Source organism: Cetorhinus maximus, chromosome 13 (assembly GCF_964194155.1).
Source record: "Cetorhinus maximus chromosome 13, sCetMax3.hap1.1, whole genome shotgun sequence".
NCBI classification, from domain to species: Eukaryota; Metazoa; Chordata; class Chondrichthyes; order Lamniformes; family Cetorhinidae; genus Cetorhinus; species Cetorhinus maximus.
The window spans coordinates 81,889,960-81,962,048 of NC_135891.1; the positions used below are offsets into that span (position 1 = coordinate 81,889,960).

At 43.8% G+C, this 72,089-nt stretch overlaps 1 protein-coding gene across 1 annotated transcript; it reads right to left on the minus strand.

Moving 5' to 3' along the window:
• Positions 1 to 26,743: 26,743 nt before the first annotated feature.
• Positions 26,744 to 52,052, minus strand: LOC144689105 (immunoglobulin lambda-1 light chain-like). Its single transcript, XM_078556249.1, has 3 exons — positions 51,875 to 52,052; positions 51,577 to 51,768; positions 26,744 to 27,442 (listed from the first exon to the last, which is right to left on the minus strand). Exons 1-3 carry the CDS (start codon positions 52,014 to 52,016, stop codon positions 27,150 to 27,152), a joined length of 627 nt encoding a protein of 208 aa, XP_078412375.1. The 5' UTR covers positions 52,017 to 52,052; the 3' UTR covers positions 26,744 to 27,149.
• Positions 52,053 to 72,089: the final 20,037 nt, after the last annotated feature.

Sequence of the window (72,089 nt, forward strand, 5' to 3'; positions counted from 1 at the left end):
GACCTTACCATCTGTTCTTCCCCTATCTGTTGAAGAGCACACTTAATCTTAGTTGTTATTGCCATCCTCTGACTACAGTCTGGCTCCAAGGCCTTTTTGTTGTTTGCAGGCCCTTAAGGCTGTGCAAGGTTCTTCTGGTAACCTTTAACTGCAAATGTGCTTGGAGATTTTAAGTAATTCATTCCCTTTCAATAAGTTCTTACTGTACCCTTATATTCGCCCTAATAATAAAGGTATCCCTTTATTTCCCCCTAACAGAGGGGAACTTGCAGGAGATGATGTTCCCAAGCATCTGCTGCCCTTGTCCTTTGAGGTAGTAGAGGTCTCGGGTTTGGAAGGTGCTGTCAAAGCAATTTTGGTGAGTTGCTGCAGTGCATCTCGCTGATGGTAGACACTGCTGCCCATGTGCATCAGTGGCGGAGGAAGTGAAGGTTGAAGATGGTGGGTGGGGTGCCGATCAAGCGGGCTGCTTTCCCCTGGTTGGTGTCAAGCTTCTTGCGTGTTGGTGGAGCTGCACTCATCCAGGAAAGTGGAGAGTATTCCATCACACTGTTGATTTGTGCCTTGTAGATGGTGGACAGGCTTTGGGAAGTCAGGAGGTGAGTTACTCGCCGCAGGATTCCTAGCCTCTGACCTGCTCTTGTAGTCACTGTCTTTATATGGAAGGTCCAGTTCAGTTTCTGGTCATTGGTAACCAACAGGACGTTAAATGTGGGGGATTTAGCGATGGTAATGCCATTGAATGTCAATGTTTCCATGTGGGACACTAGACAATGAATGTAGATCGACAGGTGCAGGCACAAACCGATGCAATTCTGTCCTCATCTCACTTCTAGGAATCATGGTGTTTGACAGAGATCAGCACTGTGGGAATTCTGGCTGAATTTTTGACTTGTAGCCCCAGGAGCATTGAAAGCAGTTGTCACTCTCATTTCATATAAGGAGGATTAGCTGTCCCATCCCGAGCAGGAATGCACCCTCAATCCTTCCTAGTCTGTACATTTCAATGCTGTAATGTTGTACATAAACTCTATCCATCGGTTTCTTCCATTGTGGATGTTCATGTAGGTGGTATCTGAGGTCAACGCCATCCCTCCACATTGTCAGGTGCCCACATCAGTTACTATTGCAGAATCTATGCAGTTTTATACTGTAAGTTCATACTCTCTAGGAGATGACTATCAATGATGTGCTGAATGCAGCTTTTTGGATTAGGAACCCTGTCCCATTACATTTGACTCCACTTCATCTTCTTCATCCTACAGGAACCAGCTTGACTCGAAAAATTTAGATGCCAGGAAAGCATTTAAAAACAGCAAACAATAGATAGCTGGACCTTGGCTCAAAAAGAAGGAAATCTGGACCAAAACACAGGCCATTTCTCCCACCATTCCCACCAGCAACAACTTAACTTTATAAAGTGCTTCAACACAGTAGAACACTCACAGTGGCCAGAATTTTCTAACCCGTCACACCGACAGGATCTTCCAAAGCCACCGATTTCAATGAAAATTTCAATGTCTCACCGGCCTCACTGCGGGGGGGAACCCGTCATGGCCGGGGTGGTGGGGGGGGGTGCTGGAAGATTCCGACCTGTGACTCAGAATTGCAATCAGATTAATAAGAATTCCCAGCTTAGAAGAAAATATTAGGAGTGATGATCAAAAGCTTGGCAAAACAGTGGGTGGAGGTATGCACCCAGGCACTTGATAGAACGGCTGCCAATGCTGGGACAAGGGGAAGGCACAATATTTAAAAAGCCAGAGTCAGAGAGAGAGAGACGGTGAGTTCAGAGAGGGGGAGATGTAGCGCTGGAGGGGGTTACAGAGATAGGAGGGCGAGGTAATAAAGGATGTACCAGGATTTACCAAAATAATACCTGGAATGGGTGGGTTGTCTTATGAAGAAAGGTTGGACAAGCTAGGCTTATATCCGCTGGACTTTAGAAAAGTAAAAGGTGATTTGATTGAAACATAAGGGTCTTGACAGGGTGGATGTGGAGAGGATGTTTCCTCTTGTGGGAGAATCTAGAACTAGGGGTGACTGTTTAAAAATAAGGGGTCGCCCATTTAAAACGGAGAGGAAGCAAATTTTTTTCTCAGAAGATCCTGAGTATTTGGAACTCTCTTCCTGAAAGTGCAGTAGAAGCAGAGTCTTTGAATATTTTTAAGGCAGAGGTGGATAGATTCTTAGTAAGCAAGGGGTGATAGGTTATCAGGGGTAGATGGGATGTAGATTTCAGGTTACTATCAGATCAGCCATGATCGTATTAAATGGTGGAGCAGGCTCGAGGGCTGAATGACCTACTCCTGCTCCTTGTTCATATGTTCGTATGAACATTTGAAGTTGAAAGTATTGCAGTCAGGGAGTGATGTATGTCAGTAAGAAGAGGGGCAATTGTTGAATGGGACCTGATGCACAATATGATACATGAAGCAACATTTTGGCTGACTGAAGTTTATGCAGGACGTAGGTTGGGAGGTCATCTGAAAGAGCAATCTGGCCCATGGCTAGTTTTGACATCCTTAATGTAGCTAATAAAAACCTTGTGTTACATATCTCAAAAACAACAATAATTTGCATTTTTAATTCGTTCACAGGGAGTGGGCATCACTGGAAGAGAAGGTCTTTATTGTCAATCCCTAATTACCCTTGAAAGGTATTTGTGAACACAACTGAGTGGCTTGCTAGGTCATTTCAGAGGGCGGTCAAGAATTAACCATATAGCAGTGAGCCTGGAGTCACATGTAGGCCAGGCTGGACAAGGACATTAGTGAACCCAATAGTAGCTTCATGGTCACCGTTACTGATGCTAGCTTTTTATTCCAGATTTTTTATTAAGTTAATTGAATTTAAATTCCCAGGTGCTGTGCTGGAACTTGAATTCAGGTCTCTGGATCATTAGTCTCGGCCTTTGGATTACTAGTCCAGAACATGAACACCATGCTTCTATACCCAGAAATAAAATAAAATAATTTACATAGTTCTTTTAAAACAAAAAAAAATCTCAAAACACATCACAGGAGTGTAAACACATGAAAATTTGACACCGAGACATATGAAGAGGTATTAAGACAGATGTCCAAAAACTTAGACAAGGAGGCAGATTTTGAGGGTGCTTTAAGGAGGAGACAGATGTAGAAAGACAGAGAGGTTTAGTAAAGGAATTCGCGAGTTTAGGGCCCAGGCTCCTGAATGTACAGCCACCATTGCTAAAGCAATAAAAATCAGACATATACGGGCGGGCAGAATTGGAGGAGCACAGAAATCTCAAAAGGTTTGTCTAGGTGGGAAAGATTACCAGGATATGTAGGGGAAATGCCAATGTAGGCCAGCAAGCATGGGGGTGATGGGTGACCAGTATTTGCTGTGAATTAGGATGTGTGCAGCAGAGCATTGGATGACTTTCAGTTCATGGAGAGTGGAAGAATGGCTAGAGGAGCATTAGAATAGTGAAGACTGGAGATAACAAAAACATGGATGAGGTCTAATCAGCAGATGGACTGAGGCAGAGGCACAGATGGTCAATATTATGGAGATATAACTAGGCAGCCTTGATAATGGAGTGGATATAGGGTCAGAAGCTCAACCCATGATCAAATAGAATAGCAAGGTTGTGAATAATCTGGATCAGCCATCGTCAGTCACAAATCATAGATAAGATGAGGATTGACACGTGGAATTGTGATATAGTAGCCATCACAGAGACGTGGTTGAGGGAGGGCAGGATTGGCAGCTCAACATTCCAGGATATAGAATCTTCAGGCGAGACAGGGGAGGGGGTAAAAGAGGAGGAGGCATTGCATTATGAGTTAACGAGTCAGTTACTGCAGTAAGGAGAGATGACATCTTGGAGGGGGCATCGAATGAAACTTTGTGGATAGAGTTTAGAAATAAAAAAGGGGCAGCCACATTGTTAGGTGTTTATTATAGACCCCCAGATAGTCAGTGGGAAATTGAGGAGCAAATATGTGCACAATTTGCGGAGTTATGTAAAAACAATAACAATAGGATCATTATAGTAGGTGATTTCAACTTTCCCAACATTAATTGGGACAGACATAGTGTTAAGGGCTTGGATGGAGTGGATTTCTTGAAATGTGTACAGGAGAACCTTTTAGGTCAATATGTAAAGGGTCCAACAAGGGACGGTGCAGTGCTGGACCTAATTCTGGGGAATGAAGCTGGACAGGTGGCTGAGGTGGTGGTCGGGGAGCATTTTAGTGATAGCAACAAGGAGACGAGCACAATGTTCATCCAACCCACAAGAAATGAGTTACAGTCGCAGCCACCAATCAGCGCAACAGCTGAACCGACCAAGTCCGGTTCAACACGATGCAATAGAAGAAAAGAATGTAAAGTATCCGGATACCAGCTCAACCTCCAAACCAACAGGAAAAACTGGCAAAGACAGAGCCTACCATTCCGATGCTAGTGAGAATGAGATACAGAAGGGTTATGAGGCCTTTATGATGCATGTGATTCAGCTGCACCAGTCTGTGAGCTCTTGTACTCTTCTAATGATTCCAGCTTTCTCCATTTTATCTAGTTCGATCTTCAATTTGTCTTGCAAGTGGATGCTACACTTACATGATAATTGATGGACTTGCATTCTCCTGCAAGTGTAATGTTGCACTCCCTTGAAACTGCCAATTTTGTTGAAACATTCTGGATATTTCAATGTTAGGTCATGAACTGAGGTGATCGGAGTAGTTTCTGAGGTTGATCTGCCATATGAGGCCAGACTGATTCCATGGATTGTTACTAGTGTGCAAGCACTGGACCTTTAGTTTCCACGATGTAGAACCTTTGAAACACCCAGGAGGATTGATTTTACTTGCATTCCAGGGCTTTGGATACTGCATGTAGAATTAGTGAACTGGGTACGCAGAAGGTTTCACAGCCATAGGTTTCACCATGGCCTACAACGTCTGTGGATACATGTCCTTTTAGAATTCACAGAGGTAGTATGTTGGCACTTGCCCTGTGTCAATCTTGGCAAATAATGAATAGTTACCAACTTTCCTAGGACAGACACATGGGGGAGATGGTGGCATTGTGGTAATGCTACTGGACTAGTAAATCCGAAGCCTAGGCTAATGCTCTGGGAATATGTGTTCAAATCCCACCCTGGCAGCTGGTGCACTTTAAATTCAATTAATAAATCGAGATGAAAATCTTGTCAATTGATGTAAAAACACATCTGGTTCACTAATGTCCATTAAATGAAGGAAATCTGCCATCCTTGCCTGGACTGGCCTACATGAGACTCCAGACCCACTGTAATGTGGTTGACTACTAACTGTCCTCTGAAATGGCCTCACAAGCCACCCAGTTCAAGGGCAATTAGGGATGGGCAACAAATGCTGGTCTTGCCTGCAATGCCCACATCCCATGAAAGAGTTGCAAAAAGATAATTTGAATCTTGGCAAATGCTTCAGACGGTGTGACAGTATCAATGATTTCCATTAGCTTGATGGTGTGAAACATGTGTTCACTGCTCTTTGTCTTGTCATGCACAACATTGTCATTTCTTGCTTTGTCAATTAGCTCATGTATATGTTTCTGGCAGGATACAGGATGATCATTCTTGTTGCTTGAAGGTACCTGTTGTGTACGGTCTGTTTGGATCAGTGCATGGCTCTTTGTAGCTGCACCAGCCTTTGCTCGAGTGCATTGCCACTGCCACTGCCAATGGCCCTTTCTGCCACATGCCTTGCAGAATCGCTGGAAATCTGGACATTTCCTTGGTGCATGCAGAAAGCCACATCTCCCACATGTCTTGCTATGTTTGGGTGTTCTAGTGAGTGCATCAACAAATGAGGTTGTACTCAGGATTTGTAAGCATCACCAACCCGCAAGGATCAATTCATATTTTGTCCATGTTGTGATATGACAGGTGGTAATTACCAGGCTGAGGAAATCCCAAAGGCAAACTTGGCCAAGTTATCACCACAATTTTTCAAGTTATATTTATTACAAGAAGGTATGTGCAGTGAAGTCAGAAGAAAAGAGTCCACTACCACCTTTGGGGAATGAAGCCGGACAGGTGGCTGAGGTGGTGGTGGGCGAGCATTTTAGTGATTGTGACCACAACATGGTACAGTTTAAGTTTGTTATGGACAAAGAAATAGACAAGTTGCAAAAAAATGTTTTGGATTGGGTGATAGCGGATCTTAGTAAAATAAGGCAGGACCTGGCCAAGGTAGAATGGGAACAGCTACTTGTGGGGAAATCTACAGAGGAGCAGTGGGGGGCGTTCAAAAAGGAAATGGGGAGGGTACAGGCTGAACATGTTCCCTCTAGGGTGATACGAAGGAGTAACAAGTCCAGAGAACCATGGATGACCAGAGATATTCAGGTTACGATGAGAAGGAAAAGAGAGCCTTTTACCAGGTACAAGGGAAGCAAATCAGCGGAGGCATTAGTGGAGTACAGAAAGTGCAGGGTGGAGCTTAAGAAAGCAATTAGGAGAGCAAAGAGCGGATATGAGAAATCTCTGGCTGGTAAAAGTAGGGAAAATCCCAAGATATTCTATAAGTATATCAATGGGAAGAGGATAACCAGGGAAAGAGTAGGGCCCATAAGGGACCAAGGGGGCAATCTATGGGTGGAGCCAGAGGACATCGCTAGAGTGCTGAATGAATACTTCACATCCGCCTTCACCCAAGAGAATGAGGATGAAGGTATTGAACTCGAGGAGAGAGACTACGAGGTTCTTAAGAAAATTGATATAGGGAGTGACAAGGTATTGGAGGCGTTGACAGGCCTAAAAGTGGACAAATCTCTAGGTCCGGATGATTTGTGTCCCAGACTGCTGAGGGAGGCAAGGGAGGAGATCACAGGGGCTCTGACCCAAATTTTTAATTCCTCTCAGGCCACGGGGGAGGTGCCAGAGGACTGGAGAATAGCTAATGTGGTTCCGCTATTTAAGAAGGGTTGTAGAGATAAGCCAGGGAACTACAGGCCAGTGAGTCTCACGTCAGTGGTCAGAAAACTATTGGGGAAAATTCTGAAGGAGAGAATCTATCTCCACATGGAGAGGGAAGATTTGATCAGGGATAGTCAATATGGCTTTGTCAGAGGGAGGTCATGCCTAACAGGTTTGATTGAATTTTTTGAGGAAGTGACCAGGTGTGCAGATGAGGGTAGTGCAGTTGATGTAGCTTATATGGATTTCAGCAAAGCCTTTGACAAGGTCCCACATGGGAGACTTATAAAGAAGGCAAATGCACATGGGATACAGGGTAATTTGATAAGGTGGATTCAAAATTGGCTTAGTTGTAGGAGACAGAGGGTGAAGCCAGAAGGATGCTTTAGTGACTGGAAGCCAGTATACAGTGACGTACCACAGGGATCTGTGCTGGGTCCCCTATTATTCGTCATTCATATAAACGACATGGATGACTATGTGGGGGGTAGAATTAGTAAGTTTGCGGATGACACAAAGATTGGCCGGGTAGTTAATAGTGAGGTTGAGTGTCTTGGGCTACTGGAAGATATAGATAGGATGGTCAAATGGGCAGATAAGTGTCAGATGGAATTTAACCCTGAGAAGTGTGAGATGATACACTTTGGAAGGAGTAATTTGACAAGGAAGTATTCAATGAATGGCATGACACAAGGAAGTTCTGAGGAACAAAGGGACCTTGGCGTGTGTGTCCATAGATCTCTGAAGGTGGAGAGGCATGTTAGTGGGGTGGTGAAAAAGGAATATGGGACACTTGCCTTTATCAATTGAGGCATAGATTACAAAGGTAGGGAGGTCATGTTGGAGTTGTATAGAATCTTGGTGAGGCCACAGCTGGAGTACCATGTGCAGTTCTGGCTGCCACATTATAGGAAGGATATGATGCACTGGAGGGGGTGCAGAGGAGATTCACCAGGATGTTCCCTGGGATGAAACACTTAAGTTATGAAGAGAGGTTGGATAGACTTGGGTTGTTTTTGTTGGAGCAGAGAAGACTGAGGGGTGACCTGATCGAGGTGTACAAGATTATGAGGGGCATGGACAGGGTGGATAGGGAGCAGCTGTTCCCATTAGTTGAAGGATCAGTCACAAGGGGACATAAGTTCAAGGTGAGGGGCAGGAGGTTCAGGGGAGATGTGAGGAGAAACCTTTTACACAGAGGGTGGTGACGGTCTGGAATGCGCTGCCTGGGAGTGTGGTGGAGGCGGCTTGCCTCACATCCTTTAAAAAGTACCTGGATGAGCACTTGGCACATCATAACATTCAAGGCTATGGGCCAAGAGATGGTAAATGGGATTAGGGAGGTAGGTCAGGTGTTTCTCACGTGTCAGTGCAGACTCGATTAACCGAAGGGCCTCTTCTGCACTGAGATTCTGTGATTCTGTGATATAAGTCACAATTGCACAGGAGACCGTTCAGCCCATTGTGTCTATGTTGGCTCACTATGGAGCACCCAATCAGTCCTAAATGCCTTCTGAATCCCTTTTATTATTATATTATTACATGATTTCCCTCAAACGCCCATCCAATTTTCTTTTGAAATCATTCATCGTCTCTACTTCCACCACACTCATAGACAGTAAGTTCCAGGTCAAAACCACTTACTGTGCAGAAAAGTTCTTCCTCCCATCCCCTCTGCATCTCTTGCCCAAAACCTTATATCTGTCTCCTCCAGTCCTTGTACCATCAGCTAATGGCATCAGCTTTGCTTAGCCTATCATATCTAAACCTGTCATAATCTGTACACCTCCTCTCAATTGCCATTGCTCCAAGAACAATCCCAGCTTCTCCAAACCAACTTTGTAACTAAAATCCCTCACCCCAGAACTATTCTGGAAAATCTCCTCTGCATTCTTTCAAGGACCCTTGTATCCTTCCTAAAGAGAGGTAATAAACGTTAAACGGCACAGTCTAAAGAGTGTGCAGAAACAGAGTTAACGTTTCGAGTCTGTATGACTCCTCTTCAGCTTTGAAGAAGAGCCATACGGACTCGAAAGGTTAACTCTGTTTCTCGCTCCACAGATGCTGTTAGACCTGCTGAGTTTATCCAGCATTTTCTGTTTTTGTTTCAGATTTCCAGCATCCACAGTATTTTGTTCTTAATATAAAATCCACTTCATCAACCTTCTCTGTAACTTCATCAAAACATTCAATTGGATTAGTCAAGGAATATCTGCCTTTTACAACTCCTTGCTGACTCTCCTAATTAACTCAAACCTCCACAAATGCCTATTGATTTTTTAACTAATTCTTGTTACTAAACTAACCCACCACTGATGTTAAACTGACCAGCCTGTAGTTATGAGAAATGTCCCTATACCCTTTCTTAAATAAGGGTCACATTTACCACTCCCTAATCCTCCGGCACCTCCCCCACAAGACTGAAAATTTATGGCAAGTGTTACTGTCCTCAAGGAGACCAGCATTTTTTTAAAATAAGAGGAATTTCCTACCGACTGACGGAAAGAATCACAGGACAAGATCACACATCTTAAGACTTTACTGTGTCAAACAAACTAAAATCAATATAGACTAAACATTACTTAACAGGCAACAAATACACCAAACTAATGAAAAGGTACTTCCTCATTAACTGACTAACATAACCGACATACTTAATGGTATGTTTTGATTTGGCACCATAGTCCCCAGCAGGTATTTAACTTGGAAAATTAAGCTCCAAATTCATCTCGGCTGTTCAGCAGACTCCCTTCTCCCTGCCATGCCATGTCCTTTGAAAGCTATCCTACTCAGTATTCTGAGTATCCCTGAACCAACTTATAGCAGCAAGGCCCACTCCGGTGACTCCTTGTTCCTTAAACCTACACAAGCCCCATCTTCAACAGAGAACCAGGTCTCACCAGCATCCTGTTTGGTGGCCAACAAAAAAACAGTCTTTACCTCTGCTTTTCGCAGCAGGAGTTGTGTCTGTCTCCCTCTCTGTGACTCCATGTCTGAGTGGCTTTGTGTCCAGAGAAACAACTGCCCACTTCCTTTAGCAACCTGGGATACAAGCTATCCGGAGAGTTGACTTCACCACTCTAAGTATAATCAGCCTACCCAGTACGTCCCTGCCTATCAATTTTCATCCCATCCATTACCTTTACCATCTCCACTTCTACCAATATTTTGTCAGCATCCTCTTCCTTAGTAAATACTGATACAATAGGCTCATTAAGTATTCTAGCATTACCCTATGCCTCTAAGCATATGCCCTAACAGCCTTACCCTACCTCTCTTTTTACATCTGATTTTATGTTAACTGCCATTCTATTTTCATTTTCTCTCTTTGATCGTCTTATTTTCTGTTGTATAACACATTTAAGGGATAGGAGCAAGTCATCACTAGAAGGAAAGTGTGTCATGCAATCCAGTTTTACTTTCACTTCTGCTTCGAGCAGAGCAGAACACACACAGCTCTGCTGCTGGTATCTTCATGCTTTCTATCTTTTCATAACTGTTCTCATGTGCCTAGTCTCAATAAATGAAACCACAGGTCACCCAATTACTTATGACTGATTGGTGCCTATATATCATTATAAAAACACATGATGTTCAGTGGTGGTCAAAAAGTGTGGCAGCAAGATTAAGTGCAGGTGTGGCATGGTGAACAGCCTCAGATTGTGCAATATGGCATGAGACCAACCTTGACATTTTGGTTAGATTGCAAAGAATTCACAATATCAGGGAGCGTTGATATCTGAGCGTGAAGACTGCGCAGAAAATCTTTGAAGACAGAGTTCAAAGTTAGTGCTCGAATAAAGAGCTGGTAAGCAGACAGATCCCTTGTGGTGAGATTGCAGTGCATAGACAGTCAGTTCAGTCAGTAGGACAGTGCGTTGAAAGGTCCAGCGCCAGGTTAGCTCAGTCAGGATAGGCGAGTGACCAGAGTGTGTGCCCTATCAATAACGAGCAGGTGAGAGTCAAACAAAGAGAGAAACAAAACAAAACTATCATAAAATCAGTCCAGAGAATGTTGCGATAATAACGGGTGGCTTCGGAAGTTGCTGAGCAATAAATTGAATGAAAAAAGGAGCAAGATCAAAGGGATTTTTTTTTTATCCATTCATGAGATGTGGGTGTCGCTGCTGAGCCAGCATTTATTGCCCATACCTAATTGCCCTTGAGAAGGTGGTGGTGAGCTGCCTTCTTGAACCGCTGCAGTCTATGTGGTATAGGTACATCCACAATGCTGTTAGGAAGGGCGTTCCAGGATTTTGGCCCAGCGACATTGAAGGAATGGTGATATATTTCCTAGTCAGGGTGGTGAGTGGCTTGGAGGGGAACTTGCAGGTGGTGATGTTCCCATGTATCTCTTGCCCTTGTCCCTAGAGATGGTAGCAGTCATGGCTTTGGAAGGTGCTGCCTAAGGAACCTTGGTAAATTCCTGCAGCACATATTGGAGGTTGTACACACTGCTGCCACTGTGTGTCGGTGGTGGAGGCAGTGAATGTTTGTAGTTGGGGTGCCAATCAAACGGATTGTTTTGTCTTGGATGGTGTTAAGCTTCATCAGTGTTGTTGGAGCTGCACTCATCCACACAAGTGGAGATTATTCCATCACACTCCTGACTTGTGCCTTGTAGATGATGGACAGGCTTTGGGGAATCAGGAGGTGTGTTACTCGCCGCAGGATTCACAGAATCACAAAAGTTTAACAGCATAGAAGAAGGCCATTTGGATCATTATGTCTCCACCAGCTCTCCAAATGAGTATTATGACCTAGTGCCATTGCCTTGCCTTTGCCCCATACCCCTGCACATTGTTTCTATTCAAATAATCATCTAATGCCCTCTTGAATTCCTTGATTAGACCTGCCTCCACCACACTTCCAGGCAGTGCATTCCAGAATCGAACCACTCATTGTGTGGAAAAGTTTTTTCTCACGTCACATTTATTTCTTTTGAAAATCACTTTAAACCTGTGACCTCTCACTCTTGACCCTTTTACGAGCAGGAACAGCTTCTCCCTATCTACTCTGTCCAGCCCGCTCATGATTTTGAACATCTCTATCAAATCTCCTCTTAGCCTTCTTCTCCCCAAAGAGAACAGTCCCAACCTCTCCAATCTACCCTCAACGGTGAAGTTTTTCATCCCTGGAACCATTCTTGTAAACCTCTTCTGCACTCTCTCCAAAGTGTTCACATCCTTCCTATACTGTGGCGCCCAGAACAATACTCCCACTGAGATCTAACGAGTGTCTTATATAAATTCAGCATAGCCTCCTTGCTCTTGTATTCTGTGCCCCTATTAATAAAGCCCGGGATACTATATGCTTTATTAACTGCTGTCTCCACCTGTCCTGTCACCTTCAATGATCTATGCACATATAGACCCTGGTCTTCCTGCTTGTGCACCTGCTTCAAAATTTCACCCCTTATTTTTTATTGTCTGTCCATGTTCTTTCTACCAAAATGCATGACCTCACAGTTTTCCACATTGAACTTCATCTGTCATCTATCTGCCCACTCCACCAACTTGTCTTTGTCCTTTTGAAGTTCCTCTCAGTTTACAACACTCCCAAGCTTCATATCATCAGCAGACTTTGAAATTGCCCCCTGCATACCAAGATCTAGATCATTAATACATCAGGAAAAGCAAGGGTCCCAATACCAGCCCCAGGGGAGCTCCACTACAAACCTTCCTCCAGCCTGTAAAATATCCATTAACCATTACTCTCTGCTCCCTATTTTTCAGCCAATTTTGTATCCACGTTGCTATGGTCCCTTTTATTCCATGAGCAATAACTTTTCTCACAAGTCTGTTGTGTGGCACTGTATCAAATGCCTTTTGGAAGTCCATGTACACCACATCAACAGCATCACCCTCACCAACCTTTTCTGTTACCTCTTCTTTTTTGAAGATTTGGAGTTTTTTCTCCAGCTAGTTAGTTAAACATGACTTCTCCCTTAGAAACCCATGCTGACTTTTCTTTATGAACCCATTTTTTCCATGTGACTACTAATTCTATCCCAAATAATTGTTTCTAGATTCTTGCCCACCAGTGAAGTTAAACTGACTGGTCTGTAATTGCTGGGCTTATCCTTACAACCTTTTTTGAACAAGGATGTAATGTTTGCAATTCTCCAGTCCTCTAGCACCTCCCCTGAGTCTAGGGAAGATTCCTAGCCTCTGACCTCCTCTTGTAGCCAAAGTATTTATATGGCTAGTCCAGTTCAGTTTCTGGTCAATGGTAACTCCCAGGATGTTGATAGTGGGGGATTCAGTGATGGTAATACCATTGAATATCATGGGGTGATGGTTAGATTCTGTCTTGGTGGAGATGGTCATTGCCTGACACTTGTGTGGGGCGAATGTGATGCCACTTGTCAGCCGAAGCCTGGATATTGTCCAGGTCTTGGTGCAATTGGACATGGACTATTTCAGTATCTGAGGAATCATGAGTGGTGCTGAACATTGTGCAATCATCAGCGAACTCCCTATTGCTGACCTTATGAAGGAAGAAAGGTCATTGATGAAACAGGTGAAGATGGTTGGGCCTTGGACACTACCCTGAGGAACTCCTGTAGTGATGTCCTGGAACTGAGATGATTGACCTCCAATGACCACAACCATCTTCCTTTATGCTAGGTATGTCTCCAAACAGGGGTGAATTTTCCCCCTCATTCTCATTGACTCCAGTTTTGCTAGGGCTTCCTGATGCCTCACTTGGTCAAATGCTGCCATGATGTCAAGGGCAGTCAATCTCACCTCACCTCTGCATTTTAGCTCTTTTGCCTATGTTTGTACCAAGGATGTAATGAGGTCAGGAGCTGAGTTTTTTTTTTATTCATTCACAGGACATGGGCTTTGCTTGCTGGGCCAGCCTTTATTGCCCATCCCTAGTTGCCCTTGAGAAGGTGGTGGTGAGCTGCCTTCTTGAACCGCTGCAGTCCATCTGGTGTAGGTACACCCACAGTGCTGTTAGGAAGAGTTTCAAGATTTTGACCCAGCAACAGTGAAGGAACAGCGATATATCTCCAAGTCAGGATGGTGAGTGACTTGGAAGGGAAGTTCCAGGTGGTGATGTCCCATCTATCGGCTGCATTTGTCCTTCTAGATGGTAGTGGTCATGGGTTTTGAAGATGCTGTCTAAGGAGCCTTGGTGAATGCCTGCAGTGCATCTTGCAGATGGTATACACAGCTGCTACTGTGCGTTGGTGGTGGAGGGAGTGAATGTTTGTGGATGTAATGCCAATCAAGTGGGCTGCTTTGTCCTGGACAGTGTCAAGCTTCTTGAGTGTTGTGGGAGCTGCACTCATCCAAGCAAGTGGGGAGTATTCCATCACACTCCTGACTTGTGCCTTGTAGATGGTAGACAGGCTTTGGGGAGTCAGGAGATGAGTTAGTCATCGCAGGATTCTTAGCCTCTGACCTGAGTCTTGTAGCCAGAGTATTTATATAGCTTGTCCAGTTCAGTTTCTGGTCAATGGTAATCCCCAGGATGTTGATAATGGGGGATTCAGTGATGGCAGTGCCATTGAACATCAAGAGGTGATGGTTGGATTCTCTCTTGTTGGAGAGGGTCATTGCCTGGCACTTTTTGGCGCGAATGTTACTTGCCACTTGTCAGCCCAAACCTGGATATTGCTCAGGTCTTGCTGCATCTGGACATGGACTGCTTCAGCAACTGAGGAGTCACGAATAGTGCTGAACATTGTGCAATCATCAGCGAACGTCCCCACTTCTGACCTTATGATGGAAGGAAAGTAATTGATGAAGCGGCTGAAGATGGTTGGGCTGAGGACTCTACCCTGAAGAACTCCTGCAGTGATCCCCTGGAGCTGAGATGACTGACCTCCAACATCCACAACCATCTTCCTTTTTGCTCGGTATGAATACAACCAGTGGAGAGCTTTCCCCCTGATTCCCATTCACTCCAGTTTTGCTAGGGCTTCCTGATGCCTCACTCGGTCTAATGCGACTTTGATGTCAAGGGCAGTCATTCCCACCTCACCTCAGGAGTTCAACTCTTTTGTCCATGTTTGAACCAAGGCTGTAATGAGGTCAGGTGCTGAGTGGCCCTGGTGGAACCCAAACTGGGCATCAGTGAGCAGGTTATTGCTAAGCAAGTGCTGCATGATAGCACTGTTGATGATCCCTTCCATCACTTTACTGATGATTGAGAGTAGATTGATGGGGCCAGGTTGGATTTGTCCTGCTTTTTGTTTCAAAATTTTCCATATAGCTGGGAGATATCTGTGTTGTGGCTGTACTGGAACAGCTTGGCTAGGAGCGCTCCAAGTTCTGGAGCACAAGTCTTCAGTAGGTTTACCGGAATATTGTCAGGGTCCATAGCCTTTGCACTATCCAGTGCCTTCAGCCGTTTCTTGACATCACGTGGACTAAATGAATTGGCTGAAGACTGGCATGTGAGATGCTGGGGACCTCCGGAGGAGGCCAAGATGGATCATCTACTCAGCATTTCTGGCTGATGGTTGTTGCAAATGTTTCAGCCTTATATTTTTCACTGGCATGCTGGACTCCCCCATCATTGAGGGTGGGGATATTTGTGGAGGCTCCTCCTCCAGTGAATCTGGTGGAATCCAAACTGAGCATCAGTGAGTAGGTTGTTACTAAGCAAGTGCCACTTGATAACACTGTTGATGACCTCTTCCATCACTTTACGGATGATCAAGAGTAGACTGGTAATTTGTCCTGTCTTTTGTGTACAGAACACACCTGGGCAGTTTTCCACATTGCTGGGTGATGCCAGTGTTGTAGCTGTGGTGGAACAGCTTGGCTACGAGCGTGGCAAGTTCTGGAGCACAAGTCTTCAGTACTATCGCCAGAATATTGTCAGGGCCCACAGCTCTCCCAGTTTTGGCACAAGTCCCAGTTGTTATTCAGGAGAACTTTGCAGGGTCAACAGACCTGAGTTTGCCATTGCCAGTACCTAAGTTGATGCCCAGTGGTCTGTCTTCTTTCATAGCAGTTTGATACAACTGAGTGTCTTGCTAGGCCATTTCAGAGGGCATTTAAGAGTCCACCACATTGCTGTGGGTCTGAAGTCACATGTAGGCCAGACCAGGTAAAGCTGGCAGATTTCCTTCCCTAAAGGGCATTAGTAAAGCAGATGGGGTTTTATGACAATCGACAATGGTTTCGTGGTCATTGTTAGACTTTTAATTCCAGATATTTATTGAATTTAAATTCCACCATGGTGGGATTCAAACCTGAGTCCCCAGAGCATTACCCTGGGTCTCTGGTTTGCTAGTCCAGTGACAATACCATTACGCCACCGCCTCACCTACTAGCCAAATTCAATACGTTTAAACAGCAATGAGAGGGATGGTTTCTTGATTCAGGTGCGGCTGAACTAGACAAGCAAGCCATAAAAATTCACCCATCAATTGGGAATGAAGGTCTACAAGGCTGAACACTTTAGGATTAACAGAAAAAGAGCCAAAGGATCCTCAAAAGACATGGACAACATTGGAAGACCAGTTTAGGATCAGGTTAAACTTCCATATTCATTGATTGGGATTCATGTCATTTTAACAACAGCCTACAGAATCCATAGACCTCTTCATCAGCAGGTGCAGAGAAAAGAAGAAAAGAATACGTGCTGTGATTTTTCAAATGCAGAACCGTAAGTCAGAATTGTTGAGTTGGTGATCGCATCCACTCTCTTGGAAACATTCCAGAAAGATCTGCTAGACAAACCCAAAACATATAGCAATGCTGAACTACTCAAGGATGGACATAAGTACGAAATGATCCTTGCAGGTCAACAGAGCTTACAGGTCCTAAGTACAACCCCAATTGTTGACGTACTCACTGGAACACCCAAACCTAGTAAGACATGTGGAAGGTGTGCCCTTTTGCATGCACCAAGGAAATGCCCAGCTTTCCAGCAATTCTACAAAGCATGTGGCAGAAAGAGCCATTGGCAGAGGCAGTGCACTCGAGCAAAGGCTGATGCAGCTACAAAGAGCTGTGCCCTGATCCAAACAGACTGTATACAATGGGTACATTCAATCAATAAGAATGACCATCCGATGTCCTGTCAGGAACATATACATGAGGTGATTGACAAACCAGAAAATGATGATAAAAGCAAAATGCTGCTGATGCTAGAAATCTGAGATAAAAACAAAAAATGCTGGAAAAACTCAGCAGGTCTGACAGCACCTGTGGAGAGAGAAACAGAGTTAACATTTCAAGTCTGTATAACCCTGCTTCAACCCAGAAAATGATGATAATGAGAATGATAAGACGACAAGTGGTGAACACACGCTTCACACCATCAATCTCGTGAAAACAATAGATGTCATCTCACCATATAACTTGGTTGCCAAGATTCAAGTCACCTGCCAAGAGAAAGTTGGTAACTACTCATTATTGGCCAAGATTGACACAGGGGCAAGTGCCAACATACTACCTCTATCGAGTCTAAAACACATGGATCCACAGGCATGGAAGGCCAAGGCGAGACCTTGGCGAAACTACTACACACAACAGTTCACTAATTCCATGTGCAGGTTCCATAGTCCTGGAGTGCAAGCAAATCAATCACCCTGGGTGTCACAGATGTCTACATCATGGAGACTAAAGGTCCGGTGATCACAGGTCTGCTGGCATGCTGTGACCTCACACTAGTGACAATGCATGGAATCAGTTAGACATCCCTGAGTAGATCAACCTCAGAAACTATTTCTATCACCTCAGTTCATGACCAAACATCGAAATATCCAGAATGTTTAGACAAAATTGGCAGTTTCAAGGGAGCTGCATGGTTACACTTGCAGGAGAATGTAAGTTGGTCAATTGATCCACCACTTAAATGCAGCATCCACTTACAAGACAAATTGAAGGTCGAACTTGACAAAATGTAGAAAGATGGAATCATTAGAAGAGTACAAGAACTCACAGACTGGTGCAGCTCAATTGCTTGTGTCATAAAGGACAGATCATTGAGAGTATTACTTGATCCACAGCATTTAAACGTAATGTTACGAACTGGAGAGAGACAGACAACCTGCACTGATTCTTCTTACCACCTGTCTGGAAGCAGAAGGTGTTTTGAATTAGTTTTTAAAAGGATAAGCGGCGGCGTGTTTTCCCAATCCCTCGGCTTTTTGTGATCCAATTTTACTAATAACCCAGAGCATACTCAAGTTAGGATTAATTCAGAAGGTTAGTTTATTTTACATATCCAAACCTGGAAAATGGAGTGTTCGGCACTTCCCACTCTGCACATTCACACAGTAAAACGGTCAGGGGATGGGGAGGGGGAATAGAGAAAAAGGAGTTTTACAGTATAAAGACCACAGAAAATGAACGTTAGTTCACATTAGGTCCAGAGTCCAAAGTCAGAATCCAAAGGGTGTTTCCTTCATGGTGGGGTTCCATTCTGATGAGTTTCTAGTTAGTTAAACAATATGAAAATCCTTGAAAAGAATTATGTTGCTGCACAAGGATCTTTTCTGTGCTTAGACCAATTGGCATTTATCAGAGACCTTTGGAATCAAGCAGTCATCGTGGAGTTGAGACTGCTTACCCAGCATAGCTGCTGGAAATCTGTCCAGTTAATGTTAAAACACCAGTCTGACTGTGAGGCTCAGAGGTACAATGTTAAAACTGTCCAAAAGGCCAGAGGCTTGGGTTATGTAACATGGCCTATTATTGGTTTATTGCAGTTTAACAATTATTTCCTGTACTCCTGGCCAAGATTCTATTGTTCCTCCTTAGGAGAGGGACAACTTGGTTATTAGCATCTCTTCAAGTAATGAGTTTTGATCTTTCTCTTTTGTGATAGTGCAGGATGGGGGAGCCTGTTCATCTGCACTTCCTCTGCTTTCATTGATTACAAGGGGTTTGTACAACAAAGCTGAAAATATAATTCTTTTGTACTTGAAATTGCTGGGGATAGCTCCCACACAAAGGGCCAATCCTGTGATCAGGTGACTTGTAGCAGCCATCTTAATTTCCTTTTCTCAGCATCAAAAATCCAGTTTTTAAAAAATTAGCAATAAGGGTACAATTTTAACACATAGTTTTGGGTTTTGTTCCGTGACATAGAAACTCAACAGCAGCTTTGAAATGTTGCCTTTACAAAATACCCACAGTAGACGAGTTAAATCTGAGATTTGCAGGGGCAATGTTTTTTCTCAAAGTTTGATACCAAACATGGCTAATGGTCAGTATATCTCACAGAGAAGTCCCAAGAGCTTACTACATTTCGTATCCCATTCAGACAATACTGTTTTTGATTACTTTCTTTTGGACTATCTATTAGCCAGGATCTCTTTCAAGCTCACATGGACCGCGCACTGTGCCAGGATATAACTGTATCACTGATGTCATTGCCACTGTGGGAAGAACAAAGCAAGAACATGAACATAGTCTGCACTTATTAATGGAAGGAGTGCATAATGAAGGATTGGTGTTCTTCAGTCTGAAATGTGCCACCAACGTGCAGCAGATCAATTTCTTCGGTTCTATTTATTCCAGTGCTGGTATACATCCCGATCCAAGTAAAATAGAGCATATTAAAACCTTGCCAACTCCTCAAGATAGGGACAACGTTCCAACACGTCTAGGTCTCTTTAATTCCTTGTCTCCATACATTCCTAATTTTACTATAAAATCACTAAGGGAATTATTGAGAAAGGATGAGCTTTTCCTGTGACATGAAGACCAATATCCCTTTGAAGCACAGAAACAGTCATTATCGGAAGCATAAACTTTGCAGTTTTAAGATTCTGGGGAAACAACTACCCTGAAGATAGATGCCTTGCAGAAAGTTCTGGGAGCATGCAGACTACAAAAAGGCAAACCGATTGCATTTGCTTCAAAATCTCTGTCCGTAAAGCAATCCAGCTGCTCCAACATAGAGCAGGAAACATTAGCTTTAGTGTTTGGAATCATGCAGTTTCATACCTATCTTTCGTGTCCGTGGCACAGACTTAATTGTCATCGTCAACTACTTTTCCAAGTATCCCATCATTCAACAATTGCACTACACCTTAATCACAACTGTTGCACACACTCCAAGTACTACTTTTGGTCTATTTGGTGTAATTTGGTCTATTTGGTAATCCTAGAGAGAACATTATGGATAACAGTCTGCAATTTATTGGTAAGCCATTTCAGGATATATGTTAGAAGTGGAATACTGATCACACTACTTCTTCTCCTCATTACCCTAGATCTAACAGCCTGGCTGAACAAATAATTCACACAGTGAAATCCCTAATTCTCAAATGTAGACAGACCAAACAAGATCTCCACAATGCAATGCCACATCTGAGAGTGACACCTTTAAGAGCAACTACTCCATCACCAGCAGTGTTCATGTTTGGCAGGCCAGCGTGTCTCAATCTACCTATTCTTATCCATTCTACTCTCTCAGAAACTAGAAAGCAACTTACAAAACTTCAAGAGAAGATGACCAATGTACACGATAAAAATGCAGGTACAGAATTGCCAAGTTTACAGTTGGGAGAACAAGTTCACACCCAGGATCCCACAGAAGGTACATGGCAGCCAGTCGAGGTGACAAAGATTTGTTCAGGACCAAGGTCCTAAGAAGTCATTATACACAAAGATGCAAAGGTGAGGTGTAACCGAGGGCAAATCAGATCCATCTAGCTCCTCAACCACCGTACAGTCCTATTGCATCGATCACAAGATCTTAAATTAAACCAGAAAGAACACCCTAGAATGACAATCCCACAGATCACTGTGAGCAATTAAAGACACCTCCAGACAAGGCTACCATTTCAAGATTTGGGTGTATCAGCAGATTACCTCTACACTTGAGAGACTCAGCTTCATCTGTTCTATACACTTATATAATAGTAACTATACGGGAGCATGTATTGTAAATAGTTATATTTCTTTGGAAGGGGGGAAAGTATCCTGGGGGAAAGTATCCTTAAAAAGAAAAGGGGATGTTGTAATATGTCTTTAAGGGATAGAAGCATGACATCACTAGAAGGTAAGCGTGTCATGCGATCAAGTCTTAGTTTCACTTTTGCTTTGAGCAGAGCACACACATACAAAACTCTGCTGCTGATGTCTTCAAGCTTTCAATCTTTGCATAAATGTTCTCATGTGCCTAATCTCTATTAATGAACCCACAACGTGTCTGCCCAATCCCTTATGAGTGATTGGTGCCTTTATATCATTATAAAAGCACAACATTTTCCTCTTCAACTTTCCTCTCAATTTATTGTATTTGGTCTGATTCTCGCTTGAAGAATTCAACTGACATGCATCATACACCCTCTTCTTTTTTTCATCATATTATCTTATCTCCTTCTTCATCCAAGGAGCCCTAGCTTTGTTTTCCCTACCTTCCTCCATTATTGGAATGTACCTAGCCTGTACCTGAAACCTCTTCTCCTTCAAGATCATCCACTGTTCTGTTACAGTTTCTCCTGTCACTCCTTGGTTCCATTTTACCTTGGCTAGATCCCCTCTCAAACCTTTGAAGCTAGACATCTTCCAATTTAGAAGTTCTACTTTAGGTTGATCCTCGCTCTTCTCCATTGCTAATCTAGACCTTTTGATACAATAGTCACTTTTACCCAAGTGTTCCCCCACACTCGCTTGGTTGTCTTGGCCCACCTCATTCCCCAGCCCCCGATCCAGTAGTACCTCCTTTCTTGTTGAAGCGAGAGCATACTGATTAAGGAATTTCCCAAGAACACATTTCAGAGAATTCTTCTCCACACTCTTTACTCTATTTGATTATTCCAATCAATATTTGGGTAATTAAAACCCTTCAATATCACTACTCTATAGTTCTTGCATATTTCTGTGATTTCCCTTCAGTTTTGTTCCTCTATCTCTCTCACAATTTGGAGACCTGTGAATATCCCCAGTAGTGTGATCATACCCTTTTTGCTTCCCAACTCTAACCAAATAGACTCTATCTTTACCTCCTTAATGACATTCTCACTTTCCAACACTGCAATGCCTTCCCTAATCAGTACTGCCACTCCACCCCCCCTTTTTCCTCCCAATATTCCCTGAACACTTTTGATCCTTGAATATTTTTGCACAGTCCTCACCATTTTTAAGCCACATTTCCATTATTGCCAATTAATCATAATCCCACTTGGCTGTTTGTGCCTGTAGCTCAATAATTTTATTCATAACACTTTTTGTACATGCTTTGTATTCTTCATAGTCCTTCTTAGTCTGCACCTATTTAATATTGTACTATTTCCTTATCTAGAACCATTCAACACTCTCACTCCTTTATGCACCTCATTAATTTTTTTAAATTTCAATATACTGGTGCCCATCCCCTTGCCAATTTAGTTTAAACCCTCCCCAACCAAAGTAGAGAAGCTTCTCTCCCTTCTGAAACTATGCTCATGTCCCCATCCCTCTGCCAAGCTAATTTAAATCCTCCTCAATAGCAAGAGCAAAACACCCAGGATGATATTACTTCCAGCTCTGTTGAGGTGCAATCTGCAAACCTTGCACAGGTTTCACCAGTCCCAGAACCTGAACCAGTGTCCCAGCAATCCCTCCCTCCTGAAACGTCTCTCCAGTCATGCATTCATTTGCACTATCCTCCAATTTCTATGCTTATTAGCGTGTGGCACCAGGAGTAATCCAGAGATTGCTACCTTTGAGTTCCTGCTTACTTAATTATTTCCAAGCTCCCTAAAATCTGCCTCGGGGACCTCATCCCTCTTTTTATTTGTGTCATTGGTATTGATTTGAAACATGGGGCAAAATGTTTAGGTCAGTGGGCGGGCGCACACATGACCGGCTTGAGCATAAAATGCAACACTTTGACATCGGGTGAGCGTCCCAACTTCAACATGCAGTCGTGCAATATTTCGGTTGGTGGGCACGCACCGGCCGACAATTAAAAGGCCTGTTAAGGCCATTAAAGTGTCAATTAACTGACATTTTTCGCTGCCCATCCAGCCTTACGGTTGGCGGGCAGGGGAAAAGGCCAAGCGGCCTTTGCACTTTCTAGGCGAGATGAGGTTTCCTAAAGCAAATAAAAATAAAATTAAAATTCTAAAATGTAATTAATAACATGTCCCTGCTCATGTGACAGAGCCACATGAGGGGGACATGTTTTATAACATTTTTAATTTCTTTATTTTTTTTTAAACTCTTCACCTAAACCCTGAGGCGGTTCTGTGCCCTCCACCCTGCCCACACAGGCTGCGCTGCCACTCACGTTTCACGCTGGGCGGGGCTTAATTGGCCCGGCAGCGTGAAAACACCTTCTGGCCTCGATCGGGAGCAGTGGTCAGCTTCCTGACCGCCCCCGCCGAGCCGGCCCGACAAGGTCAAGGTTCAAACCATGATCTTTGACAGTTTGCACACCCTCTCAGAATGCCCTGCAACCATTCAGTGGCATCATTGTCCTTATCACCCAGGAGGCAACATCCCATCCTGGAATCATGACTGGAGCCAAAGAAAAACTTGTCTGTTCCTCCAACTATAGAACCTCCAGCACTATTGCTTTCTAAACTTCCACCCACCCCCTGTACACTGAGCCACCCGTGGCGTTGTGCACTGGTTGCACTCCTCAGAGGAACCATTGGCCTCACCAATATTCAGAACTGAGTACTGGTTAGCTGGCAAGATGCACTCAGGGAACTCCTAACCGACCTGCCTGATCCTCCTTGTCTGTCTGGTGGTCATCCATTCCCTCTCTACCTGCATAGTCTTAAGCTGCAGGCTGACCACCTTCTGAAACTTGCCATCCATGTAGCTCTCAGCTCACAGATACATTGTAATGATGCTACACCATTAGCATCCCCAGCTTCCCCAGGTGATGATATTTCCTGCACATGTGGTTATCCAAGGCACGAGAAATGTCCTGGAGTTCCCACATGAAACAAAATCTGTATTTGATGGGATGGAGGTGCCCTGCCATGTCTCTATTTATTGGAATAAAAGCCAAACACTACTGTTCATTTCTCCCTCCAGGGATAAACACGAATTAACCACAATCCTCTCCTGTACACTCAAAGTTGCCACAGTCTTAATTTTAACAAGTCTTGTATTTTGCTACTTACCAATCATCTCTTAAAAGTCTGTATACACAACATCTACCGTATTTTCTTTGTCAATAGACTATATCCTCATAAAACAACTGTCAGAGGAGACTTGACTTTTATAAAAGCATTCTAGCTCTTTCTGGCTCCAGGTGAATGCTAATTTTTCTTTTATTCATTCATGGGATTTGGGCTTCACTGGCTAGGCCAGCATCTATTGCCCATCCCTAATTGCCCTCGAGAAGGTGATGGTGAGCTGCCTTCTTGAACCACTGCTGTCCATGTGGTGTAGGTACACCCATCGTGCTGTTAGGGAGAAAGTTCCAGGGTTTTGACTCAGCAACAGTGATGTAACAATGACATATTTCCAAGTCAGGATGGTGTGTGGCTTGGAGGTGAACTTACTGGTGGTGATGTTCCCATGCACCTTCTGCCCTTGTCCTTCTAAATGGGAGCAGTCATGGGTTTGGAAGGTGCTGCCTAAGGAAGCTTGGTGAGTTCCTGCAGTGCATCTTGTAGATGGTGCACACTGCTGCCACTGGGTGTCGGTGGTGAAGGGAGCGAATGCTTGTGGATGGGGTGCCAATCAAGCGCGCTGCTTTGTCCTGGATGGTGTCAAGCTTCACGAATGTTATTGGAGCTGCACTCATCCAGGCAAGTGGAGAGTATTCCATCAAACTCTTGATTTGTGCCTTATAGCTGATGGACAGGCTTTGGAGAGTCAGGAGGTGAGTTACTCGCCACACGATTCCTAGCTTCTGACCTGCTCTTGTAGCCATAGTATTTATATTGCTAGTCTAGTTCAGTTTCTGGTGAATGGTAACCCCCAGGATATTGATAGTGGGGGATTCAGTGATGGTAATGCCATTGAATGTCAAGGGGTGATGGTTAGATTCTCTCTTGTTGAAGATGGTCATTGCCTAGCACTTGTGTGGCATGAATGTTACTTGTCACTTGTCAGCCCAAACCTGGATATTGTCCAGGTTTTTCTGCATTTGGATATGGACTGCTTCAGTACCTGAGGAGTCACGAATGGTGCTGAACATTGTGCAGTCATTAGCCAACATCCCCATTTCTGACCTTATGATGGAAGGAAGGTCATTGATGAAGCAGCTGAAGATGGTTGGGCCTAGGGCACGACCCTGAGTAACTCCTGCAGTGATGTCCTGGAACTGAGATGATTGACCTCCAACACCCACAACCATCTTCGTTTGTGCTAGGAAGCACAAGTCCAACCAGCAGAGAGTTTTCCCCCTGATTCTCATTGATTCCAGTTTTGCTAGGGCTCCCTGAGGCCACACTCGGTCAAATGCTGCCTTGATGTCAAGGGCAGTCACTCTCATCTCACCTACAGGTTTACCAGTCTATAATTTCCTAGTCTATTTGGTTAGAAAGAAATATTATAGTGTCAACTCTCCAGACATCTGACCCAACTCCCATATCCAGCGACTTTTGAAAAATTTTGATCAGGCCCTGTCTGATTTCCCATAACGTCCCTGCATGCACGGAAACTGGATCAGAACTGGAGCAAAGCGTTGAGTCTTTTTAAAAATTCTTTCATGGGATGTGAGCATTGCCGGCCAGGCTAACATTTGTTTCTCATCCCTAGTTGCCCTTGAGAAGTTGATGGTGAGCCAGCTTCTTGAACCGCTGCAATCCATGTGGTGTGGGTACACTCACAGTACTGGCGGGAGGAAGTTTATGCATTCTGGCCCAGCAAGGGCGAAGGAATGGCAATATAGTTCCACATCAGGATGCTATGTGAATTGAGAGGAACTTGCAGGTGGTGGCGTTCCCATTCATCTGATGCCCTTTTTCTTCTAGGTGATAGAGGTCCCAAGTTTAGAAGTTGTTGAAGGAGCTTTGGCGAGTTGTTGCAGTGCATCTTGTACAAGGCACACACTGTTGTCACCATGCTCCTCAGATCTAAACCATTTGATGAGGTTAGGGGTGGGAAGTGCAACACAAGGAGTGGAATTTAATATGGGCAGCAGGGGGCTCAACCACACCCACAAGAGGGCATTGCCCCTTTAACATTGGTGCCAACCCCATAAACCCAATCTTGGATTCCTCAATTGAATTAAGTTCCGAACTGGGTGAGGGATTTATACTACCAGGGTCTACCAGCTCTGGCGGAGTCACTTAACTGCTACACTTTTCACTGTGCTATGGAAATCCCGCCCTCAAGAAGTGCCAGCCAATCAGAGATCAGCAGTTGTACATGTAACGGCAGTGCCAGCAGAAGCAGTGGTCACCGTTGGTATTGTGCTGGGACCTGTGGGAAGAATCGGCCATTGATCCCCAAAAAGAGATAAGTGTGAGCAGGATGAACATCGACAGCAAGGGAAGGGTGTCTTGGGGGTGACTTTCTTGTGGGCCACCTCCCTTGCCGATTCCGGGTGCCTCAATCAGACACAGAGTACAGGGGACTGCCCCAGAAGACGAATGGCAACGCCGACAGGGTTAGCTGCGGGAAGGGGGGTCTCCCCGGATGGAGGGCTCCCCCTCCAACCCCGTCACAGGTTGAATACCAGTGGCAGCAGGCCAGGGCCCTTAGATAGCTCCCTAAGGCCTCAGCTGGCTCCGGGTGGGAAGGCTGCCTGCAGGACTTTCTGTCCCGGACTTAATCAGAAGGTGACAGGATGGCAACAGTATTCACCCACACCCAGCAACCTGATCACATGCCCCTCCCCCCCACAGCAACTCCGGACTCACCTCTGGGGAGTGGGGGGGAGTATTAAATTCCACCCAAATGACTGAACACACACACACACACGGAAATATTTCCTGCACAGATCCTCTTTATTGGAATTTAAACTCAGTGACAGTCATTACCAGTCTGATGCTGTTGGCTAATCAGAAACTATTTTCATTAATAACTTTCATTAGATCGAGCATTGGTGCTGAGCAAACCACACATTTGAACTGAAATTTCTGGTTTGAGTCAAATAACTGGTCACTTTAACCCTGGTGCAGCCTCTTGCAATGGGAGCAACTGAGCAAAACCTACCTCAGGTACAAACATTTCAAATGATACAGCAGAATCACACAAAGCAAAACAGAAACACAAAATGCAGCAGGTACCAGGGTAGAGGGTGGATAAAGATGGAGGAAGATAAAGTGACATATTCTCACCATTCAGGCAACAGACACAAGCAAAACTTCAATCTATTTAACAATTGGATTGTGAGGCAGTTATGGTTGTTTTGATGCTGTTCCTTGTTGAACTGTATAGGAGAACACCTTCCCACTGCTCCAATCTCTGTCAGGGACTGTCAGGTAGCTGCTAAGGCTGAAGGTGTTGTCCGGGTTCCGCGACACCATGCTGGTTTGGACCTCACTGCTCGTCGAGCTCCCATCGACTGTCCAGCTGACCGCAGCAAAGCCCATGGACAGTTTGCTGACCAGGCAAACTAACATGCCGGCTCCTTTAGTGGACATCTCATCGGCTGAAGGTCCAAGCAATTTTACCGAAGGGAGTTGCTGAGCTGTGATCAGAACCAGAGAAAACACATGTTTGTATCAAGTTAGAGAAAAACTTAGGATCATTTCAGAATTTAATAGAAGCAGGTTTGAAAGGTTGCAGCTTCCTATAGTGGACCCCATTGACCCATTCATTGAGTGAGAGGGCATTGTCCCTTTAAAATTGTCCAGCTGTTGTCAAAACAAAAAAAGCTACAATTTCTTAAAATAAAATTATTTCTTTTAGAACCCTCCTGGTGACTCTGTGGATTAGAGCATTACTCACTGTGGGTACTTCACCTCCAGCTCCCAGGTTCTATCCCCAGCCTGTGTTGAGTTGGCTGGTCTTGGGTGAGTGCAGCAGGGACTCGTCATTTGATCTCAGTATCCCTGAACAGGGAGGGAAGTGATTCCGATTTTCCCTCTCTGGATCTCTGGATTCCACTTCTCACCAAAAACTAAGTGATCACTACTTCTGAAAATCTACTTCAATGAGTTCTGACACTGAGCCATTAATGGACTCAGAGACACAAAATATCAGTATAAAGTGGCATCATACCCAGATAATGTATATTGTCTGTCCTATCAGCTCTTTCTCTTCCATTCACCCCTTTGCACACAACCCATCATTAATGCCTCTCTGTGCCACCCACTGCCACGGGAAGGATAAAAGTATCTCAAACTCTCCACCGCCGCACTGGGTGAGGGCAGCAGGTGCGTGGTCCTCAGGTCTATAGACTAGTAAGTGACAGGTTAGTGAATGGTCTGTGATGATGCTCCAATTAGTACATTAGCCTTCTGTAGGGAGAGCAGAGTAAAAAGCTATATCATTTCCTGCTTGATAGTCAGCGATCCTTCCCTGGGATTCACAATTCCCATGGCTACAATCCTGAGGGAATGAAAGGGACAATTCTCAATATCCAAGTGTAAATGATTAGAAATAGAAAGTTGCAAAGTGTCTAAAAATTCTACACGTGCTGACTGAACAGAATCATGGAATGGGTACAGCACAGAAGGAGGCTATTTGGCCCGTCATGTCCATGCCAGCTCTCTGCAAGGCCAACTGAGCTAGCCCCACTGCCCCAGCTTTTCCCCATCACCCTGCAAATGTTTTCTATTTGGATAATTATCCAATTCCATTTGAAAGCCACGGTTCAATCTGCCTCCATCAGTCTCGGAGTGCATTCCACATCCTAACCAGTAACTGTGATAAAAAAAAAGGATTTTCCTCATGTGGCTTTTGGTTTGTTCATAATTCACCTTATACCTGTGTCTTCTTGTTCTCCACTCATCCGCCAATGGGAACAGTTTCTCCCTATTTACTCAGTCCAGATCCCTTATGATTTCGAACACCCCTGTCAAATCTCCTCTTAACCCTGTCTTCTCAAGGAAAGTAACCTCACCTTCTCCAATCTATCCACGTAACTGAAGTCCCTCATCCCTGGAACCATTCTTGTAAATCTTTTCTGTAGCCTCTCTAATGCTATCACATCCTTCCTAAAATGTGTTAATCAGAATTGGACACAATACTCCAGTTGTGGCCAAACCAGTGTTTTAGAAAGGTTCTTCAGAATTTCCTTGCCTTTTTACTCAATGCCACTATTTCTAAAGCCCAGGATCCCATAAGTGTATAACCACGTATTCAATTTGCCCTGACAACATCAACAATTTTTGTACATATACTCCCAGGTACATCTGCTCCTGCACCCGCTGTGGAATTGTACCTTTTTTTTTTAAGACTACCTCTTCCACTTCTTCCACCCAAAATAAATCACTTCACATTTCTCTGCATTCAATTTCATCTGTTATGTATCCACCAATTCCACCAGCCTCTCTATGTCCACTTGAAACCTATCACTATCCTCCTCACAGTTCATGATACTTCCAAATTTTGTGCCACCTGTAAATACTGGGGAATACCACTGTATACATTCTTCTAGTCCAAGAAACAACCGTTCACCACTACTCTGTTTCCTGCCACTCAGCCAATTTCCATATCCATGCTGTGACTGCTCCTTTTATTCCATGAGTTTTCACATTGCTGATAAACCTGTTATGTGGCACTTTATCAAATGCTTTTTGCAAATCCATGGGAAGAATTTTCACACATGCGTGAAAGAGCGCAGAAATCTCCCTAAAGCACAGGGCTGCTTCAGGGAGATTAGTTTAAGTTTAAAAAATTTTAATAAAGGAAAAAAAATTTTTAGGATATGTCCCCTCATGTGAAACTGCCACATGAGCTGGGACATGTCTATGAATTTTATTAAAAATTTTTTCAAACCTTTAAAAACCTTCATGAAACTTCATCCCGCCCGTGGATGAGGTTCCATGAAAAATGCGAAGGCCGCCTGGGCTCTTCGCCTACCTGCCAACCTTAAGGTTGGACGGGCAGCTCAGTTTATTGTTTTAATTGATAATTAACTGGCCTTAATAGGCCTTTGACAGTTCGGCGGGCACTCAGCCGAGTCGGGTGCCCTCCCGGCGAACTGAAAACCTGAATGACGCGCGGTGACAACGGGACGCACGCCCAATGTGACCCCGCGTCATTTTACGCCTCGGCGAGCAAGCCCCGCCCCTGCTCGCCAAGCCGAAGATTCTGCCTCATGTAACCACATCAACCACATCCCTCTCAACAACCCTCTGTTACCTCAAAAAACTCCAGCAAGTCAGTTAAACACAATTTAAACTAAATAGTGGGGGCAAGGGATCAAATTTGTGAAGATGTGGTGAATCAAAGAGCAGAGGCAAGACAAAAGAGAAAGGTATTATTATGGGAAATGATAAGCAGACCATGACAGGAATGGATAGAGAGTACAAATCTAACAGTAAATCAACAGATGAAACTAGAGGTTACAAAAAGAATAAAAGGATGAAACTAAAAGCTCTGTATCTAAATGCATGTAGCATTCAAAACAAAACAGATGAACTGAGAGCGCGCATAGAAATAAATAATTACGATTTGATAGCTAATCCGGAGATATGGCTGCAGAAGGACATGGATTGAGACCTGAATATTGAAGGATATGGGATATCTAGGAAGGAGGGGAAACAAGGAAAAGGTGGAGAGGTGGCTCTGTTAGTTAATGATGGTATTAGAGAGGGATAACCTAAGTTCAGGAAACCAGGATGTGGGAATGGTCTGGGTAGAGATGAGAAATGGTAAAGGCAAGAAGTCACTTGTGGGAGTTGTGTACAGGCCCCCTAATAGTAACCACATGGTAGGGTTGAGCATAAAGGAAGAAATAATAGGAGCTTGTCAGAAAGACACAGTGATAAGCATGGGGGATTTTAATTTACATGTAGACTGGAAAAGTCAGATGGGCAAAGGTAGCCTAAATGAGGAGTTCATAGAATGTTGCCAGGATAGTTTCTTAGAACAGCATGTTCTGGAACCAACCAGAGAGCAGGCTATACTAAACCTGGTTTTGTGAAATGAGATCGGATTAATTAATTATCTGATAGTGAAGGTGCCCCTAGGTAGCAGCGACCATAATATAATTGAATTTTACATTCAGATTGAGGGAGAGAGGAATGGGTTTGTGACTAAGTTTTTGAACTTAAATAAGGGCAGTTATGAGGGCATGAAAGCTGAGCTGGTTAAGCAAATTAGGTTAAGGTATAGATCAATAGAGATGCAGTGGCTAATATTAAAGGGGATATTTCAGAATACACAGAATAGATACATTCCAACTAGAAAGAAAAAGTCCAAGGGATGGACACACCATCCGTGGTTAACTAGAAAGGTTAAAGATGGTATCAAACTTAGAGAAAAAGCAAGGTCAGGTGGCAGGTCAGAAGATTGGACAGAATATAAGGAACAGCAAAGAATGACTAAAAGACTAATAAGGAGGGGAAAAATAGAGTATGAGAGAAAGCTAGTCAGAAATATAAAAACAGATGGTAAGAGTTTTTATAAATATTTTAAAAAGAAAGTTAACAAAGTGAGCATTGGTCCTATAGAAAGTGAGCCTGGAGAATTGATAATGGAAAACAAGGAGATGGCAGATGAATTGAACAGGCATTTTGCAACAGATTTCACTATAGATGATACAAGTAACATCCCAGAAGCAGCTATAAACCAGGAAATGGAAGTGGGGAAGGAAGTCAGGAAAATTACAGTCACCAGAGAAGTGGTACTGAGTACATTGTTGGAGCTGCAGGCTGACAAGAGCCCGGGTCCTGATGGACTTCATCTTAGGGTCTTAAAATAAATGTCTAGTGAGATAACTGATGCATTGTTTTTGATTTTCCAAAATTCCCTAGATTCGGGGAAGGTCCCATTAGATTGGAATATAGCAAATGTAACTCCATTATTCAAAAAGGGAGGAAGACAGAAAGCGGGAAACTATAGGCCGGTTAGCTTAACATCTGTCATAGAGGAAATGTTAAAAACTATTATTAAAGAAGTTATAGCAGGGCATTTGGATAAATTCAAGGTCACCAGGCAGAGTCAACATGGTTTTGTGAAAGGGAAATTGTGTTTAACCAACTTATTGGAGTTCTTTGATGAAGTAACATGTGCTGTGGATAAAGAGGAACCAGTGGATGTACTGTACTTAGATTTTCAGAAGACATTTGATAAAGTGCCACATCAAAGGTTATTGTGGAAAATAAACACTCATTGTATAGGGGGTAGCATATTGGCATGGATAGAAGATTGGCTGGCTAACAGGAAGTATAGAGTAGGCATAAATGGGTCTTTTTCAGGTTGGCAAGATGTAATGAGTGGTGTGCCACAGGGATCAGTGCTGGGACCTCAACTGTTTACAAAATATATATAAATGACTTGATTGAAGGGATGGTTGCCAAATTTGCTGATGACATAAAGAAAGGTAGGAAAGTAAGTTTTGAAGAGGACATAAGGAGGCTACAAACAGATATAGATAGGTTAAGTGAGTGTGCAAAGATCTGGCAAATGGAGTATAATGTGGGAAAATGTGAAACTGTCCATTTTGGCAGGAAGAATAAAAGAGAAGCATATTATCTAAACAGTGAGAGATTGCAGGGCTCTGAGGTGCAGACAGATCTGGGTGTCCTAGTACATGAATCACAAAAGGCTTGTATGCAGGTACAGCAAGTAATTAGAAAAGCTAATAGAATGTTATCATTTATTGCGAGGGGAATTGAATGCAAAAGTAGGGAGGTTATGCTTCAGTTGTACTGGGCACTAGTGAGACCACGTTTGGAGTACTGTGTACAGTATTGGTCACTTTATTTAAGGAAGGATGTATATGCGTTGGAAGCAGTTCAGAGGAGGTTTACCAGACTGATATCTAAAATTGATGGGTTGTCTAATGAGGAAAGGTTGGACAAACTAGGCTTGTATCCGCTGGAGTTTAGAAGGGTAGGAGGTGACTTGATTGAAATATATAAGATCCTGAGGGGTCTTGACAGGGTGGATGTGGAGAGGATATTTCCTCTTGTGGGAGAATCTAGAAATAGGGGTGACTTTAAAAATAAGGGGTCACCTGTTTAAAACAGAGATGTAGCAATTTTTTTTCAATCAGAGGGTCATAAATCTTTGGAACTCCCTTCCTGAAAAGGTGGTGGAAGCAGAGTCTTTGAATATTTTTAAGGCAGAGGTGGATAGATTCTTGGTAAGCAAAGGGGGTGATCGGTTATTGGGCGTAGGCAGGATGCAGATTTCAAGTTGCTATCAGATTGCCATGATCTTATTAAATGGCTGAACAGGCTCGAGGGGCTGAATGGCCTACTCCTGCCCTTTGTTCGTATGTATGTATGTAGCACAATTTGTCCTTAACAAATCCATGCTACTTTCCTTAATCCACATTTGACCAATTAGTGACTGTTAATTTTGTTCTGGATTAGTTTCTGAAAGCTTTCAGAGGTTGAACTGACTGGACTGCAGTTGCTGGACTTATCCTTGGACCCTTTTTTGAAGAAGCATGTAACATTTGTTGTTCTCCAGTCCTCTGGCAGCACCCTTGTATGTAAGGGTGATTAGAAGATCATGGCCAGCATCTCCACAATTTCCACCTTTACTTTCCTCAATGTCCTCGGATTCCATGAGGCTGCTAGCAATGTACACTGCAACATTAGCCCAACTGGACAGGTACAAGGTTGACTTGACAACCAGTAGCAATTCACAGTGAGCCAATGGTGTGAGGCCTGGTCTGGGTGTCAGTACTCAAAGCCAAACTTCAGCACAGACCCAGCAAGACCTTTCACCACAGTGTCACTCCTACCGGAGTCCGATTACTTAGACATTCTGGTCCACACAATATCAGAATGAATCCACCCAGACCTGAGATCTAGCCTCAGAATGTGCAAACACAAAAGTCACAAAAAAAGTCCCAAATGAACAGCAATAAGGTCAATGGATGACAACAAAGGGAAGAGGGAAGGGAGCAGAAGGAATGTTCCAGCAGGAGCTTGGAGTATTAAAGCAGGAGAGAGTCAAGGGCCCCTCAAATGAGGTAGGAAGGCAGTGTTAATCATGGGGTTCCTTGAAGCCTAATAAATAGTGGTTTGGTAGTAAAGAACTTGGGTATTGCTGAAAAAAGAGACATATCAAGGCTTTTCATCTTGCACTCATCAGGACACTTCACAAGAATACCAAAATAAGGGGAAAACAACAATTTACACTGTATGAGAAGAGAGTGCTGATTGATTGGCAAGTGCTCTCTGATTGGTAGGGGCATTGCTGTGGAGAATGCACCAATTGATGGTGACTGACAGTTAACTGCTGAGCATTGTTTGAAATTTATACCAGGCAGCTTGACCATGATTGATCAAAGCATTTCCCAGAGGAATGAGTCAATGAATGGCAACCAATTATTTTGTTTAGCTAAGATAGGTACAATGTGTGTTGTTGTGGTCACTTTGACAAACGGACCACAGGAGTCTCAGGTACAGGCCACTGTCGTTTATTCGAGCAATTGCAAGGGGAGAACTATCTCAATGCAGCTTGAGATAGCACTCTGCTAAATTACAAGTGTTCAGTATATTTATACATTATTGGTCACGTACAAGAACAGTTTCCAGATTCTAATCTCGTCAACATATAGGTTTACATTAAACAGACATCTCTGGTAACAAGTACATGCACCGTATGTCCCTGTTTGTTTTCACCCAGGCAGAGACCTTCCCTCCTACCTAAACTAGGACCATCTGTTCTTCCCCTATCTGTTGAAGAGCACACTTAATCTATGTATTGCCACCTTCTGACTCCAGTCCAGTTCCCAAAGCCTTTCTGTTGTTTGCAGGCCCTAAGGCTGTGCAAGGTTCATCTGGTAACCTTTAACTGTTAATGTGCTTGGTAGTACTGGCTGCTTGGAGATTTTAAGTAATTCATTCCCTTTCAATAAGTTCTTACTGTACCCCTATATTCTCCCCTAACAGTCTCCCTTTTTGGCCCTTGGCCTAGCCCAAGGTAGCCAACTACAGTGGTGCTGTCCGCCCTCTTTACATACCGCCACCCATTGATACTGGCCAGGTATCCAGCTTTGGCACGTAAAAAGTACTGGTCAGACCATCTGTATCATCTGGTCCTTTAATTTAAACCTCTGACTTACCAAATTCCTTCTCCACCTGTTAAAACTCCCCCAGCGCCATCTTTTTTGTGACTTCCAAGTGCGATGAATCAAGTATGTTAGATAGATAATCAATATCTGTTGAAGTACAACTAGGGCATGGAAGATAATCCAAATCCAGGGGTATATCTGTATGTTTGAGCCCCAGTTCCACAGGTCCTCCCACCATGTGGAAGAATCTATTTGTCCGATATCCTCCTTTAAGGCTCTAACCTGTTGCTGCAGTGTATTGTAAGTTCTGTATATCTGCTGAGCCTGTCTCCAAATTGTAGTTAGGTGCTCAGGTAATAAGGGAATTTCATAGGAGAACTGCTTCAAATATTGTGTCAGGTTATCCTTAAGGCTTTCCTTGACCTGAATAATAGTCGTTCCTCTCTTGTATATTTCGACCAGTCCCACTTTCCCTACCCTTGCTGGCACCTGTAGGTGTAGGCACACTGAATGATTATGGATGGGGCATATCCGGTTGTTCCCATATTGGATCTTCTGCTGCCACGTGGTGATACAATATCTCCCATTCGCTGCATATGCAACATGGGTCGGTTCTTTTGCAGCCCATATAGTTTCCATTGTACAGTTTTCTGCTGCTTTAAATCCGCACTTTGCTTCTTCCGTCTCATATATTGGATGTGCACATACTACTGCGGTGGCCTCTATATTATACCCTTCTAATGTGGTGCTAACTATATTCCCTTCTATGTCCACTGCATATGGCGGAATATCGTAGTACTTAATATAGTAATCCCCCCGTATAACCCCAATATTTTTACTCTATATAATATCCTGCCGGGTGTCAACATAGGTATGACAGGTATTACTAATACAATGCCTATTAGCATATTACTATTCACTATACATTCAACATTCATCCTATATATGTGTGTTAAAGCTCTGAGCTGGCAACCGGTCAAGTCATGATCCTTGTGTCGTGAAAGATTAAATAAATGCTCATTAGTCACCCATAAAGGAACTATCCCATCATTAATCTGTCTTAAATTCTCTCGGGCTTGTTCCAGTGCCCAAGATCCATAGGTGCTGCAAACATCATTTCTGCTCGCTTCGTCTGAAATATTTTTCCCCTATGTTAATCAGTTTGTTGATAGTCCCACATGACTTTCAAGCACGGTAGCTAGGTTTTGGATTAACCGTGTCATGTCCAGGTCTGTATTTAATTGGGTGTTATGAATTCCCTATCCCCGCTCTAAAATCTCCTTAAGCTTAAAGCTCAGGGTAGGGATCTTCTGATCTACAGTTGCTAGGTCGATGGAATTAACTATTGATGTCCCTGTATTGAATATCGTGGCAGTGCCATTCATCAGGCTGCGCTTATTTCGGTTTCCTTCTAGACCTGATCGCATCCCGCCATTAAACTGAACTGCTTCAGTCATCAACTGGCGTGTCAGAGCCGTATAGAGTGCTTGGATGTGGGTTGAGCACCACTGGGGCAGGGCGACACCAGAGATGTTCAAGACCACGGGTACCAGCTCATGGTGTACATTATCATATAAAACTTTCTTTTTATTGATCAATACGAGACCATTTGTCGGCCCTGGATGCATGGCCGGACAAGGTGGGTTGGTTGGCATGGGGGGGCGGTGGTACTCTCTTTTGGGCGGACCTCCCACGTCCATCTTTTGTCACTGTTTCCCCAAGTCGGTATAATGTTATCATTTGGGCTACAAATGTTCCATTTAGAATCCCTAACACGAGAATGAGTAATGGTCTTGTACATTGTTAAACATGTTACATAAACATGGCTCTCTGACCCACAGTCAAAGTCGAACTGCTCTTCCCATTCCTTATGCTTAAAACACACAGTAGTTAGATTTGGGAATTTAACATAAGTGCCAACTTTCGCATGCAGCCCCCACCAACCTCTCACCAGATCGTGCCCGACGTGAAGCAAACCCTTACTACAATTCAAGAGCACTTGTGTTCCCCTGCTGTTACATTTATCATTCCCCGTTGTGTGTCGCATTCGGCACAGTCTGTGCTGTACCAAAGTCTCTCCTGTGGTGCGGGATGAGCAGTGATGATCCCCAACCTTGTTGCCAGTACTGATACGCCCACAACCAGGATGGTGGATCTGTGGAGACATTAATATCAGCTCCCGTTCTCCGAGTTACCACTTGGTCAATTGTCGTGTATCTTTAACTGTATGTAATGCCTCCATTTACTTCCCGTTTTCATATCTACAGGTGCGCATGTATCACCTGTCATAATTACCTCGTATGGTCCATGCCTGTTCGCTCTGAGCTCACCTTGACCATCACCTTATTCCCCACTTGGTCCATTGTTGCTCTTTGGATTTGCCTGTTTCCATATCCTTAATCACCTGTCGGTCTCTGACTTTCTTCCTTAACTCATGCAATTGCTTACTTATTTCCCTCACATAGTCTCGCATCCTTCCTTTTAGTGGTCCTACATCTCCCACTCCCATTATGATTCCCTCAGGTACCTGCATTGCTCTCCTTGTCATTATTTCAAATGGGGTGAGCCCAGAGGTCCTGCTTGGGGTAGCCCTAACTCATTAGAATATTGGGCTGTTCCCTGTCTCTTGAATTGCTTTTGTGATTGATGTTTTTTTCAAAGTTCAGTTCATCCTTTCCACCATCCCCGAGCTCTGTGGCTGGTAGGGAATGTGGAATTTCTGTTTATATTTAAATTTATACATTTCTTTAATGACTCTTCCTGTGAAATGAGTTCCCTGATCTGAATCCATCTGGATAGGCACCCTCCACTCCTTCCAGTCTACTGTCTCCTGCTGCTGTCCCGCATTAGACCTCAATTCCTTAAACTGCCTACACAACTCTACAATGCACCTTCTTATCCTATCTTTCAATGGCTCAGTATCTTCACTTCCGGTGACGGTTCTCTATGGGGGCTGCTTAACTCTGTCTGTCATCATAGTGTTAATCCTGTGGTCTTACTTTTTGTAGCTCGCAGGCACATTAATACAATCAGTAATACATCTATTTAGCCTTTTTCCAGCTTTCCCTTTACCTATATCCATCTTGAGGTAAATTGTTGTTAAGTATTATTTCTCCTTACATTTCAATTCCTGAACTACAGATTCCACATAGTTTTACCTCTAAGTTTTTTTCTCCTGACCATGATCATCCTAAGATTCTCTTGATGTCAGTTTCTCTATTGTCTTGATCGTTTATAATGTTTCCTTGCTATTTAGGCCGTATTAACTATTCCATGTCAACGAGGATCTCTGTCTCTACATCCTTGCTTATCTCCCCTTATGTGTTTCCAATGTCTCAGTTGATGGCCAGATTATCAAATTCAGTTCCCTTAAAACAGTTTGTATATTGTGTGCTCTTCCCCTAACTCTTTCGCCTACTTGCCTCATACCATTTTACACATACAACAGACTACAATCTTATCTTGTTCAGATGTCTGGAGAGAATTTAAAATCCAATAAAGTATTCTCATAACAGTTTTAAAACAGAAATCAGGCATTGACATGTTTTGCTTCCTTATCTTCTTCTCAAACAACATTTTATTGTCTCAAAAGTAACCCATTAAATTCTGTCTGACCCGTTTCTTTTAGATGTTAATGAATAGATTCATTAACTCGCCCAAAAATTGGATTTCTGCCAAACTTTGTCAAGGTCTTGAGCTTAGCTTCATATTTTGGGAATAGACTTATTTGCAGCATTTGAATTAGTGCCAATTGAGGTCAAACTTTTTAAATGAAAATTCCCTTTTGAGAACTTTTCACGAACCAAACCTCAAAATTTTAAACTTTGTAAGAAATGTAATTTACACTATCAAATTAAAACTACCTCTTTCTTATGTGTACTGATTTGTATCCAGGTGAAAAGTCCCATATGTTTATAGACACATTCTTTATTTTAGATAGCATCCTAGTGATTCAAAAGTAATCTTCTAAACTACACTGCACTTTACACCTCAAGCCTTGTCCCAAATTCAAATAATTCTGTTGGGATGCAGATTTCCTTTCATATTTAATTCATCTCTTCAAAAGAAATCCCTTTTTATCCATTGGAACCACCTAGACCGTGTGTTTATGCCTTTTGGTTTTCCTAGAACCCTTTGAACTTCAGGTAATTTTTTCCCTTGGAATTTTAGAATACTAACTCATATGAGTTAATGCAACATGTATGCATCAATCCCAATCAGCTTGGAAGCTGGTGATACTAGTCTGCAAGGGGGTGGTACAAAGGTTGGTTCATCTAACCCTGTTTAGCTTTATGATACCTTCAAATTGCAATTTTTTTTGCCAGAAATCTCAACTAAAATCTTATACTCAAAATTTTGGAATGTTTGAGTATACTTTTCCTTTAATCTAACATGGGGCTTTCAACCCTAAAGTGCTGAACTACACACACAAATGACAATTTACGGAAGAAAACACGTTAAAGCTCACATACGAATGCTTCCTTGCACACAAACAAACATATATTTAGAGGTATGTATTTATATTCTTGTATCCTTAACTTAACTTAAAACTTTCATATTCTAAACGAAACTTCAAATAGCAGTAGGGGAAATAAAGGATCTTGAAGGCTCCACCTATAGGGACCATCAAACTTGTTCACATTTCCCCTGCTCCTGCCTGTCAGTGCTTATTAACTCCCTAGGGGTACCTCCCCTTTTCTCTCTATCTCTCTGTCTCTCTCTCTCTTCAGCACAAGCAGCTCTTGTAACTTAGATCAATTATACAAGGTAATAATAACCATCAACCCTTTCTTCTCCTTATCCTTTTTCTGTTCTACCCACCACTGTTTTTGTCCTCTGGGGGTTCCCTGTGGATTCCACCCCCTTTGCTGCATTTTTGTGATTAATCTTGACTGTTGTTCCGCTATGAAACTCGTAATGGAGTCCACGGCTCCCCAGTTGAATTCCAAAGCACTTTCCTGTTTTGCTCACAGCATTCTATTTGTTTGTCTCTGCACAATTAATTCATGCGGCTCTGACAACTTAGTTATTTGCGGTGTGTGCGGTCTATTTGTTTTACTGGGGTCTGGCCTGCTTGGCTTCAGCTAAGGTTGTATCTCAAACCGTAGCCTGCCCGCGCATCTCTGCCTCCTCTCGGCGCCTCCTATCTCCTGTCCTGAGTCCTCCTCCCGATTCTTTTGATACTCAACCAGACCGTTCTCGGGTAGGCTTACTGCACTAACTATGGGAGGTAAATAAAATATACTCACCCACTCTGCAGAGCCGTCCCAAAGATCCAATCCGAGGATCCTGCCGACTACGCCAAACTGTCATGGTCACTTTGACAAACGGACCACAGGAGTCTCAGTCACAGGTCACGATCATTTATTCGAGAAATTGCAAGGGGAGAACCAACTCAATGCAGCTTGAGATAGCACTCTGCTAAATTACAAGTGTTCAGTATATTTATACATTATTAGTCACGTACAAGAACAGTTTCCGGATTCCAATCTCGTCAACATATTTTGTTTACAGTAAACAAACATCTCTGGTAATATGCACCATAGTCCCTGTTTGTTTTCACCCAGGCAGAGACCTTCCCTCCTACCTAAACTAGGACCATCTGTTCTTCCCCTATCTGTTGAAGAGCACACTTAATCTATGTTATTGCCATCCTCTGACTCCAGTCCGGTTCCCAAAGCCTTTCTGTTGTTTGCAGGCCCTAAGGCTGTGCAAGGTTCATCTGGTAACCTTTAACTGCCAATGTGCTTGGTAGCCCTGGTTGCTTGGAGATTTTAAGTAATTCATTCCCTTTCAATAAGTTCTTACTGTACCCCTATATTCCCCCCTAACAGTGTACATGTTCTTTCTGTCTGCAAAGAACAGGGTCCTGTTTATTAATATATGTAGTTACATTTTGCATGGTAACACCTCTACCAATCAGAGCCTGCTTGTCAACCAATCAGCACTCTCTTCTGATACAGTATAAATAGTTGTTTTCCCCTTACATTGGTATTCTTGCGAAGTGTCCTGATGAGTGCAAGACCAAAAGCTTTGACATGTCTCTTTTTCCAGCAATACAATAGCCTATCTATTTGACCGCTAACCTAATATCTCCTTGTCTGGCTTAGCAACTTATTTTGTTTGACAATTGTAAACCTCCTGGGGATGTTTTTTATTTACATTAAAAGGGTTATATAAATACAAGTTGAAGGAGGTGGCAGAATCTTTGCTTAAGCAGGAGAAGGGAAAACATATCATAAAAGAATAGTTACAACAGGTTCAGCCAGACGGAACAATCCCCATCCACCACTACTCTCCTCCGTCTGGCTGAACTTGTTCTCACACTGAACAATTTCTCCTTTCTCCGGTACATCGATGATTACTTCGGTGCTGCTTCATGCTCTCGTCGGGACCTGGAAAAATTTATTAATTTTGCTTCCAATCTCCACCCCTCCATCATTTTCACATGGTCCATCTCTGACACTTCCCTTCCTTTCCTTGACCTCTCTGTCTCAATTTCTGGTGATAGACTGTCCACCAATATCCATTACAAGCCTACCGACTCCCACAGCTACCTCGACTACAGCTCCTCACATCCCGCTTCCTGTAAGGACTCCATCCCATTCTCTCAGTTCCTTTGCCTCCGTCGCATCTGTTCTGATGACGCTACCTTCAAAAACAGCTCCTCTGACATGTCCTCCTTCTTCCTTAACCGAGGTTTTCCACCCACGGTCGTTGACAGGGCCCTCAACCGTGTCCGGCCCATATCCCCCGCATCCGCCCTCACGCCTTCTCCTCCCTCCCAGAAACATGATAGGGTCCCCCTTGTCCTCACTTATCACCCCACCAGCCTCCGCATTCAAAGGATCATCCTCCGCCATTTCCGCCAACTACAGCATGATGCCACCACCAAACACATCTTCCCTTCACCCCACCTGGCGGCATTCCGTAGGGATCATTCCCTCCGGGACACCCTGGTCCACTCCTCCATCACCCCCTACTCCTCAACCCCCACCTATGGCACCTCCCCATGCCCACGCAGAAGATGCAACACCTGCCCCTTCACTTCCTCTCTCCTCACCGTCCAAGGGCCCAAACACTCCTTTCAAGTGAAGCAGCATTTCACTTGCATTTCCCCTAACTTAGTCTACTGCATTCGTTGCTCCCAATGCGGTCTCCTCTACATTGGAGAGACCAAACGCAAACTGGGCGACCGCTTTGCAGAACACCTGCGGTCTGTCCGCAAGAAAGACCCAAACCTCCCTGTCGCTTGCCATTTTAACACTCCACCCTGCTCTCTTGCCCACATGTCTGTCCTTGGCTTGCTGCATTGTTCCTGTGAAGCCCAACGCAAACTGGAGGAACAGCACCTCATCTTCCGACTAGGCACTTTACAGCCTTCCGGGCTGAATATTGAATTCAACAACTTTAGATCTTAAACTCCCCCTCCCCCATCCCCACCCCGTTTCTTCCCCCTCCCCTTTTTTTTTCAATAATTTATATAGATTCTTCTTTTCCCACCTATTTCCATTATTTTTAAATCTACAACTAATATCTTGTTAGTCTTTCCACCCCACCCCCACTAGAGCTGTACCTTGAGTATCCTGCCATCCATTCTTAATTAGCACTTTTCTTAGATAATATCACCTTCAACACCTCTTTGATCCTTTTGTCTGTGACATCTTTTGATTATCTGCTCCTATCACTGCTTGCTTGTCCCCACAACCACCCCACCCTCAACTTCTCTCTCCCCCCGCCCCCCACCTTAGACCAGCTTATATTTCACCTCTCTCCTAACTATACTTCAGTTCTGCCGAAGGGTCATGAGGACTCGAAACGTCAACTCTTTTCTTCTCCACCGATGCTGCCAGACCTGCTGAGTTTTTCCAGGTAATTCTGTTTTTGTTTTGGATTTCCAGCATCCGCAGTAGCTTTTAGCTTTTTGTTTTTATCCCCAGAGTATTACCCTGGGTCTCTGGAAAACTAGTCCAGTGACAATACCACTATACTACCGCCTCTCCGGTGATAATCTCCCCAGTTTGTTAACCTATCCCCAGAAATTGTGACAGAGAAGTTGAGGAAGGGAAGTGTTGGAAATGGACCATACAAAGGTGGAAGGGTAGAAAGTGAAGCAAAGTTGATGAGATTTTCCAGTTCATTGCAAGAATAGGAAATAGCACTGAGACCATCATCAATATACCAGAAAATAGGGATGAGAGAGGGGACTTGAGTAAAGAAATATGGAACCAGGAACTATGTTTTGATCAACACTTCATTGGAGTACTGTGTAAATACACTGCTGTATGAACAATGCTTTGTTTCTGAAAAGAATGTTTGTTCAAGTGGATGCAATATGTCCCATAACATTGTTGTCCCAGTGTCCTGGTCAATAATCCTTAAATTAATTCTATTAAAGTAATAATTGGTCTTGTGTGCAGGATCTTGCTGTGCATTAACTGCCTGTTGTGTTTAGTTGCATACAGCAATAATGGCTCTTCAAAACTAATCGATTCAATATGAAACACTTCAGGACATGAAAGGTGTTAGATAAATGAAATTCCTTTCTTTAAACTTAACTCCTCTCAGTGCTTCTAATAGTGACTCACCTTCCCACAGTTGTTCAACAAAACAGCTCAACCATGAGTGAACACCACAATTTATCCCTTTCTCCAACACCGTCCTTCATTAGGGTTTGAAAAAACTGCACCATATACTGATCAAAAATCTATCTGCACCAACCGTATTTCAAAAATATAAACCAACTAATGTCCATAGGCAATTTTGGAAATGAATTTGTAAAATCAGAGTGCTTATTAATAGAAACAATACTAATATACAGAAACAGTATTAATAAACTGTGTGCTGTTGTTGTCTGGCGCACTGACCTCTACCTTGCGGAGGCTGAGCAACAACTCGCAGACACTTCCTCCTACCTCTCCCTGGACCATGACCCCACCACTGAACATCAAGCCATTGTCTCCAGGACTGTCACTGACCTCATCTCTTCTGAAGATCTTCCTTCCACAGCTTCCAACCTGGTAGTCACCAACCTCGGATGGCCCACTTCTACCTCCTACCCAAAATCCACAAACAGGACTGTCCCGGCAGACCGATCGTGTCAGCCTGTTCCTGCCCCATGGAACTCATTTCTCGCTATCTTGACTACCTTCTCTCTCCCCTTGTCCAGTCCCTTCCCACCTACATCCGTGATTCCTCTGACACCTTACGTCACATCAACAATTTCCAGTTCCCTGGCCCCAACCGCCTCCTCTTCACCATGGACGTCCAATCCCTCTACACCTCCATCCCCCACCGGGATGGTCTGAGGGCTCTCAGCTTCTTCCTCGAACAGAGGCCCGAACAATCCCCATCCATCACTACTCTCCTCCGTCTGGCTGAGCTTGTTCTCACACTGAACAATTTCTCCTTTAAATCCTCTCACTTCCTCCAAATAAAAGGTGTGGCTATGGATATCCGCATGGGCCCCAGCTATGCCTGTCTCTTTATGGGGTTAGTGGAACATTCCTTGTTCCAGTCCTACTCCGGCCCCCTCCCACAACTCTTTCTCCGGTACATCAATGATTACTTCGGTGCTGCTTCATGCTCTCGTCGGGACCTGGAAAAATTTATTAATTTTGCTTCCAGTCTCCACCCCTCCATCATTTTCACATGGTCCATCTCTGACACTTCCCTTCCCTTCCTTGACCTCTCTGTCTCAATTTCTGGTGATAGACTGTCCACCAATATCCATTACAAGCCTACCGACTCCCACCGCTACCTCGACTACAGCTCCTCACATCCCGCTTCCTGTAAGGACTCCATCCCATTCTCTCAGTTCCTTCGCCTCCGTCGCATCTGTTCTGATGATGCTACCTTCAAAAACAGTTCCTTTGACTTGTCCTCCTTCTTCCTTAACCGAGGTTTTCCACCCACGGTAGTTCACAGAGCCCTCAACCGTGTCCGGCCCATCTCCCGCGCATCCGCCCTCACGCCTTCTCCTCCCTCCCAGAAACATGATAGGGTCCCCCTTGTCCTCACTTATCACCCCACCAGCCTCCGCATTCAAAGGACCATCCTCCGCCATTTCCGCCAACTACAGCATGATGCCACCACCAAACACATCTTCCCTTCACCCCCCCGGCGGCATTCCGTAGGGATCATTCCCTCCGGGACACCCTGGTCCACTCCTCCATCACCCCCTACTCCTCAACCCCCACCTATGGCACCTCCCCATGCCCACGCAGAAGATGCAACACCTGCCCCTTCACTTCCTCTCTCCTCACCGTCCAAGGGCCCAAACACTCCTTTCAAGTGAAGCAGCATTTCACTTGCATTTCCCCTAACTTAGTCTAATGTATTCGTTGCTCCCAATGCGGTTTCCTCTACATTGGAGAGACCAAACGCAGACTGGGTGACCGCTTTGCAGAACACCTTCGGTCTGTCTGCAAGCATGACCCAGACCTCCCTGTCGCTTGCCATTTCAACACTCCACCCTGCTCTCTTGCCCACATGTCTGTCCTTGGCTTGCTGCATTGTTCCAGTGAAGCTCAACGCAACCTGGAGGAACAGCACCTCATCTTCCAACTAGGCACTTTACGGCCTTCTGGACTGAATATTGAGTTCAACAACTTTAGATCTTGAACTCCCTCCTCCATCCCCACCCCGTTTCCGTTTCTTCCCCCTCCCTTTTGTTTTTTTCCAATAATTTATATAGGTTTTTCTTTTCCCACCCATTTCCATTATTTTTAAATGTATTCCACCCATGGTTTATTTCACCCCACCCCCACTAGAGCTACCTTGCTCGTCCTGCTCTCCAATCTTAATTAGCACATTCTTTTAGATAATATCACCACCTTCAACACCTCTTTGTTCTTTTGTCTGTGACATCTTTTGGTTATCTCCTCCTATCACTGCTTGCTTGTCCCAACAACACCACCCCCCGCCCCCCACACCTTCTCTCCCCCCCCCCACCACCTCCTTAAACCAGCTTATATTTCACCCCTTTCATATTTCTACTTAGTTCTGTTGAAGGGTCATGAGGACTCGAAACATCAACTTTGCTCTTCTCCGCCGATGCTGCCAGGCCTGCTGAGTTTTTCCAGGTATTTCTGTTTTTGATTAATAAACTGCTAATGTCAGAGGCGGTGCAAACTCATATGCAGCCCTAATAATTATTGTTGTGTGCCTATTTAACACAACTGGTGCTGGAGACTAAAGATGTAATTAGTATTTTCACTGTAAAATTGTCATTTAACAAGTAGGTGCTAAGAAATAACTGAGCTTGAATTATTAATTCATTTATGTTGCCTAAATTCACACAGCTGGTTTCTGCAGGAGGGAATTTCCAAGCACTTACCTGCACCAAAGAGCTTGGTCCCTTGGCTGAACTCATTAACAGTGTGATATTCTAGGGCTCAGTCCATACAGTTATCCAGGATCCTGCAATCAGACAGAAAACACATTCAGATTCTCCAGTCCCAGCATTAATCAGGCTTCATGTATTTCCAGTGTTCCTGCCGGTGAGGGACAGTAAGGAATGAACTCACAGCAACGCCTATACACTGACATTAAAATATCATCAACACCCAATACTGGGCAGTGAGATTCAGAATGTTATCAATTATGAAATGATATGAATTGGAAAATGTTGTACAAAGGACAAAATTAAAAAGTGATTTTATGAAATGTAAAACACTAGAATGTTTTATCAGATAAAACAATATTAAGAGTATAACCCTTACAGCTCCTAGTTTTTGTTTTACCTTCTGTTACTGTGACACATGGGCCAGAATTTTCCATCCCCGTTGGCGTCAGGCGTCATGGCGGGCGTGAGCGGACAATATAGCGAGAAGGCCAAAAATCAGTTTCACATTTGCAATCATCTGCTCCACAAGTCATGCTTCCTGCTGCTGCACATTGAGAATGTCGTTTTAATGCATTTCCATCTGATTATAAGCCCTGCTCACCGGAATCACCACCCCAGGTCAATTTACCACCCACGTCGGCAGGAAAACATGCCAGGCGAGCACACGCCTTGACAAGTGTGACATGCAGGAAGTCAGGACTTCTCGTTGCTCACATTGCCGACTTCCGAGGAGCAGAAGAAGCTGGAGCCCTACAGCTACCCGACCCTGGAAGAAGACGTGCATGCCAGGTGGATTCTCACGGACATGGCTCTGCGTGAAGCAGCTCACTGAAGGTGGAAGGTCTCCGTTGATGTCTTGGGTCTGCTTCGGGACTTCATGGTCTTGGCCATGGGCTGCTACGGATGATCGTCGTGATCGTCGGAGGTGGGAGAGAGGAAGGTCCAGTTGTGAGTGGGAGCAGAAGTTGTACCAGGGTGGGGTGTGAAAGAAAGGTCTAGGTTTGACTGGGAGAGGTAGGTGTACCGGGGTGGGGATGGGAGGCCGAGGATGGGAAGGGTGGAATGAAGATGCCAGGAGTGTGAGGTTGGCAGGGGAGGGGAGGGATTATTGGGGGAGGAGGGTATAATGGAGTAGAATGCAGCAACTGGTAAGGTAGGTGTAAGGGGGAGGAGGATGTAAGGGAAGGGGTTCAGAGGGGGGAAGGAGTTTGGAGGGGAAAGGACTTCGTGGGGAGGAAGGAGTTTGGAGGAGAAAAGGAGTCCAGGAGGATGAAGGAGTCCATGAGGAGGAAGCGGTAAGATGGAGGAGGGAGTAAGGTGTCCAGGTGAACGTGCAAGGGTGGGGTCTATGCAGTCGATAACTGCCTCCTGGAGATCGAACAGGGGGCAGGTGTGGTAGGAGGGGATAGTGAGAATGAAAGAGGACAGAGTGAGCCAGTAGGGTGGGAGGGTGAGGGTGCGATGGTATTGATAGAAGGGATGGTGAGGGTGGTTGGTGGGGACTCGGAGGCAGGCACAGACCCTGGGGGTGGAACAGAGGTGGTCGGGGAAGTCAATGTGGATGGGGGTGGGATTCTCGGGAAGATAGAGAACTTGCACGTTCACCTGGACATCCTGGGAAGAAAAGGGTTCTGGTTGGTAGGTGATGATGGGAAGGTGGAAGGTGATGTCAGAAGGGTCAACAGTGATGGGGGAAAGGATGTGGGTGACTGGGGGAGGGGAAAGGATGGGGGAGCTGAGAAGGAACCTTACAATGAGCATGCTTCTGAAATCAAAAGTGAGAGGAGCCTCGTGTTGGGCGAGCACAGGCGCTGCATGGGAGTGTGATCAGTGGATGGGCTGAGATACAGGTCAGCTCAGGTGGACAACTGAATGAGAATCCCAGCAGGCAGCATTGAAAATGCTCAGGGCAGTGAGATGAATGTGAAGGAGGAAGGCTCTGCGTGAGTGGGAGAGTGCTTGCACGAGGCTCTGAAAGACCCTGCCATGCACACACACTTCTACCTCCAGAATCACTTGTGGGCCGACTGCGTGCAGCAGAACTGCTAGTTGTGTGGTGTGGGGAGGGGGGAGCGGGAAGATGCAAGGGGAGGACTCGCAAAGTCTGTAAATGAAGCTGAAAGACACCATTACACATTACTCAGCGAAAGTGACATTGTTATGACCACAGCCGGTGTTAATCGCTGTGCAAAGCAAATCCCAGAGGGAAAGTTAGCTTATGGGCCACCACTATTTTTTTGTATTCTGATAATGAGAAGAAGACATACTGATCTCAGCAGGAAGAGGTACAGTAACACTTTTCACTTTTTTTAAATTAAAAGTTTTATTAACAAGTATAAAAGAAAACTTAAGCACATAAGATTACAGTTACACAATTAAGGTTTGTCTTACAAAACGTTTCCCCAAAAACTCTCTACTTGGCCAAACCCACAAATAAACACCTTCCAGGCAACAATCCCTTATGGATGTTTAAACATGAAAAATCCAGTAATATGGCACAAGGCAAACTGCTATAGCTTTAACAAAGATGTACCATGTGACCTTTACCCTCTTCCACTCTGCTATGGAATTCACTTCAGAATAAAATTGCTTCCTGCAGCCCAAGGCTTCTCTGATTTGAAGAGAGGGGTGATTCAAACTGCATCCCCCCCTGTCCATAGCTCCAGCTATCTTGACAGCTCAAACAGCTCCAGTTATCTCCAGCCATCTCCAGCTTAACAGCTATCCAGTTTAATAGCTGTCCAGCTCAATAGCTTAAAACCAGCTATCCACAGTCACTCTAATATACCTTTTCTCCCTTTCATCTCAGTCCCATTGTTCTCACACCCCTTCGAAACTCAAACCCTTCCAAATATAAGATCTTTCACGTTTCCACCTTGTCTTTGCTTTTGGGTCAATAAAAATATCATAACCCACAACTATTTATCTATGGACTCCTGAAAGGTGCAAACATTTTCCTTGCAATCTCTGACTCCCCTTTGAAATTCAAGCAGCCTCTGAAGTTAGCTAAAAATGCAAATATTAGATCCAACCTATTTACTTGTACCTTATATTTAACACCTCTATCCTTTTCATGTTTCGAAAACCCCAGACAACCTGACTCCTATCAAATTCTTACCCAGCTTAATAAAATCACACACACAAAGACACAGAAACCCAGCCTTCTTTAAAGAATAACACAATATTCCCCCAAAATATTTTTTAAAAACATCTATTCTCATAGAATATATTTTCAGTTTATAAAGTGACAAAATGTATTCACCCATGCAACCACTTGTGATGAAAAATTTTTAATTTTTCTAGGCCTACAACTTCTTCTAGTTGCTGCTCTGACATTCACAGGAAGGGTGGAAACTGCCTGTGCGATGGTTGGCCCTGTTGCTTCTGACGACTTTGACGTTGGTCCTCTGGAGAGCTGAGGCCTTGAGGGCCCTGGCTTGCTTTGTCTGTCCTCCTGTGGGCCAGCTGCTCCCGCTGTGGTGACAGAGAACAAGGTTGAGGGGTTCACAGGCAAAGGGGACTCGGAGGGAGAGGACAGCCTCTCAGGTTCCTGAGTGGATGACCCAGAGCTGTCCAGCTGCCGCTCCTCCTCCCTTCGGGTGCCCAAGGGCCTCGGCCTGCGGGAAGGAGCATCTGGAGGGACATTGAGATGCCCCATTTCCCTCTCACATTGCCACTGCAGGAACTCACCCATGGCTTCCACGATGAAGTGCAGGTCTGCGTGTGTCCCCACGTTCTGCTGGTCCAGAGTCTTCATAGCATCTGCCATCCTTCCCATGGAGGCCTCCATGCACACATATGTGGGCACCACTTCATCAGAGAGCAGGCGGATTTACTCCTCCAACTCACCTGCCACTCGGTTGAGAGTTTCCAACAGCTCTGCATGATGTACCTCTGCCTTCTGCTGACTCGGACCTCGCAGATGCCTCTTCCCCAGCATTCCTCCAAGTGCCCGCAGCAGGAAGAGGCAGGTTCAGCTGAGCTCGGCTGAAATTACCTCCTCCTGCTGCGGACACGTGTCCCTGCAGTGACCACCAGGTTGTGAACCCAAGCCTGCTCTAGATCTAGGTCCTGTGGAGGATGTGGGTAAGCACTGTGACGGGTCTTCCAAGCTGCTTACTTCCAATTCTTCAAAGCAGGACATGTCCTCTTTGCTGGAGGTGAGAGATTGGCTGGCTGAGGCTGTCGGTTGCTTGGCAGAGCTCCCCGTGACCCAACACTGAGGTGATTATGCATGGCAACAGAGTCAAAAACATGAGTGAGAACACTCACCGTTGCTTTGAGAGAGGGATGGTGTGGTGCAGGATCCTCACATGGGTGTTCGCCGCCGACCTCACCATCGCTGCAGACATGGTCCACGTCCTCACCAGTTAGCACAATGGCACACTCCTCAAAGTGAATCAGGGGTTTAATGTGGGCTATTCCACCCTCATTTGGGACCTTCCTCTGCTGTTGTGTGCCAGCTTCTCCTGCATGAAAACTGATGGGGAGAGTGCAAGCAGGATAGATGGCACTGCATGGAATGTTTGTGCAGTTAGCGAAGCCATGGACAGGATGAGGATGCGAGCTGCAGCCTGATGGAGATGTGAGGGTGTGTGTGAGAACTAGTGGTGTTGTCCCTTGAGTGGCGAGATCCTTGTGGATGTGTGATTGTGTGATGGGTTTGTGAGTGTGTGAGTTGACAGTGATGAGAAGAGTGACTTCCCCTGGCAGAACGGATGAGAACATTCATCCCCTTTCTGCACTGGGTGGCTGTCCTCTTTTGCAGGGTGTTGCACTGACCACCGCTGCCACCGCCTCCTATGCTGGATTGGTGACCTTGCCTGCTGGTCTTCGCCCAGAGTGGGGTAGCGGACATCATGGCAGACCTCCACTACGTCCAGTAGGCACTCGAGGGACACGTCGTTAAGTTTGGGGGCAGCATGTTTCCTCCCTTTGGCAGCCATCGGTTCCCAGCAGCTTCCTATCCCTTGAATAGTGCTAGCTCTGTGCAAGGGCAGCCTTTAAACATGGCGCCCAGTTTACTGAACATCTGAGGTGATGGCAGGACGGACAAATCAGAGGCTGTCCTGCCAGCAACCCAGCTTGTTTCCCAGGAATGAATTATTAATGGGACGATACGGCATGAAATGCCATCATTGCAGCCGGCACATTTTCCCGCCCGCGACTACACTTAGTGCACATCTGGGATGATTCCGCCTGTAAGCACTGCTTGATGAAACCCATTTTCCACAATAATAGATGGAAGCATCATTCATCTCCACGCCCTTTGTGATTAACTGGTAAATATTGTGGCCACTGTTGGCTATTCATGTGACACAGGCACTACTAAACCCAGGAGCATAGTAAGGGGTAATCCATGAATGGTACAAGCTGAGGGACGTTTGTGGAGCTGTTCCTGATGTCTGCTTGTACCAGCTCATGTTGCCATCATCTGTTCCAAAATTACAGTCCAGTGTGGCCGTGTTTCCTGGTTTCACTGTCAGGTCTGGAGACTGAGTCAGAGTCTGAGATTGTCCATCTGTAAAAGAGCAGGGATTAAACATTATAAATCGACTCTTTCAAAGTGATTCCACACCCCCACATCTGCTGCTCCGGGAGGAGCAGAGTTCAGTGTTTGTGCTTACCAGCGCCAAAGACCAGGCAAAACACAAAATCCGCATCATTTCTGCCAGTGAGCTTCCTGCTTCCTTTCACCGAGTGTATCCGTGGCAGCAGCTGCCCATTGAACCCAGTTATAGACCCATTCACATCAGGAAGGAAATCCATGCAAATTAGAGTGATTCACCAATCAGAGCAAGGATCTGAAACCCTCCCATTCAGTGTCAGAGATTTGTCTCAGTCCTGTTAGATACTGTCTTGCATTTTAAACAGAAAATAGTTCATTATCTGTTATTTCCCACTTTGCTACTTTATGTTTGCCTGCTTTTCCTGTCCGGGTCTGGAGCATAAATTGCAGTTCATATGTCCAATAACAAGACCTCTGCTATAGTACAGCCTGGTGCAAAATTCTCAATTCCACAGGATCACGGAATTATTACTGTACAACACAGAAGGAGGCCATTCTGCACCAGCTCTCTGAATGTGCAACTCAACTAGTGCCATTGCCCTACTTTTTCCCCATTACCCTGCACATCCTTCTTTTTCAGGTAACAGCCTAATTCCTTTTTGAATGCTTTGATTGAACCTGCCTCTACCACATTCTCAGGCACTGCATTCAATCCTTTCACAAGTGGGAACAGTTTCTCTCTATCTACTCTGTTTTGACCCCTCATCATTTTGAATGCCTCCATCCAATCTCCTCTCAACCTTCTCTTCTCCAAGGAAAACAGTCTCAACTTCTCCAATCTACCTTCATAACTGAAGTTCCTCAGTCCTGGGACCATTCCTGTGAATCTTTTCTGCAGTCTCTCCAATGCCTTCACATCTTTCCTAAAGTGCAGGGCCCAGAACTGGATGCAATACTGCAGCTGAGGCCAAACTAGTGTCCTATTCAAGTTCAGCATCACCTTCTTGCTTTTGTGCTATATGCCTATTGTAAAGAACATAGTTTTATTTTTTTGGACTGTGGCTTTAAAAACTACCATGGCTGCAGTTTAAAAGAGATGTTCACTAGAGCAGGGAAAGAAAATCTACAATGTTGCTTTCTCCTGGAACTGTGTGCCAGGTTGAATAAATTAGTGTTGGAGCGGAGACCTGGTTTAAGAGGAAACTGCCTAGCGATGGCGTTTTGATTAGCTCCTGACCAAGTGGCCTCGTTCTGTGTGAGGATAGTGCAGTAGATCAGCTCCTAGCCTGGAAAGAGAAAAGACCTTAAACCTCTCTCTCCTATGTTTTTTAAGACTCCAGTAATCCTGCCATAGTAGCTAGCTGGCTATTCCTCACACTGCTGTATCCTACTTTCTTTAAGAAACCCCAGTCAGGAGGAAAAGGGGGAAAATCACCAGTAAAGACATTGAAAACTAATTTCAACCAGAGAACCACAGATGGCAAGTTCTGGGAGACCACCTCGTGTCAGCCACAACCACCTGCAAGGAATTTAGAAGAAAGCAATCAAAGTCAACCCATCTAATCCTGCACTCCGGATAGTGCTATTGAACTGTTTTATTTCACCCTTAAAATCCATGTTTTGTGTGTCGTGTGTATGTTCATGTGTGTGTGTATCGTGTGTGTTGTGTGTGTGTCTTATGTTAAAAGTTAGCATTTCATATTTCTTTCTTTCTTTTGCCACTGGTTACAGACAATTTGTTTAATAAACAGTTATTTATTTGTTAAGTTTACAAACCTGGTGCTCGTATTCTTTTAACCTAAATTAGGCAGTTAGGCAGAATTGGGGCAATTTGGTGGTCGGATTAAATTTTTCACATTTGTCACGGCTTGGGAAGAAGTGGGGCTTGATACTACAGCACACTGTCCCCACTGAGTCGTGACAGTATATTCATAAAGTCTAGGATGCTGTATGCTTTATTAAACGCTCTCTCAATCTGTCAATGACTTATGCAGATATACACCAGGGTCCCTCTGCTCCTGCACCCACTTTAGAATTGGACTCTATTTTATATTTTCTCTCCACTTTCTTCCTACCAAAATTAATCATTTCATATTTCTTTACATTCAATTTCATCTGCCCCTTGTCCACCCATTCCACCAACCTGTCTATTTCCTTTTGAAGTTTTACACTGTCCTCCTCACTGTTCACAATGCTTCCAAATTTTGTATACTCTGCAAATCTTGGAGCTGTGTTCTGTACACCAAGATCTGTGTCATTTGTATATATCAGGAAGAGCAAGGGTCCTAACTCTGACCCATGGGGAACTTCACTACAAACCTTTCTCCAGCCTGAAAAACATCCATTAGCCACCACTCTGTTCCCTGTCACCCAGCCAATATCGCATCCATGTTGCTCTTGTCCCTTTTATGCCTTGAGCTATAACTTTGCTCACAAGTCTGTTGTGCAGCACTGTATCAAATGCCTTTTTGAAATCCATATACACCATATCAATAGCATTACACTCATCAACCCTCTGTTACCTCATCAAAAAATCAAGCAAGTTAGTTAATTACAATTTTCCCTCAACAAATCCGTGCTGGCTTTCCTTAATTAACTTGCATTTGTCCATGTTGTTGCAATATGCCTTTAATGGATAGCAGCATGCCATCACTAGAAAGGAAATGTGTCATTCTATCCAGTCTTAGTTTCACTTTTTCTTGAGCAGAGCACACACATACAGCTCTAATGTCTTCAAGTTTTCTACCTATGTAGAACCTCTCATGTGCTTAGTCTTAATAAATGAACCCACAACATGTTTACACAATCCCTTATGAGTAATTGGTGACTATATCATTATAATAACATGACACGGTGATCAGCAGTGGTCAAACAGCCTGGTGGTAAGATTAATTATGAGTACAACATGGTGGACAGCCTTAGATCATGCTACATGGCGAAAGAAGACCCTCAACATTTTTGGTCAGCATCAGAGTGTGCTGAGAACAGTGTGGGGCTACATAGAAAAGCTTTGAAGGCACGGCGTCAAGATAGTACTTAAGGAAAGAGCTGGTAAGCAGCCCAACTCCTCGTGGCAAGATTGCAGCTCATAGCTTGTCAGTTCTGTGAGTGGGATAGCAAGTCAAGAGAACCAGCACCGAGTTAGTTCAGTCAGGATAAAAAAAGGGACAGGGTGTGGGCCAGATCAATAGCAAGCAAGAGATGGTTTAACAAAAAAAAACAGCATAAAAAATGGGCCAGAGAAGGTTGCGACTATAACATGTGGCTTAGGGAGTTGTTGATCAATAAACTGAATAAAAAGCAAAGGCACAATTACTCCATGATGCATTCTCATCACAACTCATCTTCGTGGGTGGAGTTTTGCCTGAAAGCAGTTACAGCAACATTCATCTCAGGTACTACAGAAGAAGGAAAGTCAAAGGAATATTGTCAGGATGTCCACAAAATTCCCCAGATTGAATTGGGATATAGCTGACCTACTATCCAAATTCAAAATGTTTAAACATAAAAATTTGCCCAGCAATTGGGAATGAAGGTCTACACAGGCTGAACACGTGAGGATTATCAGAAGAAGAGCTAAAGGATCCCCAAAAGATACAGACTACATTGAAAGACCAGTTCAGAATCAGGTTAGCTTCCAATTTAATCAACTAGCATCCATGTCATTTCAGCCACAGCCTACAGAATCCATGGACCATTTCATCAGCAGATGCAGAGAAAAGGGTATGTACTGTGAATTTTCAAATGCAGAGTTAGCAGACAAAATTGTTGAGTTGGTGATCACATCCACTCCCATGGAAGTGTTACAGAAAGATCTGCTAGGCAAGCCCAAAATGTATAGCATCAAAGAGCTACTCAAGGGTGGTGTAAAGGAAATATCATTTTTTTTCCTAATATTACTTTGGGATACTGAAGCAGACTTATGGGTGCGTATGTTTATGTGTGTGTGTGTGTGTGTGTGTGACTAATTTAATTAAACTGATGACAGTCAGACAACAAATTTAAATCATCAAAGAGATTAGGTGTTTTGAAATGGAGATGGGTGAACTAACAGGAGGTCCCAGTAGATACAGTATGAATGGAAGTTGCATGTGTACATAAGTTGGGAGTTCATTTGAATTTCAAAGGGACATGACTGGATGTTTTATAACTGGCAAAATCATCGATAAATAATAACTTTGCCTTAAATTTATTTTTCCCAAAAGTGCTGGCCATAAGGACAACATGAAAGGTTTTTATATTCTGGAAAAAGTAACTTCCAAAGCAAGGTTGAAACAATGGGAGATCAAAGGGGAGAAATATATTTAAGGAAAGATTGAAAGCTGTATGTGAGTGGCCATGTGAGATCTTGAAATGAAGACAGACAGTAGAAATCTTTTGGGAAATATTGTAAGACGAAATTTAACTGTGCAACTGTAATCTTGTGTGTTTAATTTTCTTTTCTTTTGTTAATAAATATTTTAATCTAATATTTAAAATCTCCAAAGGTGATAGTGGATTCTTTTCTTCTGACTTCACTGCACATACCTTCTTGTAATAAGTCCAGGCAAGGATGGCAGATTTCCTTCATTTAATGGACATTAGTGAACCAGATGTGTTTTTACATCAATTGACAAGCTTTTCATCTCGATTTATTAATTGAATTTAAAGTGCACCAGCTGCCAGGGTGGGATTTGAACACATATTCCCAGAGCATTAGCCTAGGCTTCGGATTTACTAGTCCAGTAGCATTACCACAATGCCACCATCTCCCCCATGTGTCTGTCCTAGGAACGTTGGTAACTATTCATTATTTGCCAAGATTGACACAGGGGCAAGTGTCTGTGAATTCTAAAAGGACATGTATCCACAGATGTTGTAGGCCATGGTGAAACCTATTGTTGTGAAACTTTCTGCGTACCCGGTTCACTACTTCTACATGCAGTATCCAAAGCCCTGGAATGCTAGTAAAATCAATCCTCTTGGGTGTCTCAAAGGTTCTACATCGTGGAAACTAAAGGTCCAGCGATTGCAGGTCTACAGGCATGCCGTGACCTCACACTAGTGAAAATCCATGGAATCAGTCAGGCAGATCAACCTCAGAAACTACTCTGATCACCTCAGTTCATGACCTAACATTGAAATGTCCAGAATGTTTCAACAAAATTGGCAGTTTCAAGGGAGCTGCAACATTACCTTATACTACACCTCCCCCAAGTCTTTATCTAGCACATTTAGTGTTGCACTAGCTTATTTCATGTATCTCATTGTTAATACTACAATATGACTATTACTACATTATATCACCATTACTACGTTATCACTGAATTTAAAGGTTCAGATGGCCGGGAGGCCCTATAACCCTATTGTATCTTGCTCACACAACTGGCAAAGGGGTGGTAGGCTCTGTCATCATTGGTGCTTTCTGTTGGTTTGGAGGTTGAGCTGGCATTTGGGTACCTTTTCATTCTTTTCTTCCATTCCTTCATGTTGAACTGCACTTGGTCGGTTCAGCTGTTGCATTGATTGGTGGTTGCTACTCTAACTCATTTCTTGCGAGTTGAACACATTAGCCCTATGTGTGCTAAACCTTTATACTACAGAAACTGGAAAACCACGACTGAAGGATGGTCTGATTCAATTCAGCATGTTCACAAACAATGAGACCATTTTGGCCTTATCAGGCTGAGGTAGGCATCTCCTGGGGAGTCAGATTTAAAGCCTTTCAGATCATCATACCGGAATCTTTGCGACCTGATATTCTTCAACAACTTCATCACTCACACATGGGCATAGATCGGACAAGGAGACTCAATGGAGACAGTCTTTGGCCGGGTCTGAGCAATGATATTAGAGCATATGCACAGTCGGCACAAAGCACTGCTGATTACACATTAAGTTCCTATCCATCCTTGGTACAAAATCACATCCGACCTCTTTCACTGACTTCATTGTCATTGTCGACTGCTTTACCAAGAACCCCATTATTCAACAAGTGCACAATATGTCAAGCACAACTGTCGCACACACGCTAAGTACTATTTTCAGTTAATTTGTGTGCCTAGAGAGATCATTACGGATAATGGTTCACAATTTATTGGTAAGCCATTTCAGGATATAAAAGTATATTACAACATCCCCATTTCAGGATGTGTGTGAGAAATGGAATATCAATCACACTAATTTTCCTCATTACTCTAGATCTAACGGCCTGGCTGAATGGATGATTTGCACAGTGAAATCTCTCATTCTCAATTGTTCTCAACAGACCAAGCAATATCTACATATTGCAATGTTACATCTGAGACCGTGCATCTCATTTTAAGTGCATCTATTCCATCACTGAGCTCATGTTTGGCAGACCAGTGCATACCAATTTACCTACTTTTACCCTTTCTACTCTCTCTGAAACTAGACAGCAACTTTAAAAGATATAAGACAAGATGACCAAAGTGCACAATAAAAATGCAGGTACAGAGTTGCCAAGTTTACAGCTGGGACAACAAATTTGCATCTAGGATCCCACAGAATGTATGTGGCAACTAGCCAAAGTGACAAGGATTTGTTCAGAACCAAGGTCCCTTGAAGTCATTAGACACAAAAACATAGGTGAGTTGTAACAGAGGACAAATCAGATCCATTCCAGCTCCTCAACCACCATACAGTTCTATTGCATCTGGGACAAGATTCCAAATGCAACCAGGAACAACATTTAAGAATGACAATCGTACAGGTCACCATGAGCAATTAAAGACACCTCCAGACAAGGTTAACACCACAAGATCAGGGCATACCAGCAGATTACCTTTACACTTTAGAGACTCATATGCTCATCAGCTCCATGCACTTATGTAAAGGTAACTAAACACGAACATGTATTGTAAATAGTTATACTTCTTTGGAAGGAGGGAAAGTACCTTTAAAAAGAAACGGGGATGTTGTAATATACTTTTAAGGGATAGCCGCATGACATCACTAGAAGGGAAGTGTCATGCGATCCAGTCTTAGTTTCGCTTTTGTTTGAGTAGAACACTCACAGCTCTGATGTCTTTGAGCTTTATACCTACGTATATCTGTTCTCATGTGCTTAGTCTCAGTAAATGAACCCACAATGTGTCCACCTAATCCTTTATGAACAATTGGTGACTATATCATTATATTAACATGACATATGTGATTATTGATATTGTCCTGAATTATTATATCTAGAGGTTTCTCCACCACTGCAGTTAAACTTAATGGCCTGTAGTTACTGGGCTTATCTTTACACGTTTTTTTGAACAAGGGTGTAACATTTGCAATTCCTCTGGCACCACCCCTGAATCTAAAGGGACTCACACCATCCTCACCCCTGTAGTGGCCCGGCTGCAACAACAATCTTTTTATAAAGTTTTTAAAAGGTTGGTGAGCAGGTACTTCTATGTTGAAGCACCCTCTCAGTTACTCACCCTCTCCTGTATTCTGCTGCTCTTCTCAATCTGGAAGACCTTTCATTTGCCCTCTAGCTTCAATAGCTCACCTGCCGCACATAATTGACGGGGAGCCTGTCTTCATGTCAATTAAGTGGGCAGCTCTGTGAAAATCCCAAAGGGTGATTGTTCCCAGCCCCCATTGAGGGCAGGATTTGGACTCGATAACAATCCCAGCTTCTATTTCCTGCCTTCAGATGGAAATCCAGCCCAATATGTTGGTGAATCCCTTCAGTTAGTTTAGACAATCTTGCCCTGTCAGTATTGCCACTGCTTTAACATTGAGTGAACATTTTAACAGGAAAAGGCTGAAGATTTAACTAATTACTGATGTACTAACTTGCTCACCACCTGACCATCATATTCTAATCTGCCATCAACCAGCAGTTGACTATTCAAACAATTTACTATATTGCACTAACTCCTGAATAAGACCTCCTATATCAGTATCTGTTATTTTCATTGAGACCTAATTGCAACTCCTGTAAATGTTGAAGGAGATTGGTTGAAGCTAAACTGCACTGAGTTGGTAGCTTCAGCCAAGCAGCTTTCAATATTTAAAGGCAGTTCAGTGCAGCCCAACCAGCTGCTCTGAGTGGGTGTAACTTGGGGAACTGTGCAATTTTATTTTAAGGACAGGGACTGTCCAGAACAGAATTAAATTCAATATATTTTTATTTTACTATAGCATTAAACAAATGTCTCAGTTTCAGCTCCACACACTTAAGCAACAAAAGGACACATCACTGTGTAAAGAGGCTACCTTCTGCAGTACTGTGGAGAGTTTGTGGCATGGTCAGTTTTTGGATCAACTTACTTTATCAACTCTCAGTAAAGGGAAGGAAAGATTAAGAGAAGTGTTGCTATTTTTATGGAGTAAAGATTTGTCTGATCAGAATTATATTTTGTTTTTAGTAAAAATGGGAATTTTAATTCTAGAAGTTTAGAGAATGTTGAGCCAGGCCTGACTCTAAAGCTGCTCAGGTAACACCAATGGTGACATTGATGTGGACTGTCCCAGAATTATTCTACAGGAGACACAGTTCCCGATGTTCCCGATGTATCACTCCAGCAAGAATTGGCTTCCATTGGGTACCTGATCTGATGGTCTTTCCCCATGTCTCAGTTTTCTTCTGGTTGGTTTGATGTCAAAAAATTCAATAATTCAATCAAATAATTTTCCACTACTTAAAGATTTTGAAATTAAGAGTTGCCTCATTGTGGGGTGCCCATGTTCTCCCTGTAGTAACATCTCACATGGCTATGTCCACATGAGTTAGGTGCAGATGGTGAGAGACAAACCTCAGGACTTCAGATGAACTGCTGGAGTTTAACCACATAACTCCAGGTGGTTGAACAACACTGTGTAGTACAAGGGTCTGGCACATAAAGGGTTAACATGAGACTGAGTGCAGCACTGCCCACACAGTGATGTAAGAGAACGCATGACCTGCACTTAGCAGTCAGTGTAGTGTTGGACAGAGCTGTGTGTAGAGGCAAGCACGGAGACAGCTCCTTACTTGGACCTTTACTGTACCTATGTATATAGTTTCTAGTAAATAATACATACGTACTGTTGAACTATCTAAGATGAAAAATACCTTAATAAGACCTACCGAACAATGTCCAACACCTTACATCATGGTGGCAGTGAATGGAACAACTCAAAACCTCACAGAGGCTGCAGAAGAACATTAAAATCCAGGAAAACTGAAGAAAAAAATCAAAAAAGCATTCTGAGTTGAAGAAAAGCTCAAGATGCGAAGGTGCAGAAGGAAATCACCAGAGAAAAGCTGCAAAGAAAGACTTGGAAGCTGAAGGCAGAAATTAAATTCCTCATTGCAACAGAAGGCTCCACTGGATCCCAAGAAAGTCCATCTTCAATACCCAGATTGTGCAGAATCAACAGACCTAGCAGGGGTGAGCTAAAAATTTAAAATTCCTGGACAACACAAGTCCTGAAAAAAGTTAAATACTGCAGTCGTCAGAAATTGCCATTTAAATTGTAGTCTGAGAAACCCGATTCCCGAGTTGTCACCTGAACATGTGGTAGCTGAGCTCGCTCCAAACAAAGAAAAAAATAATAGTTAATTAAAAATGAATCATGACTGAGTAGGCAGCTTAAAAAACCCAGCAAAAGCCAGGATTTGACGCTCCCAAGACCATTGAACATTGCGCTAAAGTGGGCTGACTCTAATCGGTCAATCCAGGCAGGCATTGTTGAAAAAATTTAAATACTGAGATCGCGAACACCATTACTGCAGGAGCCCTCCAAAACTGACAAGCATGGGAAAATCCTTTATGAAAAGGCATAAGGCTTGGATCTAGGAAACCTCTTAATGCTGAACCTGCAATTTAAAAGTTTTAACCTTGGATCAGAAATGCATTCTTCCAGATCAAGTTGGATTTATTCAAGGCCCAGATCAATCACAAAATTGGGGACTCTGCGGAAAGAGATTCCTTAGATGCATGATTGCTTCAGGTCTGGATGAAAAGACAGAAGCTGAGCAAGATAACAGTGCTTTACATGGTAGGCCCAACAGCCGATGATATAATGGCTAGACAAGGAATCAATGAATCATCTGCAAAATTTGATGGAGTTTTAAAATCATTCAACGCTTATTTTGACAAAATAACAAAACCCTTGAAAGGGCTAAATTTAATAAATGTGTTGTTACGATAATTATGGGATACAACTCATTTGACCCAATGTTTCAACTATTCAATAAATCCCCAATTGTGAATTATCTGATAAACCATTTAGTTCGCACTAGGCTCAACCATCAGGCAAGACTGAACACTTCAGATGGTAAATTCAAAAGATGTATTAACAATTAAAGGGTAGAAAGGTAACAAGTTAAATAGATAGAAGACAAAGTTTCAATTAACGGTAAAAGGACAGAAGTTTAACTTAACAACTAAACAGACTTCTCACGGCTTCCTTGATTGATCAGGCTGAAGGCTTGAAGTGATGGTAACCCTCTGGTCCATTTTGGACAATAGGTCTTTCGGAATTCCGTCTCGGACACTCAGTACGTGGATAGCAAGCTAACAAACATGACTTCCTTGAAGCCTTCATTTTAACCCCTCAGCTCGTATTTTCTTATCTTGAATTAGCCTAACTGTCAAACAATAAGTGGTTAACTTAACTGCCTGCTTATTTATAATTGGTTTCTAACACATGTGAACATTTTTCCATATAGTAATACAATGGGACTATTCAGAATGCTTCAGTGTCTGATTTTTATATAATACTTGAATAATGCCTTATTCTTTACCCATCTTAATATGACCCCAACGTCATGAAAGCTTCGGCTTAGCACACCTTACCTTTCTAGACAAGCTTGAGAAACATCATTTTACAATGTACAGTCTCATAATGTGTAACTAGAATATTTAAAATTAAAATTATGTGTTACTATAAAACATTACGGACTTTCTGTTGCAGGTTATATGTCCAGCCTTTACCAATACATCTATTGATTAATTACTTATCCTTCAACTGTCTCACAATTGAAGATTACTACTTTGTTCAATCATCCCTGGCTGGCTTCCAATCATACAGTATCTGGTTCGTTTTAAAGTGTCTCCTGGATTAGTTCAAAATGGCTTCTTAACCATGTTAGCTTACTATGTAAAATAACACATTGAATCAGACTACAAAATGGTCAAGTCACACTAAAATTATTGATTTTACAATTACCAACAGAGTCCAGCAGCCAGGAGGACCTGTTGACTCCTTCATTAATGCGCCGTACAGAATGGCTGAAGGCTGTGATTATAGCGACCTAAAATCTCAGCTAATCAGGAATAGAATAGTTGTACGAGTGGTGGACGATGCACTCTCAGACTTGCTTCAAGTGAAAGAAGATCTAACCCTAGAGAAAGCCATCCAGGTTGTCAGGCAACCTGAAATCTATTTGCAGCACAGATCCATATTAAGGAGAGAAAGCAAAGCCCATTGTCCAGCTGATGAAACAGCACAGAAACAGGGGCACTCCAGGTCAAGGGAAGCAATATCCTAATCAGTAGAGGGACCACACCAGCGCTATGGAGCAAAGAGCCCCCACAGGCGTGATCAATGTCCGGCAACATCAGCCCAATGCTTTCAATATAACTGACCAGGACGCTTCGGGAAGCTGTGCAAAGCCCAAACACCAAAATGCACAGATGATCCCAAGAGGGTTCATGAGCCATCCTCCAGCCATCACGGTGACCTGCACAAAGAAAGAAAAGCAAAATTCACTATAGAGGCGAGCCCAGAGTTCATCAGCGCCAAAAAGATTGGGATAAAGCAACTGCCATCTATCACTACAACTAGCGAATCAACAAAGAGCGATTCAAGGCCAAAGAACAGATAAAGAGAATGAAAAGAACAACCTCCTATCCTACAAAGTTTACTGACAGCGACAGTGTCTATCACTCCTCCGAAAGTAGTGAGAACAAGATATGGAAAGATTATAAGGCCTCCAGACCACCTGAACCTATGGGCAGGATTTTCAGCTCAGCATGTGGGCACGCGCTTGACATGCCCGAGCGTGAAATAGCATGAGGTGATGTCGGGCAAGCATCCCAATGTCATCACGCACTCAGGCAATTTTTCGCTCGAGGGGCACCGACAATTAAGAGGGCTATTAAGCCCATTAATCAATTAATTAATTTGATTTTATCGCTGCCTGTCCAACCTTACAGTTTGCGGGCGGCTGAAAAGACCAGGCGGCCTTTGCATTTTTTGCTAAATTTCATCCACGGCAAATAAGGTTTCCAACAATGAATAAAAAAACAGTAAAAATTTTTAAAACTAATTTTTAACTTGCCCCTGTTCATGTGACAGAGTCACATGTGGGGTCATGTTTCCCTTATTTTTGAAATCTTTATTTTTAATTTTTAAATCCTTCAGCTCTCTGAGACAGCTCTGTGCCTTCAAGGAGCTTTCAATGAGCGCACCCCCGCGCATGCGAACGCTTCGGTGCCCATGCTCCTCTCCCGCTGTACTGAGGTTCTCAGCGCGCATTTCACATTGGCTGGCCGTTAATTGGCCAGCCAGCGTGAAATCGCGGTCAGGGCCCAATCGCAGGCGGCGGACGATATTGCAGCCGCTCCCGGGCCCACCCACTGTGCCCGCTCATTGAAGCGAAAATCCTGCCCTATGAACTCAGAGACTTGAGAGGGGAGATGGGGGTAATAATGATGTAAAACATGGAGTAAACTGGGATAACTTGTCAGTATGTTGGATAAAGACGTGGGGGGTGTGGTGTAAGGGTCTGGCACATAAAGGGTTAACATGTGACTGAGCACAGTACCACCCACACAGTGTGGTATAAGAGAACACATGATCCACACCTCGGAGTCAGTGGAGTGTCGGACAGAGCTGTATATATAAGCAAGCATGGAGACAACTCCTAGCTTGGACCTTTAGGTACCTATATATATAGTTTCTATTGGTTAATGAATGCTTACTATAGAGCTACCTAAGACTACAAATACCTTTATAAAACCTACCGAACTACGCCCAGCACTTTACAACACACAGAAGCATTGGTGAGCCGATAGTGCTTCTCTAAGCTGAAACAACTTCTATTTTTACTGCATTCCTCATGTACAGCAATACCTTGGAGCACTTTAGAGAGTCAAGGAAAGAAATGTCATCTGCCTGTCAGGGCTTTGGCCTGCAAAGTTATTAGGAACAGAGTGGGAAGAATTTCACTTTCCAGTGACAGATCCGTCCCTTTTGACACAATCGATACATCAAATTAATTGCTCAATCAGCAACAGTGGTCTAGAGTTGTACAGAGATTGGATTTTCTGTTCTTTTTATTTGTTCATGGGATGTGGGTGTCGCAGGCTAGGCCAGCATTTATGGCCAATCCCCAATTGCCCTTGAGAAGGTGGTGGTGAGGTGCCTTCTTGAACCGCTGCAGTCCCATAAGAATCCCCAAAGTGCTGTTAGGAAGGGAGTTCCAGGATTTTGACCAGCAACAGTAAAGGAACAGCGATATAGTTCTAAGGCAGGATGGTATGTGGCTTGGAGAGGAACTTGCAAGTGGTTGTGTTCCCATACATCTGTTGCTCTTGTCCTCATAGGTGGTAGAGTTTGTGGATTTGGGTGGTGCTGTTGAAGGATCCTTGGTGAGTTGCTGCAGTGCATCTTGTAGATGCTACACACTGCTGATACTGTGTATGGGTAGTGGATGGAGTGAATTTTGAAAGTGGTGAATGGGGTGCCAATCAAGCAGGTTGCTTTGTCCTGGATGGCGTCAAGCTTCTTGAGCGTTGTTGGAGCTGCACTTGTCCAAGCAAGTGGGGAGTATTCCATCACACTCCTGACTTGTGTCATGTAGATGGTGGACAGGCTTTGGGGAGTCAGGAGGTGAGTTACTCACCACAGAATTTCCAGCCTCTGACCTGCTCTTATAGCCACAGTATTTATTTGACTAGTCCAGTTCAGTTTCTGGTCCCTGGTAACCCCCAGGATGTTGATAGTGGGGGATTCAGCGATGGTAATGCCATGTCAAGGGGAGATGGTTAGATTCTCTCTTGTTGGAGATGATTATTGCCTGGCACTTGTGTGGCATGAATGTTATTTGCCATTTATCAGCCCAAGCCTGAATGTTGCCCAGGTCTTGCTGCATATGGACACAGACTGCTTCAGTATCTGAGGAGTCGCAAATACTGCTGAACAATACATACTGAGCAAACCTCCCCACTTCTGACCTTATGATAGAGGGAAGGTCGTTGATGAAGATGGTTGGGTCTAAGACACCACCCTGAGGAACTCCTGAAGTGATGTCTGATACTGAGATGATTGACCTGTGAAAAACACAACCATTTCCTTTGTGCTAGGCATGACTCCAACTGGTGAAGAGTTTCCTCCTGATTCCCATTGACTTCTGTTTTGCTAGGGCACCTTGATCCTCCACTCAATCAAATGTGGCCTTGATGTCAAAGGTAGTCACTCTCACCTCACCTTTTGAATTCAGCCGTCTTGTCTATGTTTGGACCAAGGCTGTAATGAGGTCAGGAGCTGAATGGTCTGGCGAAACCCAAGCTGAGCGGTAGTAGGTTATTGCTGAGTGAGTGTCACTTGATAGTACTGTCAACGATCCTTTCCATCACTTTGCTGCTTAATTATCCAAATATATATTGAGCTAATGTTAGAGTAGAGGGTGGGGAGAGGGAAGAATTTCTGACGTGTTCAGGAGAATTTCCTTGACCATTATGTTTTTGGTCCAAATAGGAATGAAGCATTGTTGGGCCTTGTGCTGGGAAAAGAGGTGGACCAAGTGGACCAAATGTCACTTCGGTAAGTGTGATCACTGTATCATAAGGTCTAGCTTAGCAAAGGAGAAGTTCATGGGGCAATCTAAAGTAGAACTTGTAAATTGAAAGAGGGCTAACTCCAATGGGTTGCGAGGGTATCTAGCCAGGGTAAAATGGATTGACAGGAAAAACAGTAACAGAACAATGAATAATCTTTAAGGAAGAGATGTTTCAGGTACAGGCTAGGTACATTCCAACAAGGGAGAATGGTAGGAGAAACAAAGCCTTGAATGATGGGGGACATAGAGATATGCTGCAATAAAAACAGGGTGTTTGATGTATGTCAGCTAAATTCTTCAAGTGAGATCCAGCCCAAATACAATAAGTTGAGAGTGGAAGTGAAGAGGAAAATAAGACTGGTAAAGAGAGAATGAGAATAGAATGGTAGTTAATGTAAAAGCAAAGACAAAAATCTACTAGCCTGGAAATCACAAGCATGTATTAAGAGGTGAGGTGAGGTCCAGTAGGGACAAGGAGCATGCTGTACACTTAGAGGCACTGGACAAGGCTAGAATATTTAATGATTACAAGGGAAAGATGCTGACAAAATATAAGTAGAAGCGGAATGAAGAAAGAGGTAATGGATTGGCGTGAAAATTGATAGGAAGGATGTATGGAAAGGCCAACTTTGCTTCTATGCTTTAAAGTGATTAAGTCACCTGGTTCAGATGGCTTGCACCCCAGGTTGCTAAAGAAAGTGGGGGTAGAGATAGTTGAAGGTCTTGCCATAATCTTCCAATCTTCACTAGATGAGTGGGGTGTGCCAGAGGATTAGAGAGTGTCAAACGTGGCACCCTTATTCATGAAGGGGTGGGTGTAAGGACATTCCTAGCAACTACAGCTGATCAGTTTAGCATCGATGGTGGGTAAGGTTTTAGAAACAATAATCAGGGAAAAGATCAACAGGCATTTGGAGATGTTGTCTATATGGATTTCAAAAAATGTCTTTGACAAAGTACCACATAAAAGGCTGGTTAACAAAATTGAGGCTTATGGAATAGGAGGGTGAATGTCGGCTTGGATAAAAAAAATGGCTTAAGGACAGAAAACTGTGAGTCATGGTAGATGGTTGTTTTCCACACTGGAGGATGGCAGACAGTGGTGTTCCCAAAGGGTCAGTTCTAAACCACTGCTTTTCTTGAATATATCAATGATTTGGATTTTGGAATCCCAAACAACATTTCAAAGTTTGTCAATGATTCCAAATTTGGAGATGTGGCTGACAGTGAGGATGATGCCAATTAACTGCAACAGGACATCGATAGGCTAACGAAATGGGCAGACAAGTAGCAGATGGAATTTAATACAGAAAGTGTGAGGTGTTGCATTTTGGTAGAAGGAATAGGGAGAGGTAATGTAGACTAAATGGCACAATCCTTAAGAGAGTACAGGGACAAAGGGACCTGGTGGTTAATGTGCACAGATCATTGAAGGTGGCAAGATATATCAAGAGCATGGTTAGCAAAACATGTGGGATCTTGAGCTTCATAAATAAAAGTATTGAGTACAAAAGCAAGAAAGTTATGCTGAATCTATAAAAAGCTCTGGTTAGGTCACAACTAGAATATTGCATCCAGTTCTGGTTAACACACTCTAGGAGGAATGTGAGGCTCCTTGAGAGGGTGCAGAAATTTACCACAATGGTTCCAGGGATGAGATTTTAGGTACAACTGGGGTTGTTCTCCTTAGAGCAAAGGGTATTGAGGGGGGGGGGGGGATTTGTTGGAGGTGCACAAGGTTATGATAGGTTTAGATAAAGTAGACAAAGAAAAGCCAACCCCATTAGCTGCTGATATATGGACTAGAGACACAGGTCCAAGGTTTTTGGCAAGGATTGCAGGGGGAATGTGAGAAAGAAATTTTTTACAAAGTCAGAGGTAATGATTTGGAACTCTCTGCCTATGAGGGCGCTGGAAGTGGAGACAATGAATGATTTCAAAAGGAAATTGGATAGGCATTTGAGGAAAATATACTTAAAGGGCTGCAGGGTTAAAGCAGGGCATTGGATTGCTCTGCAGACAGCTGGCATGGGCTCAATGGGCTCAATGGCTTCCTGTGCTGTAATGGCTCTAAAGGCCTAGACCTTCTTCTGAAACATGACCATTTCATGGTGGTGATCTGGGAAGTCAAGTGAGGCAGGCCCTTCAGCAAAACTCCGCATCATAATTGGCCAACTCAACTTCTGCCATGTTTGCTCCCAGGACCTCTTTGTGCTGGAAGCACAACCACCGGAATCAAATGGGAGGGAAATTGGCTCAATGCAAATGCATGGAGGTAGGATTCTAGGACACAGCTTGGACTGGGTTTTACATCTGCTATGTTGAAACTGCAGTTTCTGAGCAGTTGAGTCTACTTTCTAACAATATGATCCATGCAAGCAGTAACTGGCACCAGCACAAAAGTGATAACAGCTCTTATATCCTCCTCCTAATGCCTGGCTGGTGGCTATCTTGATCTCCTAGACTGCCAGACACCAGGGTCTTCCTCACTTCATATCCTGCTCCCTTATTGCATTGCAGATACTCCTCCAAATGTCCCATCATCAGCACCATAAGAAGAAGAGACCAGTCTCACTGGCTGCACGTGAGACCAATGTTCCTGAGTCTTTGATCTTTAACAGCCGAGGCTGCTGAAATCTTGGTTTTGGAATGCTCAGCTGAGCATTCTTGCTAATCTTACCTCTAGGGGCAGACAAATGTCTTCCAAAAGTTGTCTGCTAGCTCCCCCTGCTGTGGGATTTATCAGTAATATCTGTCGCATCAGATGCCACGACAGGCTGGATCAGGCGTAGGAAAGGTACATCAAGAGGCACCGGGGCTGTTTAGACGCTTCTTTCTCTAGCATTCAACAACATCTTTGTGGGGTGCATAGGATAACAACTGAGGTGCATCATAATGTTGTGCCGCTCTTTACTACCACAGTGTTTCCTTGCGCCTCATCAACGGCTTAATGTTAAAGCCATTGTAAAGGCTTTAAAGAGGGTGGCAATATTTGAAATGCCATGCTCCAAGGCACAAAGAAAACACAGGAGTCACAAATTTAGTTCTGTGGCCAGGCAGAGGAGCAGAACGACAGCCACTTCCCTGGCGTAGAGCTGACCAAACAGACAAGCAGGTGATAGGCTGTCTGGCAAGCCAGCCGCACCCTATAGTAGGCCACATGGCACTAATTTGTGCCAGTCATTGTAAATCTGGGATCACAGGTGGCTCACTATCAGCGTGATCTGTAAACGCTCCCATCTGCTTGGGGAGTGAGGCCTCCACATTGAGCAATCTCAAACAAAAACAGAAAATGCTGGAAAAAAACTCAGCAGGTTGTAAGCAGCATCTGTGTAGACAGAGAAAACCTTTCAGGTCTGTGACTGAACTGAAACATTAACTCTTTTTCTCCCTCTAGAGGCTGCCTAACCTGCCGAGGTTTCTCCAACATTTTCAGTTCAGATTTCTAACATCTGCAGTATTCTGCTTTTCGAGCAATGATCAAACCTTGCTTTGATTCTGAACACTCACTATGCCAGGTTAACCCAGCAACTGACTTGTGGCCCGTTCAAACAAGCAATTTCATGAAGGGCCGTTACAAGGTTTGCGAGGACACTGAAGCCATTTCTCTGAGGCTGAATTTGACATAATTTGACCTACAACATTTGTTTAATGAGGCAAATTTCATTCAACAGGCAAACGCAATGTAATTGCAAGTAATGATTGGCAAAACCATAGCTTTTTAGCATGGATTGAGTGACATAATCGGGTGGCCCGGCACAGGCTGGGTGATATCCAAAAACTGACTAATCACCCTGACGGACTAAATACTGTGGGAGAGCTGTGGTGCCTTATGCTGCAATGTGTGCAGGGACTGGACTTTAATTGGGTTGAAAGTGTGGAGCTGGGGTTTATCTTTAACATTATGATTGTCACTTGGTCCAGTGACAATACTTGCCTTGCATGTGACCAAAAAATCAATCCACTGATGTTCATGATCAAGAATCAGATCTGACTGGGGGAGAGGAATGGGAGAAAATGAGATGGCTTTAACCAGGTGGGTGGTGCATAAATGTAGTCTGTTTTCCATTGTACCAGAGACCTGCATTAAAATTTCCCCAGGACCATAAATTTGCCAGTCCTGCTGTGCTGAAGATACCCATCCAATCAGATCATCTAGGCCATGGAGGCACTGGCCATGATTTTCCAAAATGTCCGAGAGTCTAGAACAGTCCCAGAGGATTGGAGGTTAGCAAATGTAACACCACAACTCAAGAAAGAAGAGAGAAGACAGGGAACTACAGGCCACTTAGCCTGACATCAGTCATCAGGAAAATGCAGGAATTATTAAGGAAGTCTTAACAAAGCACTTAGAAAATCACAGTATGATCAGACAAAATCAATGTGCTTTTACCAAAGGGGAATCATGTCATGTCAAATTTAGTAAAGTTTTTCAAGGCTGATGTGCTGGAATTTGCTTTCCCAGGGTGTTTTGGTGGGTTTTCCATGTGTAGGCCAAGGATTACCATTCCCAGCATGCCTGGGAGTTCAAGGGAAGCGCAGAGGATGGCAGGGAGGCAGGCCATGCGTGCTCAGTTTCCAGTGTTCCTCAGCAGATGCAAGGATCAGGCAGTGTGCCTGAAATGCACTTAGCAACGACCACAGGGCCAGGGTGTGGCGCTATACGCTACTCCATGTGAATCGGTAGCAGACAAAGAGGAGGATCGGCTCCATGCAGGACGTGGGCATAGCTAGCTAGGTCAGCATTTTTATTGGCCATCCCTAATTGCCCTTTAGGTTTTGGCGAGCTGCCTTCTTGAACTGGCGCAGTCCACGTGGTGCAAGAACACCCATAGTGCTGTTCGGAAGGGAGTTCCAGGATTTTGACCCAGTGAAGGAATGACGATATAAATCAGGATGGTGTGTAGCTTGGAGGGGAACCTGAAGGTGGTGGTTCCCAGGCATCTGCTGCTCTTGTCCTTCCATTTGGTAGAGGCTGCAGGTTTGGAAGGTTCTGTCAAAAGAGGCTTGGTGAGTTGTTGCAATGTATCTTGTAGGTGGTACACACTGCTGCTACTGTGCGCCAGTGGTAGAGGGAGTGGATGTTGGAGGTGCTGAATGGGGTGCTAATCAAGCAGGCTTGGGTCTGGATGATGTCAAGCTTCTGGAGTATCAATGGAGCTGCACTCCATTGTAGTGCATTGAGTGTAGATGGTTCTGTCTGTGTGATTTAATTACATTGGAGTCAGGTGGACTGCAAGCTTGAAATTATCAAAAGAAGTTAGGTGTAGAAGTGTACTTGAAATGCTAAAGAGTAAACATGGATGTTGTCTTAGCATATAAGATGTGAAGGGAATTTGCATTTTTAGGTAAGTGGAGTTGTTCGGATGTTTACAACTAGACAGATAAGCAAGGCCAAGCAGTGTGTTTATTTTTCCCAAAGCTTACTGACAATATTGGCAACATGGAAGTTTTTATATTATGGGAAAAGTGCATTTCCAAAGGCATACGGAGCAATAGAATTTACGGATTAAAGAGAGGGAAACATATATAAAGGGGAATGAAAGGCTATGTTGGGGAGGCCATG

Coding starts and splice junctions, on each gene's coding strand:
- LOC144689105 (XM_078556249.1), bottom strand. CDS start 52,016: ATGGATTTCCTTCCTGATGTGAATGGGTCTATAACTGGGTTCAATGGG. Junction 51,769..51,874: donor TTGCCTGGTCTTTGGCGCTG/GTAAGCACAAAC, acceptor GCTCTTTTACAG/ATGGACAATCTCAGACTCTG. Junction 27,443..51,576: donor TTACTATGCTCCTGGGTTTA/GTAGTGCCTGTG, acceptor TTCTGATCACAG/CTCAGCAACTCCCTTCGGTA.